At 37.2% G+C, this 70,717-nt stretch overlaps 7 protein-coding genes across 8 annotated transcripts; 1 reads left to right on the forward strand and 6 right to left on the reverse strand.

Annotated features, from left to right (window-relative positions):
* Positions 1-506: 506 nt before the first annotated feature.
* Positions 507-10,124, reverse strand: rps6kl1 (ribosomal protein S6 kinase-like 1). The gene is made up of 10 exons (XM_059352535.1): positions 9,745-10,124; positions 9,336-9,460; positions 6,559-6,651; positions 6,420-6,467; positions 5,068-5,200; positions 3,003-4,439; positions 2,831-2,920; positions 2,583-2,665; positions 1,144-1,239; positions 507-1,032 (listed from the first exon to the last, which is right to left on the reverse strand). The coding sequence occupies exons 1-10, from the start codon at positions 9,929-9,931 to the stop codon at positions 922-924; spliced, it is 2,403 nt and encodes an 800-aa protein (XP_059208518.1). The 5' UTR covers positions 9,932-10,124; the 3' UTR covers positions 507-921.
* A 3,097-nt stretch (positions 10,125-13,221) lies between these two features.
* LOC131988808 (olfactomedin-4-like) lies at positions 13,222-17,496 on the reverse strand. The gene is made up of 5 exons (XM_059354069.1): positions 17,440-17,496; positions 17,198-17,362; positions 15,623-15,835; positions 14,392-14,533; positions 13,222-14,015 (listed from the first exon to the last, which is right to left on the reverse strand). The coding sequence occupies exons 1-5, from the start codon at positions 17,494-17,496 to the stop codon at positions 13,222-13,224; spliced, it is 1,371 nt and encodes a 456-aa protein (XP_059210052.1).
* Positions 17,497-20,053: 2,557 nt separating this feature from the next.
* LOC131988770 (olfactomedin-4-like) lies at positions 20,054-22,891 on the reverse strand. Its single transcript, XM_059354017.1, has 5 exons — positions 22,844-22,891; positions 22,586-22,753; positions 22,260-22,472; positions 21,177-21,318; positions 20,054-20,847 (listed from the first exon to the last, which is right to left on the reverse strand). The coding sequence occupies exons 1-5, from the start codon at positions 22,889-22,891 to the stop codon at positions 20,054-20,056; spliced, it is 1,365 nt and encodes a 454-aa protein (XP_059210000.1).
* Positions 22,892-26,654: 3,763 nt separating this feature from the next.
* On the reverse strand, positions 26,655-30,369 carry LOC131987768 (olfactomedin-4-like). Its single transcript, XM_059352629.1, has 5 exons — positions 30,316-30,369; positions 29,334-29,498; positions 29,033-29,245; positions 27,563-27,710; positions 26,655-27,484 (listed from the first exon to the last, which is right to left on the reverse strand). Exons 1-5 carry the CDS (start codon positions 30,367-30,369, stop codon positions 26,655-26,657), a joined length of 1,410 nt encoding a protein of 469 aa, XP_059208612.1.
* A 1,484-nt stretch (positions 30,370-31,853) lies between these two features.
* On the reverse strand, positions 31,854-42,742 carry LOC131988608 (leucine-rich repeat-containing protein 74A). The gene is made up of 13 exons (XM_059353757.1): positions 42,631-42,742; positions 40,976-41,151; positions 40,239-40,346; positions 40,027-40,120; positions 39,206-39,255; positions 39,015-39,096; positions 38,819-38,904; positions 38,149-38,343; positions 37,966-38,061; positions 36,569-36,712; positions 35,724-35,828; positions 33,848-33,933; positions 31,854-32,460 (listed from the first exon to the last, which is right to left on the reverse strand). Exons 1-13 carry the CDS (start codon positions 42,740-42,742, stop codon positions 31,854-31,856), a joined length of 1,941 nt encoding a protein of 646 aa, XP_059209740.1.
* A 2,507-nt stretch (positions 42,743-45,249) lies between these two features.
* On the forward strand, positions 45,250-55,494 carry angel1 (angel homolog 1 (Drosophila)). Its single transcript, XM_059353354.1, has 10 exons — positions 45,250-45,329; positions 48,154-49,038; positions 49,681-49,904; positions 51,356-51,425; positions 51,518-51,960; positions 52,134-52,269; positions 52,881-52,991; positions 53,105-53,138; positions 54,830-54,990; positions 55,080-55,494. The coding sequence occupies exons 1-10, from the start codon at positions 45,263-45,265 to the stop codon at positions 55,235-55,237; spliced, it is 2,289 nt and encodes a 762-aa protein (XP_059209337.1). The 5' UTR covers positions 45,250-45,262; the 3' UTR covers positions 55,238-55,494.
* A 5,381-nt stretch (positions 55,495-60,875) lies between these two features.
* On the reverse strand, positions 60,876-70,481 carry vash1 (vasohibin 1). Of its 2 annotated transcripts, XM_059354086.1 has the most exons (8): positions 70,037-70,481; positions 69,603-69,899; positions 68,588-68,676; positions 67,137-67,193; positions 66,683-66,757; positions 64,366-64,747; positions 62,163-62,272; positions 60,876-62,076 (listed from the first exon to the last, which is right to left on the reverse strand). In XM_059354086.1, exons 2-8 carry the CDS (start codon positions 69,822-69,824, stop codon positions 62,004-62,006), a joined length of 1,008 nt encoding a protein of 335 aa, XP_059210069.1. In that variant the 5' UTR covers positions 69,825-69,899; positions 70,037-70,481; the 3' UTR covers positions 60,876-62,003. The 2 variants fall into 2 exon arrangements, with proteins under 2 accessions (XP_059210069.1, XP_059210068.1); XM_059354085.1 differs by having other exon boundaries at positions 69,603-70,481.
* Positions 70,482-70,717: the final 236 nt, after the last annotated feature.

The following is a 70,717-nucleotide window of genomic DNA, read 5'->3' on the forward strand; positions in this document are numbered from 1 at the left end:
CGTGGCCACACTATAACACTTAAGACAATGAAATTCATAGGGGTGGTATAGACTGGCCCCTGTAACGCACACACCCTGACGGCAGCATGCCCCGACACGCGTGTACTGCGAAGGCCCGTTTAGTACTGCTTGCAGTCCTAGTTATAAACTAAACCTCATAACAGTATATTAAGTAGTTAAAATTAGCTCTACCTTAACAACAGTAAAACGCTGCTTACATAAATGCATCAATAAAAATAATAACCCAATAATATTATTGGAATATTCTGCATAACGAGTACTTTTACTTTTGATACTTTAAGTACATTTTGATGCTGATACTTTTGTACTTTTACTTCAGTAAGTTTTGAATGCAGGACTTTTACTTGTAGTGAAGTAATTCTGCAGTGTGGTATTAGTACTTTTACTGAAGTAAAGGATCTGAATACTTTTTTTGATCCTCTTTGGGACAATTGATCAGATATATCACACAGATCTCAACAGTAAACAACATACCAGGGACAGAGAAAAGGTAACAATTTATTGCCTAATATCCTTGTTCTTTTTTTACAATATATAATGGCAGACAGTCCAAAGATTTTGTCAGAATTTAGTTGAATGTGACAAGTTTTCATGCGTGGTCTTAATATGCTATGGATACTGTAAAATTTAAATATACCAAAATTGCATCAAAGGGTACCTTAAATAACTATCATATATGAGTCTCAGAATTTATAATAATTAATTCATGTGTTTGGTGTTTTATAAGGGACATGGTTCACCAATTTTGTTCATGTTTCAGTTTTTATTGTGTCATTTTTTTTCTTTGGGAAGCACAAAGAGAAAAGGGAACCCGGATCTGGTGCTCCAGCCACATGAGGATGCTTGGATGTTCAACTTCAATTCCAGGGCAGGTCAGAGGTGAAGCAGCAGCTGCACCTGCTAGCAGCTCAAAGCTTTCCACGAGACACTGCTGAAGAAAGGATGACACTTGATGTCACTCACGCCTCCACCTCCAGAACCCAAGCGGTAGCCAGCATCAAACTGAAGCAACTGTGAAGCAGTGTAATGGAGAGTGGAGATACTGTGAGATTAAATCACAACATCTTTCTTTAGGTATTTATAATAGAAACCTTACAGGCTGTTTGAAGTCTTAAATCTAACCTCCGTAAGCAGAGACGCAGCTGCAGCGCTCAGGTGGTTGGGGATGAGCAGCTGGGTGTGAGAGTGGACTCCTGCTGGGTGGAGCTGCCACAGCGGCTGGAGGCACAGTGAGCAGAGAAACCGTGACACAATGCCACAGTGGCAGGAGAGTTGCAAAATCACATTACTGCAGATGTTACATGAATTAAAGGCACAAAATGTTTAATCACATGAGTTCTGCTACTGAGACGCAAAAAGGGTACCTTAAGCATGGAATATGCGCCAGAAAGAATGGAAATTAACTGAATTTGTTTCTTTGAGCACTTTTAAATCCAAACTAAGAGTTATTGAGGCCAATTACATAACATGCACTTGTTTCTCATGACTTGTTTAAGGTCTGTATGCTATGTAAATATGTAACTGTATTCTGTGTTTGCTGCCTCTTAGCCAGGGCTCCCTTGAAAAAGAGGTTCTTAATCTCAATGGGATATTCCCTGGTTAAATAAAGGTTAAAGAAGAAAAGAAAAGAAAAATGATTTACATTTTCAATACATTTCCTGTGTGGCATCAACAAACCAACTAATGTGGATGTTACTTAGCAAAAGGTTTGCTTCTCCTCACCACTATTTACAGAAATTCTTCTAATAACTAATATTGTTTTAAGATAGAAGTCTGATACAGATGCTTTTCTACTGAAGCTGCAGATTGACAATATTTTGCACAATCTTTAATAGGACAATAATAAGTATAATATATTCATTGTTTTTTTGTATTCTGGTCAGGGTGGAAAAGCCTCTAAAGCATTTAACTTGTACTTTACTACTCTCTACTACTCTAGTAGTAGTAGACAGTGGTGGAATGTAACTAAGTACATTTACTCAAATACTGTACTCCACTACATTTAGCTGACAGCTTTAGTTACTTTTCAGGTTGTGATTTAACATAAAATATGATCCATTTAAAGTAATTATCCATGTTCCTAAACTAAACCACATAAAAGTATATTAAATCGTTAGAATGAGCCCTACATTGACAGCAGTAAAAAAGTTGCTTACATAAATGCATCAATAATAATAATCTAATAATATATTTAGGACATATAAAACAACCTGAATGGGTCCAATTAGTACTTTTACTTTTGATACTTTAAGTAGATTTTGATGCTGTTACTTTTCTACTTTTACTTCAGTAAGTTTTGAATGCAGGACTTTTACTTGTAGTGGAGTAATTCTGCAGAGTAGTATTAGCACTTTTACTTATGTAAAGGATCTGAATACTTCTTCCACCACTGGTAGTAGAGTAGTAGCAGTAGTAGTAGTATTATAGCGTCACTCTTATTAGGACAGTGCAACCCCCAGTACAGAAACAGGAATAGCAGTACATTTTATTAATACATTGAAATAAATCATTTTGCAAATCCTCACACTTTACAAAGTCTGTATGTTGGAGCCTTTGCTTACCATTCCTGTTAGGAGTTCAAACAACAAAGCCCCAAGGCTCCACCAATCACAAGCCTCTGTAACTCTTGACACACCACCAATTTCTGTCGACATAAAATGACCTGAGTTTAGTTGCATTCATGCACAACATTTGCAATGTCTTAATTTTCTCTAAATGAGCGATGCTATTCAGAGTAAAGTGGACCAACTGAATCTTGCCACTAGGTGGCAGGTTACACCAAGGAAAAACCTCTAGTTTATGTCTTTACCTGGAGCACAGTACATCTGTTCCATGGCTTTGGAGCTGATCTCTGACTGAACCTCACTCCACTGTCCGAAAAATGTCAAACACACCTTTCCTGTAAAAACATTGTGTTTAATGACAATCCAAGTATCATGCTTTTCCACATGCAGTCTTTAACAGATATTTAATAAACTCACCGTTGCTGGTGAGCAGAACGTTTCTAGGGTTCAGGTCCCGACACAGGATGCCTTGCTGATGTAGACTCTCCAGGGCCAGCAGAATCTGAGCCCCCCACACACGCACCTCTGACTCTGGAAGCCCCCAGCAGGTCTGCATGGACTTATCTGCAGGACTGGAGGACTTCACAGGGAACCGAGGCAGGTGGCACCATCCATCCACTTCTATGATCTGGTCATCCGCCTGCCCGTCCGATCCTTCTGATTTAAAGAAAGCATCCACATCCTCTCCCCTCTTGTGGGGCAGTGCTCCAGAGGAGAACCAGTCCACAAATGATCGATCTTTTCCAGACGCCAGCTTCTCTCCAGGACTTAGCATTTCACAGGCCTCCTCTACTCCTTCTCTTACTTTGCTTGTTTCCCCTTCCACCCCTGAGACAGCCAGGGGGACCCCTGAATATGTCTCACCCTGTTTTCCTGCAATGCTGTGGCAGAGGGAAGCAGAGGAAGGCCAGGAGTTTTCTGAGGTGATCCTTGTGTCTGTGTGGTCAGAAAATACTGCTCTGTCTGTGCTCCTAATGACTACCATGCCATTTCTCTCCTCTGTGGTGGGACTGCTGCTGTCCGGCTTTGAGTCCATATCTGCAGCGTGACCACTTAAAATAGATCCTTGGTGAGAGCCATTTGTTTCCCAAGATGCCCTGCCACGGATCTGGGTTTGGCAATGGAGAGGAAGATGCAAGATGGCAGGGGAGGAACTCAAACCATTATTTTCACTATTTGGTGATTTTATAAATGAGGTCTGATTTGTATGAGGTGGTGTTTGTCCTATTGTGCTGTTTAAATGACTGTCAGTCACTGCATAGGGGTTTATTAGCTCACAGTTATGTGCTGGATCCGCAGCTTTCCAAGCCACTTCAAACTCAGAGCTGCACTCCGTCAGCCCCATTACAGCTTTCTGTTGGTGCAGTTCTGACATGGCGTTGAGAGCTTGACTGACACGAGTGCATGAGAGAGGAAGAGCAGGCTGTTCCTGAGTTTCTCTGGAGTGCAAACACAAACTGGGAGCTGGTGGATGGATGTGGGTGTTGATGACCTGTGTCTTCGTCGGGCCCGAATTCAGAGTTAGCCGATCGAGCTTAGTGTAAAACGATGCCGCGGAGCGTGTGTTCTGCAGACAGCCCGTCTCCTCGATGTAGGAGTGAGTCCCGCAGCTCTCCAGTCGCTGCTGAGTCTCGTCCCATGAGGTGGGGAAGTCTGTGTCTGGGCTCTCATCACTCAGTTTCTCTGGAATCACTCCCGTGCTCCCTCCACTGCTGTGCTGGTAGTCTGTGCTGATTGTGGGTGAGGTGTAGCTGGTCTTCAGCTTGATGCTGTGCTGGCCAGAATTGAGGCATTCTGGGTGTTCCTTGGCCTTCTCGTTCCGCAGCTTGTGCAGCTTGGAGAAGAGCCTCCCACCTACGACAACAGGGGAAGAAACACCAGATCTAACCAAGTGGGAAAGTTAAGCCCATGCAGAAGTTAATTAGTCCTGCAATCATTTTAATGACCAGAAGGGGGCAGCTCCACTGGTTGCAAAAAGAAGTCAGATTGTACAGAAGCCTATAAGATTAGAAGAATTTAGTAAAGATTTTCCTATTAATTTTATGGTAATAATCGCTACTTTAAAGTTTGACATACGTACATACTATAGTATGACTTTCTTTCTTTTTCTTCTATTTTTGGACATCTCAAAATCTGGTGTTTTTCTGTCATTTTTGAACAGATTACACTATAATGTGTATCAACAAAATGCAATAGAATTGTTTTTAGCATTTTTAGGTATTTTAAAATTTGACCATTTTTGACAAAAATCAACATACTATAGAATGACCTTTTTCTTCTTCCAATTTTGGACATCTCAGAATCTGGAGTTTTTCTGTTTTCTGTTATTTTTGAATAGATTACACTATGATATGTATCAACAGACTGTAATAGAACAATGTTTAGTATTTTAGGCAATCGAAGTCTCCTTCAATACAGCATTTTGTAAATTATGATCCCATTTAAAGTCGTACTGGCGACAGAGCACTTGTCAACAGCTCACCTTTAAGATGCTCAAGATGCAGGTACACAGCATCCTCGCTGACATAGTATCTTAACAGCTTAACCATGTATGGCACCCCCTGAGGAATGATGGTTGGCTGGTCCCTGCTTTCCCAGCTCGACTTGACTAGACTCTGCAAGAACACAGACACATAATGACTTATCTTTTAAAAAAAAATGCATGTTATAATCAAAAACACGGTATTGAATCAGACATATAATAATAAAAAAGACTGCTTGTATTGCCCCCTTTGGAGATTAGTGCCTGTCACTGAAATTTGAGGTGCACTTGCACTGGCTAAAAGGGTGAGAGCTTTCAGGCAGATCAATGCTGGATGATACTCAGGGAGACAGGATGGAGAGAGCTCCCATCAACTGGCCTGCCACACTATACAAGCACTGGACTGCTGCCAGACGACAACCCCCAAAACATCTCCGGTATCAGCGGTTAGATGGTGTCTGGACTTTAATTTAAATGCACAGTATGTAATTCATTGCTGTTATGGCTCAATCAAAACAAGAACAAAAGAAGTGTTGAAATCGAGCAAAATCTACGAAGTGTATCCTAAAAAAATGGCTTGACACATGTAAAAGGGATATGACCAGTGGTGGAATATAACTAAGTACATTAACTCAAGTACTGTACTTAAGTACACTTTTGAGGTACTTGTGCTTTACTTGAGTATTCCCGTTTTATGTAACTTTATACTTCTACACCACTACATTTAGCTGACAGCTTTAGTTACTTTTCAGGTCGAGATTTAACATAAAAAAACATGATCAATTTAATGTGATTAGACATTTTTTAATTAAACCTCATAATAGTATATTGAGTAGTTTGGGAAAATTCAAAAACTGCTTGTATAAATGAATAATAATAATCCAATAATATATTTGGAATATATAAAACAATCTGAGTGGGTCCATTCTGCAAAAACAAGTACTATTACTTTTGATACTTTAAGTACATTTTGATGCTGATATGTTTGTACTTTTACTTCAGTAAGTTTTTACTGCAGGACTTTTAGCTGTAGTGGAGTCATTTCACGATGTTTTGTTAATACTTTTACTTAAGTAAAGGATCTGAATACTTTTTCCACCACTGGATATGACACCATTGACAGGTGACCAAATGAAAAAGGCCATTACCTCGATTAAAACTGTATTGCTTTAGGTTAAAAAAAAAAAATCAACAATAGATATAGAACAGGTCATTTTTAGACATGTTCATGTAGAAAAGTGACATTTCATACCTTTTAAATATATTTTTAAAACAGAAGAATGGCCAATCATTTTGCTCTGATTTACTTTAGTGTAGTACAATACCTAACAATACCTAAAGGGAATACTGACCTTTACAACAAATGTCTCCTTATTGACCATACTTTGGACAATCAGGACCTTTGGAATGATAAAAAACATCAAAGAGTATCAATACACAAAGCTCACGCTGATGATGGTAACACAAAGCTAGTAAGTGTTACAATCTTACCTTATCAGTCACTCCCACCACCTTACACATCTCCAGGTCCTCCACAGGCGAACTCAAGTGTCTGATTGGACGGAATCTCAGACTGCTATAACCCTGAAAACAATGGAGCAAGTAAAACATGTTTTCCACAGTATTTTAGATGAATAAGGCTTAGTGTGAGACAAGCAGGCACTGAGTGTTTCATCTAATAATAATAATGATAACAAAAGGTTTATTTATAAAGCACCTTTCAAGAGTAGAAGTCACAAAGTGCTTCAAAACAATAGACAAAGTGCGGGCATCCAGCTAAAAACATAAAACTCCACTAAAAAAGCAGCGTAAGGGAGCAATACAGGAAGTGCTGTTTTATGTCTTCAACTCTCAAAGTTGATTTAATGTGACTCATCCAATATTAGACTTCATGCAGACACTAAAAATACCCCAATGCTACACCGAAATTACATTCACTGCACATTTCCAATAAACAAACCAACCAATTAACCAACAAACAAACCAACCAACCAACCAACCAACAAACCAACAAACCAACCAACCAACCAACCAACCAACCAACCAACCAACCAACCAACCAACAAACCAACAAACAAACAAACCAACCAACCAACCAACCAACCAACCAACCAACCAACCAACCAACCAACCAACCAACCAACAAACAAACAAACAAACAAACAAACAAACAAACAAACAAACAAACAAACAAACAAACAAACAAACAAACAAACAAACAAACAAACAAACAAACAAACAAACAAACAAACAAACAAACCAACCAACCAACCAACCAATTAATTAAAATGAGTATGGGGCAGAGTGGTCAGGTGCCTTCTGGAGGTTTCCTCAAAAGCTTTGAATCTTTTAGGTTTTTAAACTGGACTGACAAATCAATGGAGCAGTAGTTATTTAGGGGCGAGAGATATTTCCATCCATAGGTCTACCTATTATCATGGGTAGGTTGGTCTATGGTACTACTATTACTACTAATGGTACTACTACTGTATTACTACTGCTCGTCTCTAAAAAAAATCGAATATAACTGATGTCAAGTTCAGAGTATTGAAGGTCACATTATGTGCCATTGTTAGGGATTCTTACGACAGCATATTAAAAAAATAAAAATACGGACCCGGGTTGGGGGTTATATTTAGAGAAAAAAGTCACAGATTTTATGAGATTGAAATGGAAAATCTACAAGAAAAAAGTCACAGATTAAGAATATTAAAAATGGCAAATCTACGAGAAAAAAGTCACAGATTTATGAGATTAAAGTGGCATAGATTTAACCAGCGATCTCCTTGCATCTGTCCATTGCGTTGTATCACCTCATCCAAATTAGCAAGGTGTTTTCTTCTGAATAGGCCCAATTCACGGGCATTGTCTCTTCAAAGTCCGGGTACTTATGATAATATGGTGATTCTGGGCTAAAACCACAAGTGTTTCCTTGTTCCTAAATCTGATTGCAAAGTATAATTTGATTAAGTCACTCCCTGCAGACTTACATGGCATGGGGCAGCTTCTGTGGTGATGGAGTTCCTTGAAAAACAAAACACTTGCCTATTTTTCGACTTTTTTCTCAAAAATCTGCTACTTTTTTCTTCTAGATTTGCCACTTTTTTCTCAAAATATTACCCCCTTCCCTGTCCAAATTATTAGGGCATGGATTTAAATGTAGCAGATGTAGTACAGAGTGCTACCCTACCCATGTTATGTAACTTAAAAATAGTGTGGTGGCCTGTTAGTCACTTGTTACTTCTAACTGCTAAAAACACTGATGCCTATTTAAAATTGACATGAGTCAATGAATCAAATCCACACTGAAGAAACATGATATTTTATACAGCAAGCTATTAAAAAATATACATACAGCTCTGCACAGAATTGTTCTCATAGTAAACAGACATGGCAGCAGAAGGAAAAAGGCAACCCGCAAAAAGAAGAAGCAAAGTGAAGCGCGTCCGAGGCAATCTGTGCCTCTCTCCTTCTTTTCCCAAAACAGTTTTTTCTCCCCTTTATCTAATGAAACTCCCATCACATTTCCAGCAACGTGATTTCGGCCACGTCTTCAGATTTTGCACAAGAGATTGCAACAACAAGATTGCATTGCTGAGAAGCCCCTGATTAAATGTAAAATCAAATGATATAGCTTTCCTTACACAATATATATATCCTATCTATGTGTGATATGTTTTTAAACAACAGCAATAGTACCATCAGACAAAAGCTGCATATATTTAGGAGCAGGATGTTTTTAGTCATCCTCAACATTAGTTAATGGGCTCCGGCTTCCTCCCACAGTCCAGAGACATGCAGCTCAGATTTAATTGCTGACTCTAAATTGCCGGAGTGAATGAGAGTTTGAATGGTTCTATGTGTCAGCTCTGTGATAGTCTGGCAACCTGTCCAACCTGTACCCAGCCTCTCACCTAATGTCAGCTTGGATCAGCTCCAGCCTGAGACCCAGCGTCTGATAATCGGTTAAGAATAATGAATGAGTGAACATTTGTTATGTAGTGTTTTTAGAGTGATGATACAGATGGAGAACAATGACACACAGGCTCCACGGGATGATTTGCCTTTTCAACAACTATCATGTTTTTCCCAAATGATGCAACACTTTTTAGGCATAATTTTACCCCTAATGGTTGGAACATATAAATGGAGAAAATATCTCCTCACGCATGTTGGCCGAGCCCCAAATGTTTACAACTTCTGCCAAAACTCCTGCAAACGAGTCCCAAAAAGATTTTGTGAACGATAGTAAAGGATGATTGTCTTACCCCTAAATGAGAGCTTCCCTTCCCTAAGTTGTCCTGCAGGTGTGTTATGAAGATTTCTTCAGCTCTCTTCAGATACTGGGTTGTCTTCCTCTTCACAGCCTCCCTGCGATCCTTGTTTGGGTCCACTGGAAAACAGTTAAGCTCTATCACACACCAATAAAGCTGTGAGAATTCAATAAATCTAATAGACAAGAAGGTCCCGTCCTGACTTAACCTTTATCTGGGATAAGAAACTGCTTCCACACGGTATTCACACTGTGGTCTGACAAGCAAGGAATTCTGTGTTTAGCCCATTTATATACAGTCTATGGTTTAGCCTTTGCTTTGTGACTTCCTGTTTTTATTCTTGACCACATGCTCTGATCACATGTCTTGTGCAAACACGCCTCTGCAAATTCATTAAACTTACACTGAACCCCATTCAGCAGCAGGTCCACCCCGTTTTTGTAGTAACTGAAAGCTGCCTCATAGTCCTCATTGACCTCGCTGTCCAGTGCCATGCGGATCTGCTTGGCCGCTTCCACCAGATAATCTCTCTTCGCCATCTCTGCCTTGTTTTGGACCCGATAAGGACCAGACAAGCCTGCACACAGCATAAAAAGTTAGAAATTACTGCTGATTCAGCTTGACTTTGTTCCTGCATGGTAGTAAAGGGGAGGTATGAACCAGCTGTCTCTTTAAACTAGAAACTGAAACTAAATCTGTTGTGCCTGCGGCTCTGACGGGGTGCAGTTGAAACTCACCTTTGCCCCCTTGTCCTATCAACAGCAGGACACATCTCTGTCCGTTGTCACTGGGCGCAGTGTGTGTCTGTCCCCAGTGACTCCAAGGCTCAGCTGCTTGTGGCAGAGCATGTTCATCTGAGCCAGTGGAAACAAAGAGTTAACCTCCAGACCAGAACAGGAAGTGAATACAAGCTGGTGCCTACTATTTCTGATGAATGGAAAGAAGCAGAACAGGATGACATGGAAATGACTCAGAGCCCTGAGACACACTGACGTGTGTCATAGGTAAATTACTTGTATCACTGCAGGACTGTGCAAAAACCTAAAGATTGCACTTGACGACACCCAAACACCATACACCTCACTATATTATCCCAATAATAAATTATACGCTGTAGAACCACTGTTGTCATCACCCCACATGCAAAAATCACATGAAGTGGATTATTTCCTAGCTGGAAATAAATTATTTGCTGACCAGAATGTTATAAATATGATGCAATTAATCTTTGTTACAGTATAATGTATTTAAATTCAAAGAGGGGAGGCTAATGCTGGCTAGAAATCCTCACACTGATGTAAAATTGAATGTTTCTTTTCTCTGAATTCGGCTACAGGCTGAATCACAAACATCACACACACACACACACACACACACACACACACACACACACACACACACACACACATACACACCCCATCCTGGTTACAGCCACGGAGGCGACATCATCTAAGGAGTGTTATGAAACACACAAAGCCATCTTCAGCCTCCTCCATCATCAGCTTTCTCTACATGCATTCTCATATCCAAAGGCTTAGCAATCCACCATGGTAAATAAAGGAACAAATAGCACAGAAAACAGGCGCACAGATAGAAACACTGTACCTGATGTGAGGCGAGCATGGCCTGGAGCCTCAGCAGCATCAGTCACGGCAGCAGCAGCAGCAGCAGCCCGTGTCTTCAGCAGCCTCAGCACACTCCTCTCAGAGGAGAGAGGAGGAGAGAGCTCAGGCCAGGCTGCTGATTGGCTGAGCATGATGTCACTTTAGGGTACCATTTCACACAAGGCGCTCTCTTCCCCCCTCTCATCCTGACAGATGCTGGAGGATTTAAAGAGACAGTACTGTTTTTGTCTGCACTGACCGAAGGCCATTTTCTACCATGACTTTACTTCTAAAATGGGCTGTGTTTAGCTGTTGGTGTCGCCACATCCCTTATAAACAAAGGCATTTTAAAAAAAAATGATTATGAATTAGAGTATTCCTTTGATGTCTCCGATCTATAATGAATGCAGGGATCACCCTGCCCGCAATCTATAATCTGGTGGTGCTCAGTACCAGATGGAGCCAGGCTCCAGTCACAGCACAATGGAGAGCCGTTACCCCCTCAAGGGAGGGCCGGCTTACAGAGGAAGGGCGGAAGCTCCAGCAGGGAGCAGGATGGTGGGAGAGCAGGAGGGGGGCTGACATGTATCAGATGTTCAACCTTACTCAAAAAGGAGGAAAGGGTTATTCTTACTACTTTACAAAAGCTGCGAACAAACTCCTACACACTGTCTAACTTGCAAAAATCTATATATTTATTTGTGATGCTTTGGTGATACAACAAATCATTGAATTGTCAACAAATCTCGCATTACATTCCCCATGTGCCATAGGAAGGCTTAAATACAAAACATCAATTTATAACAAGCGCCAATATCCTATTAGAGCTAGAAAAGTAAAAAAAAAAAAAACCTGTATAATAATAATAATAATAATAATCTTTATTTAAAGAGCACTTTTAAAAAAACATGTGACAAAGTGCTTTACAAAGACAACTTAAAAACAGACATAAAATAACAGATAAAAGTCATGTTAGAAAATCATTAACGCAACATCATTCTGTCCAATTTAAAAGGCAGTTCAAGGGAAGTTAAAATTCAGGTAAAATCAGGAAAAGCTCTCCGATAAAAGTATGTTTTAAGAAGAGACTTAAAAGTGATCACTTAACTCAGCCGACCTGATTTATATATTTAATAGTCACTCTCAAAAAAAGACCCGAAAAGCTCATACTAAAGTCATAGATTCCTATAAATAAATAATTCTTTATTCCCAAGTAAACAGAAACCTTCAGAAAAACCTCTGCCCTATTGAGACTGCATACATTAATTAAGTGTATCCATATAAATAGATCCTGTAGGCCTCTAGAGGTAATTGCAGTAAAAAAAAAAAGAAAGAAAAAAAGAAGCACATACTTAGTAGGTTACAGTTGTGGATGAACCAAACGTAACATAAGTCAACACCAACAATACACTTAGAAGTGTCTGAAATATTTAATATACCATATAATAGACATCATTACCTCAAAAATGATTGCAGCATTCAGAGAATCAATACAGACAATATACACGGCCGCCCATGAAGTTGGAATAATTTTGTTGTTGACACATTCCTCAGTAAATTGGGGTTTCATTTTCATTGTGATATGTTGAGAGATTGATTAATAAAGTTTTGAGAAGATATACACTTTATTTCTTTCAAGAATATATCACAGTGTCACAATCATTTAATGGAAAACGAAAAATAAATAAATAAATAAACTGTAGGGGCAAAAAATAGCAAAAATAGCAGTTAAGACAACAAAAATAGCCACTAATTTATATGGCAAAAGAAAATAAACTTTTACAAACCTTGTGCCCCTGTCAGCCAGTTACTATAGAAGCCTTTTTGATACTTTATATCAACTTTATATGAATTACAAAGCACTCCTTATTTACTTTTTGTTTTTTATTTAACACCTTTTTATTTCCTGTCAATACCTTTCAAAATAAAAGTAGCTGTTTCACACTGGACGGCACCTTTTCAAAAATTAAAGTATCACAACATTGTAAAACACCTAGAAAATATACAAACGTGAAAAACAAGCTATATCATATAAATACACCGAAAGGAACCTTGCTAAAGGTCAGTTATACTTTTTACCCTTTCTCAAATGTTCACTCAGCCATATTTTATTTTTCGCACATTCACTTAAATCGAAACAAAACAGGAAACTCATTTGAATGCTCAAATTTGATTTTTATTCCAGAAACAAAGGTGTAGTTTCACACAGATATCAGAGAAAGTAAGTAAAGATCATTTGTATCAATCACAATACAGCAGATCAAGAACCAGAGGCATCATTCTTCGTTAAACCTCAAGTTATAGGACACGTAGTATCCACTGCTGTACATGTAAAGCCTCTGATCAGTGGGATTGTAGTGCAGGTTGACAAATGTGTCCTGGAATTTCTGAAGGGGAATACTCATGTACCGCTCCTCTCCAGTCAGGGTGTTGTATGAGTAATAGATCTCCTCTGTCTTCAGATCCCCAGGTCTGGTTGCATACATGACTCCACACACCATGAAAGCATTCCCCACCAGAGGCTTGAACGCACCGGTGGTCCATTCATCCTCAATACCGAACGATTTCTCATCTAACTTAGCAACAACAATTTTACCCATGGCTTCCTCTGAGGCATACATTACCCACAATCCTTCCTCATCAGCTGAAAAGTCCAGATACTGGTTTGGTGAGTAAGTGTAGGTGAATCTCTGGCTTGCTTTTGTGATTTGTCTGTGACTATAAACAGAAGAGGTCAGATTGAGTTTGGTCATTCTGACAGGGTTGGCAGCCTGGTAATATACGGCGTTGCCATGGACGATATAATTATTACCAGTGCCTTCGTAGCCTTGTGGCAGACCGTGGTGTGTGAAGGAGGATCTCTGAAGGAGTTTGTTGTAATTAGAGTACAGGTAGAATTCATACACAGAGGGACTGCTGTATGCACCGTACCAGTACATGGACTCATGGCCTCGAACTGGTTTGGAGTCTTTACCCCACCCCCCATACAGGTATCCTGGGTTCAAGTGAGCATTCAGTTGGATGACCGTAGGTTTGCTGACGCTCATGATTCCTGTGTGGTTGCAGTTGCCTGAAAAGAAAAGAAAAGAAAAGGAAAACGTCACCATCACATGCAACCCTGGGCGATTACAAGACAAAAGGCTCCACCACCTCTCGTTGTGTGTTTCTGTGAGGTCAGTTTTGTGTTTTTCTTGGTTGTTTTGTGTCTCTTTTCAACTCGTTTTGTATCTCTTTGTGGTAATTTTTTGCCATTTTTGTAGTTGTGTGTCACTTTGAGGTCATTTGCACTTTTCTTGGTTGTTTTGTGTCCCTCTGTCATCACATTTTGGGTCTTTTTTTGTCTTGTTGTGTCTCCTTGTGTCTTCTTGGGGTTGTTTAGCATCTCTTTCATAGTAATTTTGTAATTCAGGACCCCAGACACCTGAGAAAATGGCTAATGGCCTCACCAATATCTGGCTTGATGATCTCCTGCTCCTTCTGGCACTCCTCCAGCTTCTTCTGCAGCTTAGCGAACTCAATGCGGATCACCTCCAGGTTGCTCTTGTCATAAGTCTCCAGTTGGTTCACGATGAGGGTCATGTTGCGGATCTAGGAATAGAAACACAAATCGTATGGAAATTTAAAAGGATAATTTAGATTTTTCCATGTGGTTGTATGAGGTACTTTTCCATACTCACTGTATTACTTATGGCCCCCAGTTTGCAGAAGCAGGCGTATACTGGCACAAAAGATAAGTAATGCACTGATACACTGAAGACGTGGGTCATTGTGTGACTTTAGTAAATCTGAGCAAACACTTTAAAACACGACACAATTACAAAAACAGAATCAGTTGAGCAGCAACTTCCTTGTTGTGCGAGATAAAATACTGTTTCCGTCAATGGACCCTGGTGGCTTTGACAGAAGTAGCCTGTAGATAACAGCTTCTGGTCCCTGAGGGCCTCCTCGAGCCAAACTGATATAGATTTTTCTAGGTGGGCAATTTTATGGTTAAAATACATTTTGTTTAGCCCTCTTTAGCTTAGCTTCTGTGTTGGTACTGCTGTCTGCTTCTCTGAACTGGGGACATGCCAACTGCAGTCTACTGTAGGTGATCCAAAGATAATACTCTGGGGTAACTATTAATATTCTTAGATAGATAGATAGATAGATAGATAGATAGATAGATAGATAGATAGATAGATAGATAGATAGATAGATAGATAGATAGATAGATAGATAGATAGATAGATAGATAGATAGATAGATAGATAGATAGATAGATAGATAGATAGATAGATAGATAGATAGATAGATAGATAGATAGATAGAGTAGTAAAATACAATAGAATAAAATACTGAGGTAGCATAAATAAAAACTATATGGGGTAACTATTAATATTCTAGATAGATAGATAGATAGATAGATAGATAGATAGATAGATAGATAGATAGATAGATAGATAGATAGAGAGATAGATAGATAGATAGATAGATAGATAGATAGATAGATAGATAGATAGATAGATAGATAGATAGAGTAGTAAAATACAATAGAATAAAATACTGAGGTAGCATAAATAAAAACAACAATAGAAAAAAAACACAGAATAGAACAAGGACACTTAAGAAGTAAAAAAAAAATTGTATGAAGAAAGTCACATTATTTGCAAGTATGTTAAACAATAGCTAGGTTACCTCAGTATACACACTGTCAAACAGGGGTGATGAGGAGTTGAGGGAGCCTTTGAGCTGAGACACCAGAGCCTCAAACTCTCTGAGCTCGATCCTGAGCAGCTCAAAGTCCAGTTTGATGTAGTTGTCAGGACTGCTCTCCAGCATGGCCACTCTCACAGTCAGGTCCAGCAGTTCTCCCAGGAAGATGTCCAGTTTGCCTCCATAGTGGACAAGCTAAAAGACACACACTCATATACTGTAAGGCAATTACTTTCATGCAAATGATATCCTTTATTATTCGTTCTTCAAGGGATCTTTGATTGTTAATGTTACTTTTTAACCATTTTGTACGGTTAGTCATTGCAACAATGCATTGTATCTTCTATAAAATTACACATAATGACGTATTTCTCATTGTATTCAGTAGGACTCTCAGGCAAGTATTTTACTTATCATTGAATCTCTAAAGGTAATGTTTAATCTGACACTCCAAAAATCCTAATATATTCAGTTTTATTATCATGTTTCATAAAAAAAAAAATCAAATTCCCACATTTAGGAAGCATGAAACCAGAATTTAAGCATTTTTTATGCTTAAAAAATTATAAAAATGAGTATTCGGTTATAAAAATAGTTGCTTATTAATTTTCTAATCAACTAACAGCTTAGTCGACTAATCCTTGCAGCTTTAGTTGACACATTGAAGGAATTTAACATAAAGCCAAGAGAACGGCCTCATAGTAGTACTGTACTTAAGTAGCCTACAATTTTGAGGTACTTGTACTTTACTTGATTATTTCCATTTTATGTAACTTTATACTTCTACTCCACTACATTTTGAGGCAAATATTGTACTTTTTACTCCACTACATTTAGCTGACAGCTTAAGTTACTTTTCATTTGTCTAATCAATTTAAATTGATTAGACTTTTTTCTAATTTAATCGTATAACAGTATATTAAGTAATTAAATGAGACCTGTTTTCACAAAATCAAAACACTGCTTACATAAAAGCATCAACACAAATAATGTAGTAATACATTAAGAATATATAAAACAGTCTGAGTGTGTCCATTCTGCATAACGAGTACTTTTACTTTGATACTTTAAGTACATTTTGATGCTGATACTTTTGTACTTTTACTTCAGTAAGTTTTGAATGCAGCACTTTTACTTTTAGTGGAGTCATTTCACAGTGTGGTATTAGTACTTTTAGTTAAGTAAGGGATCTGAAAATAATATATACATATATATATTATATAATAAAATAATATGAAAATATTTTCCACCACTGGAAATGAGTAAATCCATAGTACATTAGTAACACTGTATGGGCCCTTGTTGATACATACAGTAATGTATGTTTCACAGCAACTTTGCCAAAACAATAATTCCATTTATTTGCATTGTTTTTAAGGAATATCAGTTAACAGTACATACTTACAGCTTTACAATAACAGCAGCAAAATTTCTTCAGTAAGTGCAGGACTTTTACTTACAAAAAAGTTACTAAAACAAAAAAATTATTTACTCTGACTGTCTGAACTGGAGCACTTCACAATGCAAGAAACATAGAGGATGCTGTTTCATACTCACTTTATTCATGTGGATCTCCAGCTCCAGCCTCAGGTCAGTGGTCGCTTGCTGCATGTGTTGCACTCGGTCAGCAGGGAAGCTGCTGTCGGGCAGGAACACACTGCAAACACACTCCAGGCCTCCACCAGACGTGGTCACATTCCCTGACTCCCAGTCTTCCATTGGCTGCAAGACAACTCAGTTATTGTATTAACATATTACACAGTATTCAATAAGCTTTAACAGCCTTCTTTTAAACTTACAAGCCAAGCCAGAGCAGGGCTCAGAAGGAGAAAGAGCAGCAGCAGGGTCTGATGCATTTTGTCTCTGATGGCATTGTGTCTGATTGCTTCTTACTCTTTGGGTTTTCCGCCTCTTATCAGCAAACATAAAGCATGTGACATCATTCCACAGTTGTAACAATTGTGTTTGCATCCTTGAGATCAGGGCAGGTGTGTATATTACACCCCTCAGACCTGGGAATATTGTGTATGGTTGGGTTTTATCCTCAGAGAGTTTGTTTGGTCAGTGACGGAACTTCAGGATGTAAAAACTGCTCACTGCATTCTTTTACCAAAGTACAGAACTGTACGAGACCTAAATTTAGACAAGAAACATGGGTAACGCTTTATATTAAGGTCCTTGTAATAACCATTAATTAACAAGTAATAAGGCCCTTGTAAGTCCTTACAAGATGCTACAAGATCAGGATTATTAACACTATTGTGTGTTTATAAGCTTATATAAGTGTTAATAATGGCATTACAAACACCCATGACCCACCCATTATGTCTTTGCCATGCCTTTATTAATCTTATTTTGTTTGCTTATTGATATTAAAATATACTTTATTGCTCATCTATTATAAGTTAACTATAAGATCACTATGCTTTTTGCAACTACTGGATCTAAAGCGAGAACAATGCCTTATTACTTGTTAATTAATGGTTATTAAGGACCTTATTATAAAGCGTTACCGAAACGTGTTAATATTTTCCCAAAGCTGTTGAATTTCAGGAACATTTCTGAAGTCTCATAATATTCCCATTTTAAATTACTGTGCATAATGTTGTTATACCACTGGGAACTCACTGTCTGAATCCTGGTTAATTACTTGTCTCCCACTTATATGATGCAGAGTCTCCACATGTAGTCTGAAATGACACAAAACTTATAAGCTAAAAATACAACAAAGCTGTTTTGCATTTAGTGTTACTTTAATTTATATATTCCAATTTAGGAGTAAATTAATTGGTTGATTATTTTGGGCTGTAGGGTGATCGGTTCAACACTAATCTTAAGCTTTTGTTACATCCTGGTGCACAGCTGAAAATGTTGCAACAATGCAACTTAGCCTTAATTCATCCTGTCCCTCTGGATTGACAGAGCAGACATCAGCGTTGTTTCTCATCTGTTCAGGCCTTATTTATAAAAAAAAATCTATGGTTCAAGCAGACCTCTTGACCTCTTGACCTCTTGACTTTGACACTTTGATGCGTGAATACTAAAAGATATAGTGACTGATTATTGGCTTCCAGTCTGCTGCAGTATTTGCACCTTCTGGACATAAGTTTACAGCTTCAACATACTGTGTATCCAGTGGTGGAATGTAACTAAGTACATTTACTCAAGTACTGTACTTAATTAGAATTTTGAGGTACTTGTACTTTGCTTGAGTATTTCCATTTTATGTGACTTTATAATTCTACTTCACCACATTTAGAGGCAAATATTGTACTTTTTACTCCACTACATTTAGCTGACAGCTTTAGTTACTTTGCAGGTCAAGATTTAACATAAAAAACATGATCAATTTAAAGTGATTAGAATTTTTTCTTTAATCAAACCATATAAAGTATATTAAGTAGCTACTTTGAGGAAATTAAAACACTGCTTACATAAATTCATCAGTAATAATACTCGAATGCTATATTTGGAATATATAAATAACAATCTGAGTGGGTCCATTCTACATAATGAGTATTTTTACTTTTGATACTTTGAGTACATTTTGATACTTTTGTACTTTTACTTAAGTAAGTTTTAAATGCAAGACTTTTACTTGTAGTGAAGTTATTTAACAGTGTGGTATTATTATTTTTACTTAAGTAATGAATCTGAATACTTTTTCCAACACTGTGTGTATCTCAGATTCGATATTCTTTAGATTTTAATGGGCACATATTGTGAAAAAAAGCACTTTTTGAAACACTTTTTCAGTGTGTGTGTGTGTGTGTGTGTGTGTGTGTGTGTGTGTGTGTGTGTGTGTACACATACATAAAAGACAGTCTGCAAGAAGTGCTTTGGGCTTTTTTTCATGAGGGTGGCTTAAGGAGACGGGCACTTAAACACAGCGTTTCATGCAGAAGGTTAGAACAGATGTAATCAGACAGAGTATGAGATAAACAATGTTTCTGGAACATTTAAACATAAAAATAAGCATAAAATGTCCCATTTTATTGTGTTATTGTGTACTATGCAATTTAGATTGATTATATGTATTTGCTTCATGTCTTTGTCCATTTTAAATCTGATGAATGTACAGTAGATTTGATTCATCATTTATATAACTTCATTAGTGTCATATTTGATTGCACACACTGGATCTACTTCAGTTATTTTTTACTTTTATTGAATTTGTATAAATTGATTATCTGGATCTAATCTTAAATCATGCACACATGTTTTTTTGTCTGTCAGTAATTTTGTTATAGTATTATTAAAATAATTGACACAGTTTGAATGCTTCAGTTTGATTTTATTTAGGAAAAGACAGTAAAGTATAACAGGTCATAGCTTTATAGAGCTGCAGGAACAAAGTGAGTAAATACAGATCGTTCGTATCAATCACAATACGCAGATCACAAAGAGGAGCTATCACTGTTTGTTAAACCTCACGCTGTAGGACACATAGTAGCCGCTGTTGTACATGTAGAGCTTCTGATCAGTTGGATTGTAGTGCAGGTTGGTGTATTTCTCCTGGAACTTGGGGAAGCTGATGCTGAGGTGTTTCTCCTGGTTGGTCTTGGTGTCGAAGGCGTAGTAGATCTCCTCCGTGTTCAGATCCACTGACCTGGTGGCGTACATGACTCCACAGGCCATGAAAGCGTTGCCAGCCAGCTGCTTGAACGCACCAGTGTTCCACTCCTCCTCGACACCAAAAGATTTCTCATCTATTTTAGCGACAACAATCTTACCTTTGTTCCCCTCTGATGCATACAATACCCACAAGCCATTCTCATCAGCTGAAAAGTCCATGTTCTGACTGGCTGAGTAACTATATGAAAACTTTTCACTGGCGGCCGGGATCACTCTGTAGTCATATCTTGAGCTGGTCAGATTCAGTTTGCTCATACTGAAGGGGGAGTTTTTCTGGTAATATATGGTGTTACCGTGAACAATGTAATTGTTACCGGTGCCTACCCACCCATTTGGTATGTCATGCTGTTTGAATGCGGACCTCAGAATCAGCTTTTCATAGTTGGTGTACAAATAGAAGTCATACACATTTGCACTGCTGTATGCACCATAGAAGTACATGGACTCATAGCCTCTAACAGGTTTGGAGTCCTTTCCCCAGCCCCCATACTGATAACTGGCCGCCAAGTGAGCATTCAGTTGGACCACCGTTGGCTTGCTGATGCTCAGGATTCCTGTGTGATTGCAGTTGCCTGAAAAAAAAAAAAGGAAAAATGTTAACACAAGCCCAGCCCAATATCTAGAGTTAGTCCTTTTTTGGGATCTTTGTAGTTGTTGTGTGTCACTTTAAGGTCATTTTGTGTTTTTCTTGGTTGTTTTGTGTCTTTCCGTAATAATCTTTTTTAAATTTTTGTTCATTTTTTGTTTCTATGTAATCATTTTGTGTCTTTTTGTTGTCTTTTTGCATCTCCTTGTGTCTTCTTGCGGTTGTTTAGCATCTCTTTCATAGTAATTTTGTAATTCAGGGCCCCGGACCCATGAGAAACTGCTAAAACAAAAAAAAAATGGCTAATGGCCTCACCAATATCTGGCTTGATGATCTCCTGCTCCTTCTGGCACTCCTCCAGCTTCTTCTGCAGCTTAGCGAACTCAATGCGGATCACCTCCAGGTTGCTCTTGTCATAAGTCTCCAGTTGGTTCACGATGAGGGTCATGTTGCGTATCTAGGAATAGAAACACAAATCGTATGGAAATTTAACAGGATAATTTAGATTTTCCTGTGTGGTTGTATGAGGTACTTTTCCATAGTTAGTGTATTACTTATGGCACCGCCCCCAGTTTGGAGAAGCAGGCGTATACTGGCACAAAAGATAAGTAATGCACTGATACACTGAAGACGTGGGTCATTGTGTGACTTTAGTAAATCTGAGCAAACACTTTAAAACACGACACAATTACACAAACAGAATCAGTAGAGCAGCAACTTCCTTGTTGTGCGAGATAAAATTACTGTTTCCGTCAATGGACCCTGGTGGCTTTGACAGAAGTAGCCTGTAGATAACAGCTTCTGGTCCCTGAGGGCCTCCTCGAGCAAAACTGATATTGATTTTTCTAGGTGGGCCATTTTATGGTTAAAATACATTTTGTTTTGCCTCTTTAGCTTAGCTTCTGTGTTGGTACTGCTGTCTGCTTCTCTGAACTGGGGACATGCCAACTGCAGTCTACTGTAGGTGATCCAAAGATAATACTCTGGGGTAACTATTAATATTCATAGATAGATAGATAGATAGATAGATAGATAGATAGATAGATAGATAGATAGATAGATAGATAGATAGATAGATAGATAGATAGATAGATAGATAGATAGATAGATAGATAGATAGATAGACAGACAGACAGATAGATAGATAGATAGATAGATAGATAGATAGATAGATAACTTTATTCATCCCTGAAGGGAAATTCGGTCGTCACAGCAGTCCGGTATTCAAGTATAATAAAATACTGTAAAATACAATAGAATAAAATACTGAGGTAGCATAAATAAAAACAACAATAGAAAAAAACACAGAATAGAACAAGGACACTAAAGAAGTTAAAAAAAAAAAAGTATGAAGAAAGTCACATTATTTGCAAGTATGTTAAACAATAGCTAGGTTACCTCAGTATACAGACTGTCAAACAGGGGTGATGAGGAGTTGAGGGAGCCTTTGAGCTGAGACACCAGAGCCTCAAACTCTCTGAGCTCGATCCTGAGCAGCTCAAAGTCCAGTTTGATGTAGTTGTCAGGACTGCTCTCCAGCATGGCCACTCTCACAGTCAGGTCCAGCAGGTCCTTCAGGTACACCTCCAACATGCCCTCATAACTTGTCATCTGAAAGAGAGAAGAAATAGAAATCAAAGTGATGATGACTCACCAAACCGTTATCATGTAAATGCAGTCGAATCGCCTCCAATCGACTCCAGTCTTAATATGTTTTACTGCACCTTATTCATTTGAATTTCCACCTCCAGGATCAGATCCTTGCTGACTTGCTGCATGTGCTGAACACGGTCAGCAGGGAAGCTGGTTTCAGGCAGATACACATGACAAAGGCACTGGCCTGCATCACCCACTGATGCAGTCACATTGCCAGACTCCCAGTCCTCCACTGGCTGCAAATACAAAGACAAAAAATACTACCATTTATATTGATCATAATAAATGACTGATGCATGTCTTAATAGAAAAGACTGGTTACTTACAATCCAGGCCAAAGCAGGACTGAGCAGCAGCAGCAGAATTGGCACCATTGTGTCTCAGTTTACCTCTCAAGTGTTTCCTTGGTGGCCTGATCGTACGGTTTTTAAAGACAGCTCTTATCATATCGTCACAGACACCTTCTCTCTTCCCATAGTTGTTATTTGAGGTGACTGGAAGAACAGATGTTCATTCACAAGTACCGTATGACTTATGGCATTATCCTTGTTTGCTTACAATAACTTTTGAAGGATCCAACACGCAGGGTTCGATCTGAAAACAGGATGTGGATGAGAAAAATGCCATATGTAGTGAATTCCCGGCAACACATTGTAAGGTTTATGGCCTGTTGACTGAGTGTTGCATGTGTTTTGTTAGATACTGTAGAAAGAGGTCATCATATCCACCTGCTGACACTGTCTCAGGCTGTGTAATTGGATCTAATCTAATCCAAACAGTTTCATTTATGGTCGATCTTGTTTAACAGGTCATATTAGTTTGTATAGTCATCATCTTAGAGGTTAGCTCTCACTGTTTTGCAAGTAAAAGAATCAAATTGCTTCTTTGTAATGTTTCCTCATCCACATGGTTAGTTGTGTAATCCTGTGCGTATGACTTGGGTGGTGCTCTCATGTGAAAGAGATGATGTGCCACAAGGGAACTATTTTGGAGTGAAATGCTGACTATGCATGAGCAATTTTTTATTCATTTTATCAGCAACACTGAAAAAAATCACTTGTTAAACCTTTGGAGTCCAGGAGATTTGGTTCAAATTTGTCAACTCCCTATGCATTAATTTCTGTCTGTGTTAAGCATCTTTCAGTCAAAGTATAAAGCTGCCAGGAACACAAAATACAAACAAAGACACAGGTATCTGTGGAAATGTACCATTTAAAAAAAAATGTATACACACAAAAACAGCAGAAATAATAAATAAAAAATAATAAAACTAAATAAAACGTGTATTTTCAATAAATGGATAGACTCCAGAAGGTTAACAGAAAGGTCTGCAGCAGTTGTGGAAAACATATTCAGACTGCTTGCTTAAGTAAAAGAACCAATACAACACTGAAATGACTCCACAACAAGTAAAAGTCCTGAATTCAAAACTTACTGAAGTAAAAGTACTTATTGTGCAGAATGGAGCCAATCAGATTGTTTTATATATTTTCTAAATATGTTATTAAATTATTTGTATTGATGCATTTATGTAAGCAGCTTTTTAATTTTGCAAAGATAGGGCTAATTTTAACTATGTAATATAGGCCTACTGTTAAAAATCTCATCACTTTAACTTTATCACGTTTTTATGTTAAATCTCGACCTGAAAAGTAACTAAACTTGTCAGCTAAATATAGTGAAGTAGAAGTATAAAGATATATGAAATGCAAATGCTCAAGTAAAGTACAAGTACCTCAAAATTGTACTTAAGTACAGTACTTGAGTAAATGTACTAAGTTACATTCCACCACTGGTTAGCAGGTATGACCATAGTAAATATGATTTGTAAAATTGAACTTTTTTTAAAATCTAGACTCAAACTCAGTGTGGGTTATCACTCCGATGCAGTTTAGATGTAGATTTCAGGTTGTGCTCATTTTAACGTCTTTGTGCACTGCTGGGTAGATTAATCTACAGCAATGCATCATAAGATCATCATATGTTTGTCCTATGAAAACCACTTTGGGCCTTCTCTAATCAATTTACATACACATTCAGTGGACACCAAGGGGATAAAAAACTGTAATCTGAAAAGTAACTCAAGAAGTCAGACAAATACAGAGCAGTAAAAAGTATAATATTTACCTCTAAGATGTAGTGAAGGAGAATTATAAAGCAGCATGTAATGGAAATACTATGTAAAGTACAATTACCTACAATCTGTACTTAAGTAAAGTACTTGAGTAAAGCTATATAAGCATTAGGTTTAGGTTGCATTATTTTCTCATTCCTAATTTTTGGGGAAAATATTGCATCCTGCATCTTTCAAAATCAGGTTGTTTATCCCAGCATGCCATTTGACCTGTCATAGTTGAAAAAGGACATGAGCTGGTAATAACATTAACAACCGCTCTGTTCTGTTTAAGTGTGAGAGTGAGCCAGCATGCACAATACCAGGACCCTGAAACTGAAACAGTTATAATATGTCAGCCATAAATAATTGTATAATTTACACCAAAGTTTTAATTACTGTGACATGTAAAAAGGTCTATTGCACTTATGCATACAGTCAGTGGTGGAATGTAACTAAGTACATTTACTCAAGTACTGTACTTAAGTTCAATTTTGAGGCACTTCTACTTTACTTGAGTATTTACATTTTATGTAACTTTATACTTCTACTCCACTACATTTTGAGGCAAATATTGTAGTTTGTACTCCACTACATTTAGCTGACAGCTTTAGTTACTTTACAGGTCGAGGTTTAACATAAAGAGAATTTTTTTTAACATAAAGACAATTTAAAGTGATTAGACATTTTTTCCTAATTAAATCATATAACAGTATATTAAGTAATTAAATTAGCCCTATCTTTGCAAATTTAAAACACTGCTTACATAAAAGTATCGATACAAATAATCTAATAATATATTTAGAATATATAAAACAATCTGAGTGGGTCCCTTCTGCATAACGAGTACTTTTACTTTTGATACTTAAAATACATTTTGATACTGATACTTTTGTACTTTTTCTTCAGTAGGTTTTGAATGCAGGACTTTTACTTGAAGTGGAGTAATTTCACTGTGTTGTATTGGTACTTTTACTTAAGTAAGGGATCTGAATACTTTTTCCACCACTGCATACAATATATATGAAATGTATTAAGTGGTCAACACTATGGTTGCAGACTGAACATGGATAGTTTTTCTCACAGAGAAAAGGTGAGAAAGTAAACATCATTATAATAAATTCAATGATTTATCCTGCAATACAGCATTTGTAGTTAAGAATCATAGTTTATGCCTAGAAATTCTCATCTAATAGTGGAAATAAATTCCTTCTTTTGTATGGGTGTTTATAGAAGTTACAGTTTATTTCCACATGATCAAATAGCATAATTGTTCTGCATGTCTTATTTATTTCAGTGTCAGAAAATATTATAAAGGCTAATAAAACCATCAGTAGTGGAATTATCTTAACACCACAAGATTGTATGTTGAGTGTATGAGTTTCTCATTTCTGTGGTGGAATGTAAGTTAGTACATTTACATTTACACATTTGTGCTATTTGTAATGTCCTGTAGTTCCATTTTATGTTACTTTATAGGTTACTTCTACTTCTACTTCACTGAGATGAACTTGCACCTTTTACTTCACTACATTTTCCGACAGCTTTAGTTACTTTTCAACGTATAGTTTTTCATAATTTTTCCTTTTCAGTGAAAACCATGTATCTCCAATCTCTGTTTGTGTTTAATATTTATCCAAAAACATCATATATAGCAGCAGAACTCTTACACGGAACATTTTACTGAGTACCTTTACTTTAAATACTTTAATAGACCATTTGGTGAAAATGCCTGCATAATTTTACAGCAATTTTACTTGCTGTGGAGTATTTTCACTGTGTGTTAATACTTCTACTTAAGTAAAACATTTGAATGAACTGACTCATTTTCAGTCATTAGAAAATAATTCACTTTATACATGAGCATTTGCACAAGGACACACTTGACACTTTTGTAATGCTGAAGATCATTTATTAGCAATCAAGAGAGAAGAAGAAGGATAAGTGGTGCTCTATGAACTACAAGAAAGAAAAAGACAGAGATCATTGCTTCATTCACATAATGTGATACTTATTATATATATTTAGGGCAGGAGAACTGCTGGTGCCGCAGTGGCTTTAGTAGTGTGGTTAAACCACAGATGGTAGTTAACGTAGTAGCCATCGTTATACATGTAGAGCTTCTGGTCAGTGGGATTGTAGTCCAGGTTGGAAAATTTCTCCTGGAACCTCTCAAAGGGAATACGGACGTAGCTCTCCTCTTGGGTTTTGGTGTCATACATGTAAAATATCTCCTCAGTTTGGATATCAACTGTTCTGATGCCATACAGGACGCCACACACCATGAAGGTGTTGCTCATTCCTGGTTTATAGACGCTAGTATCCCATTCCTCCTCAACCCCAAAAGAAGGCTCGTTTATTTTAGCAAGGACCAACCGACCGCTGGACTCCTCAGTGGCGTAGGTCACCCACAGGCCCGTCTCATCAGCGGCAAAGTCAAAGTTCTGATTGGGGGAGTTAGTGTAGGAGAATCTGGTGCTGGCTCCAGGAATCACCCTGGACTCATATTTCATGGTGGTGAAATTAAGTTTGGCCAACCCAAACGGGCTGTTGATCTGATAATACAGAGAGTTGTCACGGATGATGAAATTGTTCCCTGTGCCAGTCCAGCTGCTGTGTAAGTTGTGATGCTGGAAGTGGTTTCTCAAAATGAGATTCTTATAATTTGTGTAGAACCTAACATCAACAATGGAGCCACTGCTGTACCCAGAGTACCAGTACATAGATTCTCTGTCAGGAACAGGTTTTGAATCTTTCCCCCAGCCTCCATATTTGTAGCCTGCATTAAGATGGGCATTCAGTTGGCTTACAATGGGCTTGCCGACCTTGATGATACCCGTGTGTGCACAAGAACCTGCAGAGAAAGTGAGGGAACGTTAGAGTCCAAAGAGGGCTTAGATTTAGATGTGGATATGAGTGTGAATTAACTTACCAATGTTGGGGTTGAAAAGTTCCTGGTGGCGTCTCTCACACTCCTCGAGCTGCAGCTGCACCTTGACGTACTCCCGACGCGTCACCAGAACCACGTTCTTGTCGTAGGTCTTCTCCAGCCTGGTCAGGGTCGCCACCATGACTGTGATCTGAGAGAAAACATGATATCAGTGGATTGGCATCATATCTGTTGACGAAGATCCGCCATGTCCACAAAGAAACAGGAAGTGACATAAAAAGACTACAAAGAGACCAAAAAACTACAACAACTGCATAGAGACACATAGAGGGTCACAGCGACAGTGAAAAAGAGCAAAACAACCACAAAGACACATATATAATACAAAGCAACTCAAAAATAATCACAAGACACAAAACATCCACAAAGGGACTCAAAATGTCTACTAAGAGACACAAAGAAACTACAAAGAGACTCAAAAATGCCTGCAAAGAGACATAAAAAGACTACGAAGAGGCCAAAACAACAACAAACAGATGCGAAACAGCTGCATAGAGACACAAAGAGCCTCAGATCGACAGTGGAAATGAGCAAAACTACCACAAAGAGAGCCAAAATGAAATACAAAGCGACTCAAAAATAATCACAAGACACAAAACATCCACAAAGAGACTTAAAATGACTACTAAGAGACACAAAGAAACTACAAAGAGACTCAAAAATGTCCGCAAAGAGACATAAAATAAAATAAAAAGTGATGCTAAACAATCAAAAAAGAAACAAAAAGACCTTAACCCATAAGAACCCAGACCCAATTATCCTTAAAGGATGTGTTCTATAAGTTGACCACATAAAACACATTTCTGATGTTTTAAAAAAAAAAAAAAATGCTACCCCTAAATGCCAAAGATCTGTGATGTGACATATGAACGTTACATTGGCCGTTTATGGTATTTATGTTTATGATAGTTCTTATTTTAAAATAGAAAAAAAATAGGCAAATTGGTGTCTCTGTAAGCATAAAATGTGTCTTTTTCTTTTGCATCTCCATAACATATATCAAAATTGTGACTTTACTTTGTTCAGTTCCCTATTAACGGTTTAGAATTGTTAAATGGGTTTAAACTTAGCCAAGTAACAAAAAATAACCTTTTTAAAATTATCTACTTTTTCACATTTCTATTCCCAGTCACAGCTACATTTTGGAGAAGTCACTTCCTGTTAAAGTCACATGACCACCACACCAGGGTGTTGAGTATATGTCACTTAGGGATTTAATGAGTTAAGGTGAAGCATAAAGCTGAATATGGGAGATTATAGAAGATTTAAAGTGTTTGTTACATGAGTGTCACCATGGTTTCTTATGGGTTAAAGAGACACACAACTACTGCAAAGAGATAGATACACACAGAGAGACATAGTGACTACAAAGGGACACAAAAGAGCGACAAAAAGAGGCACCCGGGCCTCATTGTCCCATAATCGGCCCCTGCTGCCATCATGTAGACCTACCTGTACACGCAGAGACTCAAAGACAGTGGTGGAGCCTCTGATGGAGAGCTGCAGCTCTTTAATCAGAGCCTCCACTTGTTTGATCTCCACCTTCGTATCGTCCAGGTCGGCATCATTGTAGTCATCAGGGTTCTTCTCCATTGTTTCTATTTCTGCTGTCAGGTGTATTATCTTTTCTGCATACGCTGTCAGCTTGATCTCATAGTCTTCCAGCTAAATAAAAAGTCGAGACAAGGATGATTTTATACATTGTCGTCTCTGTCTCAAATCTCTTGCACATGCTTCAAGTATGCCTGCACACCTTGCCCATCTCCAGCTCCACTTTGTGTGAGATCTCCGCAGCTGTCTGCTCCACCACCACCAGGTCTCCAACAGGGAAGGTAGAACTTGGCAAGAAGGCGTCACAAGTGCACCTGTCCCCACCTCCTGTCCCATTCCTGGCTCGCTCGCTCCACAGGCCTACATACTAGTCACATAAACGTACAGCAGATCAGTTAATGTGACATCCTTAACAGAGGTGGGCAGAGTAGCCAAAAAATTTACTCAAGTAAAAGTACTGTTACTTAAGATTATAATTACTCAAGTAAAAGTAAAAGTACTCATGAAAATAATTACTCAAGTATGAGTAAAAAAGTATGCAGTGAAAAGACTACTCAAGTACTCAAGAGTACAAGTACCGCGTTTTCTCCGGATTTATTTTTGAAAGCAACACAAACGGTATAAAATAGTAGCAAACAACATATAAAACAGCAATCTTCAAACTAAAGATACAATATATTGCCATAAGTTGCAACGGGTGGACCGACATCATATTAAACCCTATGGATTAAGAATGGGATGTCACTTTAGTTCATATGTGAGTCAAGGCAGGTGACGGGCCGTTAAAAAGTGCGCGTTCACTGTTGCTATGGCTATGACCAACATGACAACACTTGTCATCTGACCCAAGTAGCTGCATTTGATTGGCTAGATCATTTTCTAATGTTTTTTATTGGTTGAAAGCTGAAGACGTAGAAATAGATCTCGCATGTAATAAAAAAAAAAGATTAAAAAAAAAAAAAAAGTAACTACCATCACATAGCCAAATAGAACGGCGTAAAAGTACCGTTCCTTCTTCAAATATATACTCAAGTAAAAGTAAAAGTATGGTCCAAAAAAACTACTCCTAAAATTACAATTTATCCAAAAAGTTACTCAAGTATTTGTAACGGAGTAAATGTAGCGCGTTATTACCCACCTATGATCCTTAACGCATAAAGATGATTTAAATCATTCATACATACCCCTGAGGCCATCGACGAGCTCAGCAGCGCTAAGAAGTACAGAGTGCCGATCATTGTTGGTGCGGTCAGAGTTGTTATGATTGAGATAGTTGGATCTTTGGGGGCTTATATTGCCTGTTTCTACATCCTGCAAGTTGCAGCACCTGTCCTACTTCACAGCACTGTTAGTCAAGATCGCACCTAATGAGTCACACCTAATGTTATCTTCAGCAAACACAGATGAATTATCGGATGTTCCAGTCATGTTTGGTTGTGGAGCAAAATTCAGTGGGTGGGTGGACCATCTGACAGAGTTCCCAAAGTGTTATAAAGTGTTTTGTTTCCCCAGATGCAGGGCTGTAGTATTCTTTTTAAGTCTGGTCTCAAGAGACTTTTTTAGGTCATGCACTTGTCTTGGTTTTGTGTCTCAGCTATTGAAAACTGGCCAAGTTGTACCTAATACTGATTCAGTGCTTTGTTATGCATATATATATATATATATATATATATATATATATATATATATATATATATAAAATATTATTTCCGGCGATCCTAACTCAAAATAACTATATCAATCACTATATATCACTAAGTTTATTATGTTATTATGTTCAATGTCTGTTTGAAAGCTGCTCCTGGATATGTGAATTTCCCTGGGGATAAATAAAATTTCTATATCTAGATTGGATCTATCTATCTATCTATCTATCTATCTATCTATCTATCTATCTATCTATCTATCTATCTATCTATCGATCGCACTAGAAAGACATTATTGACACTATTACAATCATGAACTGGGCTTGATTTTCTCTGTAGTGTATCTTGACTCTGGCTCAACTGGACTTGGTCTTGGACTTGACTTGGACTTGATTCAGTTTAACCTTGAGTAAAGTCCTGCCCAGTTGGTTTTAATATTGAATATACTGTGCACTGTCAAAAGACACATGATTAAAATCCATCTTTATTTAATAATTGTGCGTAACAAAGTAGCCAACAATTTCAGGAAAAAAATATTCATAACATTTCAAACCATTTTTCAGAGTTGTACGAACCTGGTCTCACAGGAATCCGTGAAATAGTCACGGATTCGCTTCACTCAAAATCCGTGGATTAGCCACGGAATCACTCAAATTTCCGTGAAACTGACACGGATTTCATTACAATGCAAGTTTATATTTTTTCCTATTGGTTTGTTCCAAGTCACGTGACTTTTAAGGTCCTGGCGGTCAGAACAAAAAACATGGCGGAGAGTTCTCTCATTTTTTGTGAAAAGATCAATATTTTGACTTAGTTTCTGCATAATAATGTATTTTGATCACATTTCTAGCGAGAAATATATGTTTTATTTTCCAAATATTCACTCAGTGAATGTACATAATCACTTTGTATGTTGGAATAGCCACGGGATATGATTGGCATTAACTTGCATTGTAGCGAAATCCGTGTCAGTTTCACGGAAATTTGAGCGATTCCGTGGCTATTCCACGGATTTTGAGTTAAGCAAATCCGTGGCTATTTCACGGATTCCTGTGAGACCAGGTTGAGTTGTACAGTCACTTTACAGTTTGATTATTTGAGCCTTTGCTCAAACTTTTCTTGGTTTTCTTTTTCTTCACTTTCTTGGTTTTAGCTTTAACCACTGCTGGCTGCTTGGCATCCAGAGCGGGCCTGGACCTGGTCAGGTGGTTAGCAGTGGGGCTCAGCTTGCTGTGGCTCATCTCTGGGTCGGAGCGGATCCCCTGGGCCGAGATGGACTTCTCTGGAGCAGAGCGAGGGGAGTCATCCAGCAGGTTTGGCTGTGAGTAGGAGCGCATGGCTGGGGAGCTGGTGGGACGGTAAGGCGTGGAGCCTCCCAACATGGGCAGGTGGACATGCTCATTGCTGAGATTAGTGACGGAGTAGCGGCTGCTGTTGGACATGACAATGTGGTGCCAGGAACTTAGAGGGGTGGCAGAGAAGTGCTGAGGGCCGCTTGAATCGTCTTTGGCCCCTCCTGGAGATATGACCATGGAGCTGCGTGGTGTCACGGCCTCCACGGCGCTCTGGAAGGTCTTGAGGATGCGATCGCTCTTCTGCTTCTCTTTTTTCTGGCGGGACTCGACTTTCCTCAGCTGGCGGCGGTGATCCCTCATCATCTGTTTCCTCGTATCTGCTAGTCCCCTGCACAGAAATATCAGATTACACACGTTGCATCCATTGGTGGAATGTAACTAAGTACATTTACTCAAGGACTGTACTGAAGTAAAATTTTGAGGTACTTGTACTTTACTTGTAGCCTGGCTAACACCAGACTAATCTCAAATGAGATGTAGTCTGGGAACCAACCGTTCATTTCTCCGTAGAGGAGGTGTGGTTTACGATCCTCCGGAGCCGTTTATTGGGCGCTTAGAATGTCTATCAAAAGCGTCTGTAGGTAGCTCTTAGCCAATCAGATCAGTTATACCAGATGACGTAGTAGAGCAACAGAGATGGATGTTTGTTGTGTGTGTGTCTGTGAGAGAGTGTTGTTTGCTGCTTTGCTCCTCCAGTTCTCGCTTTCTGCAAGATTATTTATTTTCACGCTTTATTCCCCCTCATGTCATTCAGCCACACACATCCACTGATTTTATGGGCAATAAACAAGCTGCTGCGGGCCTCTCGGCGGTGATCTTGCTACGAGCCGGGGGACAGCGGAGCCGCCGAGAGACCTTTCGCCTTTCAACTTTCGCTCTAAACTATTTAAAACACCATCTACAGCTAAAGAGAGTTTCACGTCTGCAGCAGCCATGTTGGATCTGTAAGACAACTACAAGCTTCCAAGTGCCGAGTAGTACGCGTCATCGTCTTGCCGTCCCTCCCCGCTCTGTGATTGGATCCCTAAAACAGGGCTAAGAAACGGCTCTGGTTGCCAGACTGGATGTAGGTTCGAAATTAAATTAGAGCGCGCAAGGCAGTCTGGGTATACCCAGGCTACTTTACTTGAGAATTTACATTGTATGTGAATTTGTACTTCTCTAGTAAAATATTGTACTTTTGTTACTTTCGGGATTTAAAATTAAAAAAACATGATACATTAAATCAAGTGACTACACATTTTAATAAATTAAACCACATAACTTATTATTGCATCAATAATAACAATCTAATAATATATTTTAAATATATTTGACAACCTGAGTGGGGCCTTTTACTTTTGATACTTACATACATTTTGATTCTGATACTTTTGTACTTTATTACTTCAGTAAGTTTTGAATGAAGGACTTTTACTTGTAGTAGTAATCTCACATTGTAGTATTAGTACTTTTACTCAAATAAAGGATCTGAATACTTCTTCCACCACTGATTGCATCACACAAAATGTCTTTCAATGTGAAGATCTGGACAAATTCCCAGCTCACAACGTATACATATCAGCAACACTGACATTCAAACAATAATAAAACTGTACAGAGTCACAGCAACATCAGTGCTTTACAACAATAAACCTTATCATACAGGCCTGTGCTGTGAAGTAATTCAGAAAGCCCACCTGTGAGTATGACCAAACAGCAGAAGACGTGCTCACCTGTAGTCTACCATTCCTGTCCTGTCACGATCAAGTCTCTGAATCAGCTCCTCAATCTGGTATCGATCCAGAGGAATACTTGATTGCTGCCATAGTTTTAGAGGACAGAAGGAGAAATCAGCTGTAAAGTTTCTTCTTTCACTCTTACACACTGCAAAAAAGCCAACTTGTATCTTTTGGCCTAAAACAGTGATTTAAATTGGTAAAAGTTGGAAAATATAAATTATTGACATTTAGGGCAATAATGTAAGTTAGCACAACAAAGGAAGCCATTGTATGCTCAAAAACAAGTTTGTGAGTTGTTGTGACTTATATCTTTCTCTCTCAAAACAAGGGACAATAGTTCTGCTAACTCTTATTTCTTTTTGTTTAATTCGGTCATTAGCGAAAGCTAGCGGCTAACTGATGCTAGCGGCTAACTGATGCTAGCGGCACTGCATGTTACAGCTACAAGAGTAGCCATTAGCGTATCAATGCTAACTCAAAATTGTGGTCGCAACATTAGCTGACATTTCATAGCGGCGTTACAATCGTGCCAATTCAGCACATTGCAGTTAGAGGTAAGGATTAAAAGTTATTACAATGTAAAATTATAAGTTAGTACTTAGTTATAAGTTTGACAAAAATCTGAATTCAGAGTTGAGCAAACTCAAAAACTAAACTTAAAATATTTAGTTTAATTGTCCAACTTTAAATTTTATTGAAGTTTGTTGCCTTGAAATTTTGAGTTCACCCAACTTTTCTTTTTTTGCAGTGCAGTAGCCTATGCTTATTGATTCACTGTGTGTTGGACAATGATCAGCATCAGAAAAGATTTGTGAGAAGGACTAGAAGAGGGCTCATCATGCATCATGCTTTCAGAGGACAATTTTTTAAATGTTATTCTGCCCTGCAAATGTCACTGACGCTCTAGGTCGGCTCTACGCTGGGGCAAGAGGGGGCCGAGCCCCCTAAAATAAATGTCTTGCCCCCTCAAATCAAAATTTTAGAATTTGAGAAAGCACATTTTAATATACTCACAAAATTAATATGCATTACAATTTGACAAAATTATCTGCAGCAGTGGAAAAATTCGCCAAAAAAGGGACACATGATATACAGTACAGGCCAAAAGTTTGGACACACACCTTCTCATTCAATGCGTTTTCTTTATTTTCATGACTATTTACATTGTAGATTCTCACTGAAGGCATCAAAACTATGAACGAACACATATGGAATTATGTACTTAACAAAAAAGTGTGAAATAACTGAAAACATGTCTTGTATTTTAGATTCCTCAAAGTAGCCACCCTTTGCTTACTAGAATATAAGACATGTTTTCAGTTATTTCACACTTTTTTGTTAAGTACATAATTCCACATGTGTTCATTAATAGTTTTGATGAATCTACAATGTAAATAGTCATGAAAATAAAGGAAACGCATTGAATGAGAAGGTGTGTCCAAACTTTTGGCCTGTACTGTATGATTGTTAGTTGAAATCTGGATTAAGGATGTTTTATTTTATTTCATTCATTTATTTTATTTTTATTTTTCAGTTTCCCCCCCTGAGGGACTGCCACCTTATTGTGGTCTGGGGGTTTGTGTGCCTCAGTGACCTTAAGAGCTAAACCAGCAGGAGTTTAGTCTTCAGGTGGGACACCTGGACAGGTCTGAAGGTAACGGCCTGACAAAGTGCAATCCACTTCTCCAGGTTGGGGTTGGACACATAGACCAATGAAGAAAACATCTTTACTAAAAGCACAGAAAAAAAAGTGCTGGAGCATGATGTGTACACATGATGCCCCCTTCACATTTCTGACTGCCCCCTCATATATGCTGCCTAGAACCGGTTCTGACGCTGCACAGTTCAGTATATCAGTCCATGTGTAAACCTGCACGGCCTTCCTGAAGTCAGCGACAGGGACTCGCATGGTGCCGTCTTTGTCGATGTTCCGAAAGAAATCCCACAGGCGTAGCTTGCGTTGATCCAAATAATCCTTTAAAAAATATCAGGAAAAGGCAATTTGGCAGTTATGAAATACATGGAGAACCAGAGATGGGCAGTACTTCAATTCAATGTAATTAATTTAAATGTTTTAACTTTTTGAGTACTACTTTTGTACGCCGGAGGATTAGGCCACATTTAGAGAAAAAAGTCAAGATTAAAGTCGTAAATATTGAATCAATTACGAGAATAAAGTCAAAAATATTGAATTTATTACGAGAATAACGTGCATATTCTTTTTAAAGTCCTTATACTTATGATAATGTGCTGCTGATGTGCCAAAAGGTTTGTGAAACTTATCTTAAAGTAAATTTCTACAAAATGCTCCACAGCTGTCATTTTAACAACTCTCCTCCTCTAATTTATTAAATATTTACGACTTTATTCTCGTAATTAATTAAATGTTTATGACTTTATTCTCATAATTAATTCAATATTTTCAACTTTATTCTTGTCATCAATTAAACATTTTTTACTTTAATCTCGTGATTACATTTTTTTTTCTCTAAACGTGGCCCTAATACTGGCTACTTTGTCATTTGTATTATGTAGCTATTATTGATTAATATGTAATATTTTTTCTAAAATAATGCACAATGTTGTCCTGTATCATACTCTGCTGCTTTGCGTGAATTACTTCCTTTTTCACATGAAAATAAGATTCATTTTTCATATGAAATTATGTAATGTAACCACATTTTTTCTTATTCTCCTGAGGTGACCAAAACAGACCTGGATGACTTTCATTGGATCAACACGTTTTGGTGGCTTCTTAGCAATGAAGCCTCCGACCCCTCCGTAGTGAACATCCAGCCCAGGATGCTCCTGACATGTCACCTCCAACAGATGCACAAAGGTCTCATTTACCAGCACATTCTGTTGGTAAAAAGGTGGGAAAATGTGTCATGTTTCCACTGTCTGTTCAGTATTTTATATTCCATTCATGTTTCATTTCTGGTGTTTCCTGACACAAAACTTGAAACTAAATAACAAAGAAAAGTGCGAGAAATGTCAAGTAGGAAGTGTAAGGAGAAATCAAAAGAGAAGAGGGCCAAATCATTACAGACGGAGGCATTAAAATGTTGAAAGCTTACTGAGCTATTTAGCGTTGAACCACATGGTAAGACTGTGGAGGATGGAAGTGGGAGGAGGTGGAACCTTCAGTTATTAAGGTTTGTTGCTATGAACGAACAAAATTACTTTTGGGTTTTGGGGAGTCTCTCTCTCTCTCTCTCTCTCTCTCTCTCTCTCTCTCTCTCTCTCTCTCTCTCTGTGTGTGTGTGAATATCTAATCTCGTAGGCTTGGGGTATAGTGTCTTGACACGCTGGCTAGTGGTTATTTAAACACGTAATCGCATATGGGTTGGGGGCCTAAATTTTGGATAAAGTCTGGGGCCTTTTTTTTGTGCCAGTCCGTCCCTGCCTGTGTACCGACCCTTCATGGAATAAACGCCTTTTGAGTATTCAAACTAGAACTCTGTCATGCATTTCAGTCCTGCCTTCTGTGCTACGTCCTTGACAAAATGTGCTTCATGTCATAATGCATGGTTTGATTTTTAAGCAATGTAATCAACTGATATGACAACCAGGACTCTAGACCAGCTATTCTCAATCTTGGGGTCCCGACCCCAATTGGGGTCACGAGATGATTTCTGGGGGTCGCCAAATCATTTTGGTCATTTTGTGTCTTTTATTTAGACATTTTGTGTCTTTTTTTGGTCATTTTATGTCTTTTTTTGTCATTTTATGTCTTTTATTTAGACATTTTGTGTCTTTTTTTGGTCATTTTATGTCTTTTTGGCCATTTTGTGTCTTTTCTGGTCATTTTGTGTCTTTTTTTTGATCATTTTGTGGTCAATTTGTGTCTTTTTTGGTAATTTTGTGTCTTTTTTGGTCATTTTGTGTCTTTTTTCAGACATTTTGTGACTTTTTTTGGTCATCTGGTTTCTTTTTTGTGCTTCATTATTTGTCATGTGTTGTATCAACTAAGTTTGTATGATCTGAACTGTGAGATTCTGTTCAGTGAGTGGGGGTCGCGGACAACTTTCATGTTAAATTGGGGGTCACAACTCAAAAAGGTTGAGAACTACTGCTCTAGACAGACAGACAGAGATGCCACAGCAACTTACACATATATTGATCTCCTCCAGGGCAGTTCTAGGTGTGTTCTTCACCACATTAACCAGGGCCAGTGCTCCCTCTACTGTCAAAGAGTTGTAAGCCAGCTTCAAGAGATGAAGAATAAAAACATGACCTTAAAATATGTCTGCTGGATTATACTGATGATGTATAATACAATCACATGCACCCACCAGTAGGACCCGGAGTGTGTCGTTGAACTCGAGGCCCCTGCACATCATCCCGACACCCTCATTGGTGAGGCGGTTGTTGTTGAGGTTGAGATACACCAGAGTGTTGTTGAATTTTAGGGCCTCTCCCATAGCCAGGGCGCCCTCATTCCCAAAACCATTCCAAGACAAGTCCAGGTGTTTCAACATCATGTTCACCTACGTATAGAAGAATATTAGTCAGGCGGCTTAGGACCAGATTTGAGAAGAATGGCAACACCTAGTACAAAAGCACCAAATATTTTCCACATGCTCTCTATCACCATGGGTTTCAATTTTTAATGGGAGCCACTTCATCAAGTTTGCGAATCGGAGATGGCAGCCATATAAAGTCTATGAGAACCAATACATCTTCCAAGCAACTTGGAAGGTCAATCTTGGGGTCAAAATATATGTTTTCTGGGTCAAGGAATCATTTAAAGCTATTGAGAATATCACTAGATGATTATTTTTTTATATTATAGATTTTATATGGCTGCCATCTCTGATCCCCAAGCTTGATAAAGTGGCTCCCATCAAAAATTGAGAGTTATGGTTATTGAGAGCATGCTTTTGTCCGGTGAGCCTGCCTGACTATATGATCTGATGTTGTATACGAAGTCTGTGATCAAATATATTTACTATCCATCCATACCTTGAGTCCAGCACAAAAAGCCACAGCGCCTTTCATTCTGAGATGGTTCCAGCTTAGATCCAACACCTCAAGACCTTCGTTGTTTGCTGTAGAAATGGAAGGAAAAATCTGAGAAAAGATTTTGACCCTTCTTGACATTAAATACATAAAGTAATTTGGTCACATCTATAAACACATTTGGTTGAGTGAATTTTACCCAGCAGTTGTCCCAGATGTTCCCCTCCTTTTCCACAAAACTCATTGTGGCTCAGGTCGAGTTCCTTTATTCTGGAATTGGTCTAAATGCAAAAATATATGCACCATAATAATTTAACCAAACAGCATATAATTACTTAATAAACCACAACTGAAATGTCATATTTCATGTAAGGTTTAATAATTACTTACTGACAAGGCATCTGCAAAATATTTAGCATCATCGTCAGTAAAGCCATTTCCTGTTGGGAGAACATTTGTTCTGATTGGTCTTTAAGTTTTAGTATTGACATACTAAAAGTATCTTACATTATGAATTTGAAGATCATATAAAAATTACATTTGTATATACTATATTTAGTCTTTGGGCACCAGTGGTGGAATGTAACTAAGTACATACTCAAGTACTGTACTTAAGTACAATTTTGAGGTACTTACTTGAGTATTTCTATTTTATGTGACTTTATACTTCTACTTCTAGATTTTGAGGCAAATATTGTACTTTGTTATTATATTGTTCTTTTTTTTCCTACGCTACATTTAGCTGACAGCTCTAGTTACTTTTCAAGTCAAGATTTAACATAAAAACATGATCAAATTAAAATTAGACATGTTTTTACCACCTTGACAAAATTAAAACGCTGCTTACATAAATGCATCACTAATAATAATCCAATAACAATTTGGAACATGTAAAAAAATCTGAGTGGGTCCATTCTGCATAATGAGTACTTTTACTTTTGATACTTTAAGTACATTTTGATGCTGATACTTTTGTACTTTTACTTCAGTAAGTTTTGAGCTTTCCTTGTAGTGGAGTAATTCTACAGTGTGGTATTAGTACATTTACTTAAGTATGGGATCTGTTGGGCAAAAGGGACTGTTTTCTCCTAAAATATCACTCTGTTGCAAAAAAAATTGTCTAAACTGCCAAAGACTTGTATAAGAAAGAAAATTAAACATTTCATTGCGTGCACAAGTGGATTAATGCTTTTAATGTTACCTGAAATTACCTGAAAGTTTCATAGATTTTAATGAAATGTTGTCCAGTAACACTTTAGCCACATGCTCAGCTCCTGCAGACTGCAGGTAGTTGCTGGACAAATCCTGAAAGCAAAACAGTTGCTGGTTCAGTAGGCCGCATGCTCCACTATATAAGTCGAGAGAAATTGCAGCTTGAAAAGCACATGTTGCCCTCTAGTGGTAGGTTGGCTGTATGACATACCAGGTGCTGCAAGGTGAAATTGGCCCTCAGCATCTCCACAAGGTATTTAGCTCCTTCAGCTTGAATGTGGTTGTCTGCCAGTTCCAGAGTGTTGATGTGCATATCAGTCTAATTACAAAGAAAGATGATATCAGAGGCTTTCTATTTAACCCATAAGAACCCAGACCCAGTTATCCTTAAAGGAAAGTTATGGGTGACATACCACCATTTCTGATGTGTTTTCAAAAACACTATCCCTAAATGTCAAAGATCTGTGATGTGACATAAACATTACATTGGGCGCTTATAGTATTTATGTTTATAATATTTATGTTCATAATATTTTGTATTTTAAAATTAAAAAAAAACTAGACACAAATTTGCCTTTTTCTCTGCATCCCCACAACATCTATCAAAATTGTGACATTATTGGTTCTGTTTAACAACAAATTATTTTTTTGATTTGTTTTTAAGTAGCATAATAATAATAAATCGATAATAAATAAATACAAATAACCATGTGTCTTTTTGTTTATCAAAATTGTGACTTTAATTTGTTCAGGAAATATGGTCAAAACAAGTTAAATGCAATACAGGACACCCTATTAACGGATTAGAATTGTTAAATGGGTTTAAACTTAGCATCGTAACAAAAAATAGAAGATTAAATGTGTTTGTTACACGGGTGTCACCATGGGTTCTTATGGGTTAAAAATAATAAAATAAATCACTCTCAGTAACATGCATTTTAAACGTACCACTAAAGCAATAGCAAGTGCCTTGCACCCCAAAGGTCCTAGCCCATGATGGCTGAGTGTCATGGTTGAAGAGTCAAGGCTTCGTATAAAGTAGGAGACTGGCACCACACCCAGCAGCCTGCAGGCCTGCACGTACACTTCAGATATAGACATCTCCTTGTTGCTTTCCTCTTTTTCTGGAAATGAGCAGTGGTGGAATGTAACCAAGTGCATTTACTCAAGGACTGTACTTAAGTACAATTTTGATGAAGTTGTACTTTACTTGAGTCAAGGTTATTATAGTTTACGAAAACTAACGAAATAACGAAAACTAGAATTGAAAAAACATTTTCGTTAACTGAAATAAAAATAAAAACTAGAGTTTTTAAAAAAACGATAACTAACTGAAACTGTATTGTGTGGTTACAAAACTAACTAAAACTAACTAAAATTATAGTGGAAATGTCCTTAGTTTTCGTTTTTAGTCAACTTTTTTCATTCATAATCCAGTGTATTTATTTGAACATGCAACACATGGTGAATATGTTTACTGAGACTGGGATGTCTACACTAGAACCAAAATTCAAACACCCAGAACTGTAAGAGTTAATAACCTTATTGGGGCTGAGATGGATAAACCAAAGGAAATAAAGCAAACATTTATTATGACCTCTTTGAATCACGCACCCAACATATAGCCCATTACAAAAAAAACTAAAACTAACACTAAAACTAATAAAAACTAAACTAAAACTAAGCATTTTCAAAAAATAAAAACTAAACTAAAACTAGAAAACTCACTCTAAAAACTAACTAAAACTAACTGAATTTGAAAACAAAAATTCACAACAAAATTAAAACTAAAACTAATGAAAAATCCAAAACTATTATAACCTTAACTTGAGTATTCCCATTTTATGTAACTTTATACTTCTACTCCACTACATTTTAAGGCAAATATTGTACTTTTCCACTACATTTAGCTGACAGCTTTAGTTACTTTTCAGGGTCAAGATTTAACATAACATGAACAATTTAAAGTGATAAGAAAATTGTTGAAATTAAACCTCATAACAGTATATTAAGAAGATAAAATGAATCCTACCTTAAGAAAATTAAAATGATGCTTACATAAATGCATCAATAATAGTCATGAAAATCTAATAGTATATTTAGAATATATAAAACAATCTGAGAGGGTCCATTTTGCATAACAAGTACTTTTACTTTTGATACTTCAAATACATTTTGATGCTGATACTTTTGTACTTTCACTTCAGTAAGTTTTGAATGCAGGACCTTTACTTTTAGTGGAGTCATTTCACAGTGTGGTATCTGAAAATAATATATATAAATAAATAATAAATAATAAATAAATAAATAATATATATATATATATAATATAATAAAATAATATGAAAATATTTTGCCACCACTGGAAATGAGTAAATCCATAGTACATTAGAAACACTGTATGGGCCCTTGTTGATGCATACAGTAATGTATGTTTCACAGCAACTTTGCCAAAACAATAATTCCATTTATTTGCATTGTTTTTAAGGAATATCAGTTAACAGTACATACTTACAGCTTTACAAAAACAGCAGCAAAATTTCTTATACAGTATCTACCAAAAACTCCTAGAATTAATCCAATAATAAATGTAATGAACTTACCATCAGACTCCAAGTCTGTGTCAAACTCATCCTCTTTGGCTTCTTCAGGTTCAATTGGGGACAGATAATCATCATCTCTTAAGCAGAGGGACTCAAAAGACAGCGTTGACATTTCTGTATGCTGTCAGAGCGTTATGTACTGTTTGAAACCATTTTCCTGACACAAAGAGAATGCAACCTTCAGGTTATTTGTTCATTTCTTCCTGTGTGTTGTATATAAGGGCTAGCACAGTGAAATAAAATAGGCCTGCGCTGTCCAGGTGGTAACTCGACCTCTCAGGTAACGTTGCATGTGTAGTTACATCAATAATTTATGGCTCAGTGTGGTTACAGTGCTGTGTATTTTAGTAACCATAAACAAATTTTTCAATAGGCTACAGCGTGATACATAGGTTTATGTGAAATTATATAGTTTGAAGTAAAATTGCATTTTATGTTTCCCTGTGTTTAGCAATGTGGCAAGGTTAAATAGAATAGAAAGTAGAAAATATTATCTCAAAAGACATTCCAGTGGACCCTGTTTTTTTATTTTTATTTGAGTGGTGTACCCAAGAGATCATAAGTATGCCAAAAGTGAACAAATAATAATAGATATGTTTTTCTTGTATGTCAAAATATCAAATTAAATTTTTTGTTCATTTTTGTTTGAATTGTGAATACTTTTTTATATTTCTACTTGTTTAAATTGTACATTTTTAATACTTAAAACATTTTTTTTGCCTTATTTATTTGCTAATACCTTTCTTATATTTCTAGTTTACTTTGCTGGTTACTATTTATTGTCATTTTGCTATTTGCTGCTGTAACTCTGGAAATTTCGCCATTGCGGGATTTATAAAGGAAATTTTAATCTTAATCTTAATTGCAATGTTTTGGAACAAGACCAACGGACCAAGTGTAACACATTGGATTTAACACATGCTTATTACCTTTTAAAATATATACAAAAAGGAAAACAGAATGTTTTTTAAAAAAAAAACAATTTGAGATTGGTATGGATCTTTTAAATGATGAAGAAGGGAAATTAGCATTCCCTGATGGAAACCTTGCAATCTGGTTAATCTGATCTCAATCTTGTGAAGATGAAGAATACATACATATGGTAACCTTATTTTGATTATAATTACCAAAATCATCTTTCATGTTTCTGTATTGGTTAATACACCAGTATGTAGAAGCTATTTAACTGAAATTGTATTGTTAATGCTAAAAGATAATTATTGTCCATGAATTTTCAAATTTACTGTTTTATGAATTTTTTTTAAAAATAGCACAGCACATTATTATTTCTTGATTAAGATGTCAAATTATTGTTATTTACTTGCATTGCTGAACAGAAAAAAAAATAATTTTAGTGGTTCAATGTTATGCTTGATTAATTTCTCAGAGAAGTCCAGTGAGCCAGCTCAAATTTGGGTATAAAAAGGTGAATTCAGTTTTTTATTTGCCATATAAATAACAATGTCATTTTAGTTTTAAACAAACTCTTGAAAGATTTCTAAAAAAAAATCTTTCTCATTTTTTTGACGGGTGGTCACAATTTGCTCAGCACTGTATGTATAAATTTAACATGCCCTTGGATTTATCTATGTATAAATAAGGCTTTATGTTTGAGTTGTTCTTTTTGACTTTTGTTATTTTATGCTTAGTGTGCATTTTGGCAGACGAGGCACTCATTTGTTTGCTTGTTGTTGATGTATCCTGTTTAATTATGTCAGTCATTTCATTCAAAAAGTGGAAATAACACATTATATAAATCCTTTACACACAGAATGAAACATTTCATGTCTTAATTTCTTTAATTTCTTCTAATTATAATGCTTATGGCTTACAATTAGTAAAGACCTAAAATTCAGTGTCTCAAAAAAATATATATTACAAAGAACAATTTTAAAAAGTATGTTTAATATGGAAATGTTGACCTTTGAAAAGTATGTCCATCTATATGCACTCAATATTTGGTATGGGCTATTTGACTTGAACTACTTGAAATTGAATTTTCCATGATAATCTAATGTATTGAGATGCACCTGTATATAAGTATTAAAAAAATCCTAATAAATATATTGTCGAAGAGGTTTAGGTTTGTATATAATATTTTTACAAGTTTATTAAGATATTAAGAAAAAAACATACCCACAACATTCCACAGAACTTTGCAACACACCTCTTTTTCCTCCCTGAAATATCCACACATACATACAAAGTACACACACACTTACACACATACACACACACACACACACACACACACACACACACACACTCACATACACAAGCATATATAGAATTTACATAAAATTCCCCCATTGGTCTGTCTGTCTGTCTGTCTGTCTGCTGATTTGCATATCAGTATATATGTATGGCCACACAATAACCCTGAAAATCAAGAAATCAATGTTAACAACAACTGGTGTTGTAAATATCTTTTTTTTTTTTTATTATTATTATTTACCTTATTTTCTGTTTAATTTGTCTGACCTTTTCTTGTTATGTAAATAAAAATAAAGTTGTCCTCCAAAAGAAGGAAAACAGCCATGAGGAAACCACACTACTGACATTTGACTTGTGGCCCCTAACCTTTCCCACAACAGCCTTCAGAACGCGCATGCGCAGAAACAAAGACAGAAACATGATTGGCAGCCTGTTGTACTATGCGCTCTACCCGCTGTCACGGTTAGTGACCAGCCGACGCTCAGGTAAACTTTAACTTTCAGCACGTTTTTAATGTTTTTACGTGTGTGAAAATGTCGGTGTGACTGTGTATTTCAGTGGAGCAGTGGTCGGAAGCTAACGGTTGCTCACGTTAAGTTTAGTTCGCTGCTGACGGAGCAATGTCTCGATATTTGTTGGTGATTTAGACTAAAACTCGGCTTGACACGTCTCTTGTGCTGCCTCAGTGTGAGTGTGTGAGGCTGGTGTCAGCTCATATTTCCTCCTTTGTCAAAACGGCACGTCATGTTACTGCGTTTCAGCTAACTAACTTTAGCTTGTGGAAACATGTGCTAGCTTGCACCTGTTTTCTTTTTAGACGCTATCAGACGCCCCCCCGTGACGTCACAACAGACCCATGTGCGACTGTTTTTCCGTGAAGTTTATTTTTCAGTGAGACAGATTTTTTTTTAAAAACTTTATTAAAGCAACATGGTACAATACACCAACAAAACACCGTCAGGGGGTTTCAACAATACAGAGGCAAGCTTTCATACAAAAACACAGTGGTGGAATGTAACTAAGTACATTTACTCAAGTACTGTACTTAAGTAAAATTTTGAGGTACTTGTACTTTACTTGAGTATTTCCATTTTATGTAACTTTATACTTCTACTCCACTACATTTAGAGGCAAATGTTATACTTTTTACTCCACTACATATAGCCAGCAGCTTTAGTTACTTTTCAGATTGGGATTTAACATGAAAAACATGATCGGTTTAAAGTTTAAAGTGACATTTTCTAAATTAGACCTCATAAAAGCATATTAAATAGTTAAAATGAGCCCTACCTTGGGAAAATAAAATGCTGCTTATATAAATGCATCAATAATAATTATCAAATCATATATTGAGAATATATTTAACAATCTGAGTGGGGTCATTCTGCAAAACGAGTACTTTTACTTTTGATACTTTAAGTACATTTTGATGCTGATACTTTTGTACTTTTACTGAAGTAAGTTTTGAATGCAGGACTTTTACTTTTAGTGGAGTAATTTCACAGTGTGGTATTGGTACTTTTACTTAAGTAAGGAATCTGAATACTTCTTCCACCACTGCAAAAACATTGTAAAGTGAACATAAATTCAAAGTTTTTATAGCTTTCATGTTGGTAGATTTCTTAATAGACTTAATATATTGTTTGGTTTCGTTTTCACAGACAAGAAAGAGAGGTTTTTGATTAACGTAACGACATTTATGGATATGCCATTTGGCTAACTGTATCATGAGGTTGATGATATAGGATTGTTTTTGTTTTGCAAAAGGAAAGTCAGTGAAACCAAACAGAATATGCTTTTGTAAAGCACTTTGTGTTGCATTTTTATGTATGAAAAGCGCTGTATAAATAAAGTTTGATTTGATGATGTTCAAAGCACAGGGACAAATGAGGTTCAATGTCTTTCTTAAATCGTTGTAAAAAAAAAAACTTTAGATGGGTAAATTCTGTGAATTATCTTAAAATATACTTCTTTAACCTTATTATCGATTATATATCTAGCAGATAAACTCCAGATCTTTTTACAGTTAAGGTTATTAATAAGGTTATTCCAATAAGTTGTTACATATGGAGTTGATACAACTTCTTTCTGAAATAAAGAGCGTATATTACGGTTACTATTGCGTGTAGAGGAGAAACAAATTTGGCCGATTTCAAGTTTGGTTGGATCAAAGGGCAATAATGATGGGTTTTGTATTAATGTACTTTTAAATAACATAGTTACACCTAAGGGATTGCATTTATGAAAATATTAAATTCGCTAATAGGAATTGGGATTCTATATTTTATGATAAAGTATAAATAGATCGATATGTTATATACTATACTGTCAGTGGTGGAATTTAACTAAGTACATATGCTCAAGTACTGTACTTAAGTACAGTTTTGAGGTACTTGTACTTTACTTGAGTAATTCCATTTGATTTAGCTTTATACTTCTACTCCACTACATTTTAAGGCAAATATTGTAGTTTTTACTCCACTACATTTAGCTGACAGCTTTAGTTTCTTCAAGATTTAACATAAAAAACATGATCAATTTAAAGTGATTAGATTTAAAAAAAATTTTTTATTAAACATCATAACAGAATATTAAGTAATTAAATGAGCCCTATCTTCATACAATTAAAATCCTCTGAATGCCCAAGCTCTCTAGTTTGTTGTACAGTTTCATGTGGCTGTAATTATCCTTAAGGTCACAAAAGGTAATTTCATATAGTAAGTTCATGTTTTAAAAAAAAAAGTATTTAAGGACTACAGTATACAGAAATCTTCAAATACAGTATGCGAAAATAACACATTTGTACTGCGTGAGAAAAACTGCATAGTTTTTGCCTCAAACTGTATGGGAATAGCAATAAAGTGAGCATGTTTGTAAAGGGAAAACGCCTGGGTACCAATAGAGCCCATTTTCATTCAGATATCTGGAGGTCAAGGGAAAATGGCCAATGGCAGTTTTTTCCAAACAAAAATTTAGCCTAACTTTGTAGTGTTTGGTGTCCCAGTGGCTCAGATCCCTGGCCAAAAATAACTTAAAATAAATAAAATTTGTGGTGTTATTTGCCCCCCTTCCCAACAAGCTAGTCATGTAACTTATGTAGTCTAGTTTCATACGATTCATTCATTTTCATTTCACCTTTATTTATTCAGGGAGGGCCAATTGAGAGCAAGCTCTCATTTCCAGTGGCGCCCTGATTACCACTATCTTCACTCTAGCTGTCACAATAAGTAACCCAATGTCTAGAGCTGAGTATTTTCCAGCTTTGTATGAGTGCATCTAGTGTTTTCTAACACTACTCTTATCTCATAGAAGCCTCGAAGAAGAGTGTCCCTCCTGCAGTGCTTGATGGCAAGGCAGTGTGGGATGGTGCTGCTGTCACAACCACAAGGTTCACCCAGTCGCAGAACACCCTGCTGGACCAGTGGCTCAGCCCAAGCATTGGGACAATGGGAGAAAGGAAAGAAAGGATGAAGGAACCAACCTCAGAAGATGAAGCTGATATGAAGCTTGACACAGACAAAGAGCAGCTGATGGCTGTCCTGCATGAAGAAACAAACAACGAGGCTGCTTCAGAGATGGAATTGATTTCTGCAGTGAAACAGAAAGAAACGGAGAATGGACAGCAACAAGAAAAAGTAGAACTTCCTGAGCATAACGGCGGGGAAATAACTATACACCATGACGAGCTACTTGTGAAACAAAACACAAAGGATGAAAGTATTTTTCCAACTGAGGACGTTAGTCCAGAGCAAGACTTTGGAGCACAATTGGAGTGCCTGCAAAAGGTGGACAACACTCAACAAACCAGCAGTCCAATGCAGGAAAAACTACAGATACTAAGCCTGGAGGAGTCAGTAGCTCCAGCTGAGCCAAGCACACCAGAAACTACTCTTCCAGTGCAAGAACAAATACAAAGCTCAGAAGAGTCAGTGGCACCAGCTGAAGTCACTGAGTGCTGGGATGAATATGTGCTTCCAACAGCTGATGACATGCACGGTGGGGAAAGCTGTTCTAAGCTGGTATTTTCCTCCCTTCTCTTTGACACCCAAACCAATCTTAAACTGCAGCATGGTCCACAAGCTGGCTGGCACTTTCCTGCAGGACCTGGCCTGGCAGAAGAAGTGCAGTGTCCACCTTGGCAATTTCCTGCTGTGAGCTACTACCCTCCAACAGAGCCGACAGTGCCTTTTGAAGGTCAGAATCAACCTTTTGCAGTTTAATTCTTGGCCTTCTCAAAAGTAATATTTCCACTTTAGTGAGATTTGTCAGCACTCACTTCTGATTGATTGATTGATTGAAGTTTAAATATTAACAGATGAATAAATAAAAAACAAAACAAAAAAGCAAAAAAATGGAAAAAAACAGACACTTTCTGCAAGCTCAAAAGGGGGTAGGAAGAAGTAAAAAAAAACGTATCTAGTCCTACCCCTTAACGGGTCAGTATATACATACATATATGAATAATCAATATAGTCACATACAAATATTATAAATAATTATATATATACATATACTATAAACAATTTATATTGCATTGTGAATACCTATACATGTATATTGTAAATTACTATATATATATATATATATAAATATTATAAACATAAATACAATTACCATGTATATTACAAAATTACAGTCTACATATGTCCATGTTACAGAGGCTTTTCTAAATTTCTGTACTTTGTAAAGATGATGACTTTATATTTGTTTTTAAACTGTCTTATGTTTTGGCTTTTCTGTACTTCCACACTTAACTTATTCCACAATTTAACTTCTAGTTTAGTATCCAGCTGTTCGTTTTCACAACTCACATGCATGCGTTTGTTTTCCACCCAGTAATGTGGAGAGTGTGGGAGGAGGTGGATGAGAGCGCCACTGCAGCAGAGCCCGTCCCATTCACTAAGGCCTCAAAGGACTTCACTGTTATGTCCTACAACATCCTTGCTGAGGACTTACTGGAGGCCAACCAGGAGCTGTACACACACTGCCCACTGGAGGTGCTCGACTGGAACTACCGCTGCAGCTTACTCCTGGAGGAAATACAGAAATGGGAACCAGATGTGAGTCAAGTGTGGGCCTGTCACGATAACACATTTTTTATTGTTATTTATTATTAGTTTATTTAAAAGGGGACAGTGCAATTTCATAAAACACATGATTATACATGGTTAAAAAAGCCAGAGTTAGCCAGAAGGCTAGTTTTCATCTGTAGTCCCCTGGCCATGATGTAAAAAAGCAGAGAATTATGAAACAAAAAACCAAACAAACAAAAAAAAACAAAAAACAAAAAAAAAAAAAAAAAAAATAAAAATAAAAAATACGTACAATATACAAAATACATATACAAACACTTACGATACGATTAAGAAAAAATACAACATCACAACATAACATTTTATCATAACATCAAAACAACACAATATACAACAACAACAACACAATATATTTTCCCAGAAACTATCACGATAAAAGATAGTATCGTTGATGTCGTTTTAGGAATATTTTATGCCACTAATGTGATCATATTAGAGCATAATAATCCAAGTACATCCTTTTCCACAGCAATTATTTTTAAAACTCAAGAACATTAAACACTGGAATTGAAGTGGAAAAGAAATATTAAAATATCCTAGAAAAATAAAACATAAATAAATAAACAATCAAAACAAATAAAATAGACTCTCAGGCTGTGTTAACAAAAATGCACTGAGACAAATATTTTGAATTACATTATTTCTTACTATGAACACCATACCATTTTTTTTTCGGCAATTCGTACTGCCTCTCGAACATTTGCAGCTTTACTTTAAACATAACACAAAAATCACAAAAAGTCTGCGTTACAACCACAACGTGTCCACTTTCAGAGTGGTGTGGCTCCTTTAGAGACAGGGCAGTCTGTGTGTGAGTACATGCACATATGATGAGTGTGTGGTGTGGACGGGCAAGTAAGAGCGAGCGGATGATTCTGGTGACAGTAAATGCAGCGGGGTGTTTGAAATCCTTGAAAATGCTTGAATTTAAATGTTGTATTTTCAAGGTTTAAAAAGTGCTTAGATTTTTGATAAAGTGCTTGTAAATGCTTGATATTCTTACTGTATTTCTCTTGTAATCTGACTATATCCATCTATAGACTATAGATAATCACATGTTCAATGTAAACAATAATGAGTAGCCTATCTGCAATGAAAACCGTTCCTCCTAAAAGTGTAATACCATCGCTGTTGGTATGGTGAAATCTCCCCCTTTTAGTATGTAAGTACTCATCTAAAACATGCAATTTACAACAGGTTTAAGATACTGGAAAAGCTTGAAAATGGACCTTGAAAGTCCTAGAAAAATGCTTGAATTTGACCACTGCTAAAGTGTACGAACCCTGAATATAGTAATTATAGTGACAGACCTAGTCAAGTGCTTTGCATCAGCCTTTTGTTTCATTCATAAATGAAATCGACATACATTTTAATTGTAATCTATAGTGGTCCACTAATGAGTTGTGTGTGTGCTCTAGATTCTGTGTCTCCAAGAAGTTCAGGAGAACCACTACCATGAACAACTGTGTCCAGTTCTGTCTCAGATGGGTAAGTCATCCTAGAAAATATAGTGGAACAATCCTGCAGGGTGACGCTATGACAAAGACATTACATGTGTTATCTTGGTGTTGTCGCTCCAGGCTACGCCTGCGTGTACAAGCGGCGTACAGGGACGAAGACAGACGGCTGTGCTACGTGCTATCGTAGCAGCTGCTTCTCTGAGGAGTCAGTCACCACTCTGGAGTTCTTCAGGCCTGAGACGGAGCTGCTGGACCGGCACAACGTGGGCATTGTTTTGTTGCTTCGGCCAGTGGTCACCCAGGGGTCAGAGGTCAAGGCGAAGGGTCCGCCCCTCTGCGTGGCCAACACCCACCTGCTCTTCAACCCGGGCAGGGGTGATGTGAAGCTGGTCCAGCTGGCCATAATGCTGGCAGAAATTGACAGCGTTGTTAAGTCCTGCAAGGAAAAAGGTGAACACTGTAACATTATATTATGTGGGGACTTTAACTCTGTCCCTCACATGCCTCTCTATCAGCTGATCACCACCGGCGAGCTCTACTTCCAGGGTCTACCAGCATGGAGGGTGAGACTAAAACACTACAAAAAACAACTGCCTGGAATATATCTAGCTTCTCCCACATGACTGACCACAAGACTTTTTGAAATATGAGGCTCTTTGTTTCAGGTTTTCTGCAAAGATGCTTGCAGGAATAACCTCTTTAACTATGATTTTTTTGTTTTCCCCATATCCAACAGATATCAGGACAAGAGGACATGTCACACAAATCTTATTGTCTCAGACTCTTTGCCCCCCTGTGGCCAAGCTCTCTGGGAATCACTGACAGCTGCCAGTACACTCCTGTCAAGGAGATATCGAAGAGCCAAAAATCAGGTCAGTAATTTTTTTTTTTTCATATATATCTTTATTGGGTTGTCAGGACATAATACATATTCAATCAGAAAAGGTACAATTCACCCATTTTCCCCCCGCCCCCCGAACCAGAGAGTCACATTCACATAAAATAAGCAAAAAACAATAAATAGTAATGATAATGAGAAAATACAACTCTCTCCCCCTCAAAGAAAAACAGGAGGGGCGAACAGTAGCCAAATAAACAATAATAAAAAACGAAAAATAAAAAAAATATATACGTGTGTGTGTGTGTATATATATATATATATATATATATATATATATATATATATATATACATGTATATATATATACACATACATACATATACATACACATAAAACCAAACAAATAATAATAATACTAAATAAATAAATAAAATAAAAAGGGACATTTTAGAGGAGATATACAGAATGCTTGGAAAAAACAAACAAAAAATAGCTATAACAATTTGTATATGTTGTGTCTAGAGTTTGACCGGTCAGTAATTTTTAGTGTTGTCTTTGTAATCTTGTTCTATGCAGTGAGTTTCATCTTTTGTGTTTTATTTCTCCCCTCCCTTCTATCCTGTATTTGTTCTTCTTGTGTAGGGAAAGGCCAGTACAGCCATGACTTCATGCTGCAGCTGCGCTTCTGTCCAGTTGCATGTGTCCGTCCTCTGGACTTGGAGACGATCCCAGGGGTGACTGACAACACACCAGGTAGGAAACAAAAAAAACACAACTTACACTTACAGTTGATCTACCATTTTTAAAACCAGATTCTCTCACCATAATGGTTCTTGAATATCTGGATCTTCTTTCTTTCTGTACAGATGCTTCGAAGAGAAATCAGCCTTGTGAAAAAAGGTAAATTAATCTAGAGAACACTGCAGTAGGTTATCTTCACACAAATGAACTTGAACATAAATGGTCCACAAAAATCAAAGACAATTTATTAAATGTGTCGCGTTGTCTCTGACCAAGGCAATAGTAGCACATTATTTCCTCTCTGGCACTTACACATACAGGCAAAACCCATGAGCACGTAAAAGTCTTGTTAAAACGACTACAGTGAAGTGGTGGCAACATTTAAGCAGAGGCAGTAACAGCAGAGCCACTATAAGGCCCCGTTCACACGAGGACGCTTGGGCACGTGACGGCGTTTTGGGGGCTTAAAAACGCAAAAATCTGAAACCACCTTCCAAAGTGGAAAAGTTAAATACTCTCCGCCGTAGCGTGTCCGTCTACACTGACAAGACGCAAAACTCTGCTCAGATCTGCTCACGTCACGTACGTGTTAACGTCACATACATGCTCCAGTACAGGAAAATAAACAAACGTGGGATTATTTCCAATGCGTCGGACCTTCAAGCTGCTCTGACAGCTCTAATAAACTTACAGGAGTCTTTCCACCAAATGTACAGGATATGTACAGATAGTATTAGTGAACAGAGAAGGATCTGTAATTACCTCTATCACATTTTGGATGCAGCAATTGGTCGGAGGCGAGCCAGACGGCTGTGAACGAGACCTGGGAGATCTAGTGATGGTGGAGAACTTTGTGGAAGGAGTAGCTGATGAAAATGTGTGGCGTGAAAACTTCTGCATGCCCAAAGATGCTCTTATCGCTTTAAGTGATGGCGCCTGGCTGCATACAATCGAATTTCACACACTTTTGCGTCACCGTATGCAGCAGATTTCCTCCCGAAAACGCTCGTCTAAACGAGGAATAAAAAGTGGGGACGCAACGCCACTTTTGCGTCTTCTGTCAAGACTGTCCTCGTGTGAACGGGGCCTAGGTGCTGGAGTGGGTGTTGATGAGTGGCCCAATTTAGACAATAAGTCTAATAGTGGGTCAGGATAACAATACAGCTTTGGTGCTGTGTATAAACATCTGTTACAACACTGTTCTGGGCAGCTGCACCACAGCTGTCTGTGCTCATCGCAGCCACTCAGGACGATGCTTGTGATTCCACCGGACAAGCTGCAGCGCATCCCACAAGTGTCCCTGAAGCTAAAAATACACACCTTGTGTATTTTTGATGGAGCTGTGGCTTGTGCACTGCTGTCATGAGAGCTCCACTTAAAATGAGAGCTCAGTGTAATCATTTAGCCATTTTGCATGTCACCTATTATACATGGAATAAATGAGTAATGTGCAAAATAAAAAGGTTAAGGTTAAACTTTATTGTCCCCAAAGGTAAATTTGGCTTGGGCACAGTGAATATTTGCTTCATAAAAAACATCACATCACACAACACAAAAGAAACATTACATTACATTGACAAGAACCTGAGAAGCATTAACATGGTACTACTTCACAAGAGGAAAAGGGCGTTACTGACAGCGCGGTACTTAGTTATCTGTAAGTTTAAGTGCTGATACGTCTTTTTCACATTGCTATATGTTAAATGAAGTGCCTGTGCTAAAGTGCCAGAATTTTTATTGCACGTTGCTCTATTGCACAAAGATTACATGTGATCACATTTATTTAAAGGAGTAAAGACACAATTAGATGGGATCAAGATGTGATTTTAGTCAGAGGTTTTGTGTTACAGTTTCAGACACACGATCAGTCACCGGTTAGACCTGGAGTCGGTCTACAAACACGTTCTTCCAGGCTTTGGAAATCCAGAAGTCACGACTTTGCACTCTGAAGGGGGAGCTACTGTCGACTACATCTTCTACACCCCCAGACGCACGACGTATGATCAAAACGGTAGGAGAAAACGATGCTACGGACAGTGTTGCAGCTCTGAAAGAATTCACTTTGATAACTTATTTCTTCTTGTTTTTCTTCTTCCTCAGCTGGTGACTATGTGAGTGAGGGTCTGAAGCTGATTGGCTCTCTCTCCCTCCTATCAGAGGACGTTTTATGGTCATTGAGCGGTCTGCCCAGTCACATATTCCCCTCCGACCATCTCAGTCTGCTGGCCAAGTTCCAGCTGGACCTGAACGCTGTCTGATGGGAAACACCGGGCAAATTTAAAGCGATGTCAGAGGATGAGCATATTTCCGTTGAAATGGTTCTGGTCTTGCTCTGTACACATTTGGTTTGCGTTTTTTGTGTTTCACCTCTGGCATCAAAGGATTATAGTTTTCTAACTGAATAGAAGTTTGTATTTTGTTCAAAAACACATGGTTTTAATCAGATAAATGACGAAGAGCTACGACTGAGATATGACAAATCTCATTAATAATGCTGTAATACTACATTAAAAAAAGTGATTAATTTAATAATCACGAGTGTGATAAAACGCCGACCTGTTCAGCTGTTGTTTTTTTATTATTTTAAACCTAATTTACTTTTTTTTGATTACGAGTGAGTTCTATTTTTTTCAGATGGTAAAAATATTGAATAAATATTTTCCATTAATTTGTGGTTCCTGTGTGTTTTTTCTGCTCTTTATAACTCATTACAGAAAACACAGTTTCCCTCCAGGCTCTTTTCTGGATTTATAAAGTTGCACAGTTAAACAAATCCACCAGCATCAAATCCTCCAGTCGGGCGTCTGGCTCCCTGTGTATCCTGTCAGGTCTTGTGCTGAGATTGTGACCTGAATGCTGGCTCTGCCCCTCCCACCCCACTACACCCAAGCACTCAGTTTGTCAGAAGGAAGACGTCTGTGTGCATGTGTGTGTGTCTGGTTGGTGCATGAATGAATAATTCATTTAGATAGTTGAGTGTTCATGCATGATGGGGCTCAGTGAGAGAGCTTTGTGCTATGTGTGGGCTATAAAATGTCTGGAGAGGTGATTACCATCAGTAGGACGACTTTCACTCGCTCCTCTTTTTCTCCTCGGTGTGCTATGTAAATATATCTGCAGAAATCCAATAATTCATATGTTGAATGTACAGTCATGGAAAAAATTATTAGACCACCCTTGTTTTCTTCATTGCATTTGTTCATTTTAATGCCTGGTACAACTAAAGGTACATTTGTTTGGACAAATATAATGATAACAACAAAAATAGCTCATAAGAGATTAATTTAAGAGCTGATATCTAGACATTTCCATGGTTTTCTTGTTTTATGATTTTGTTTATTATCAAGAAAACCATGAAAAATGTCTAGATATCAGCTCTTAAATTAAACTCTTATGAGCAATTTTTGTTGTTATCACTATATTCGTCCAAACAAATGTACCTTTAGTTGTACCAGGCATTAAAATGAACAAGAAATTGAAGATATATATCTGCAGAAATCCAATAATTCATATGTTGAATGTACAGTCATGGAAAAAATTATTAGACCACCCTTGTTTTCTTCATTGCATTTGTTCATTTTAATGCCTGGTACAACTAAAGGTACATTTGTTTGGACAAATATAATGATAACAAAAATAGCTCATAAGAGTTTAATTTAAGAGCTAATATCTAGAAATTTCCATGGTTTTCTTGTTAATGATTTTGTTTATTATCAAGAAAACCGTGAAAAATGTCTAGATATCAGCACTTAAATTAAACTCTTATGAGCTATTTTTGTTGTTATCACTATATTCGTCCAAACAAATGTACATTTAGTTGTACCAGGCATTAAAATGAACAAGAAATTGAAGAAACCAATGGTCTAATATTATTTTCCATGACTGTATTGAGTAATTTAGTTGTGTCTTTATTCTCCCTGCAGCATCAAATGCATGCAAGTAAACTAAGTAGGTCAGTAGGGTTTTTATAGGTCATTAAGCCTTCTGTTTCTTTATCTCCCAAACACTGGTGGACAAGATGTTTGACATCTGGAATCCACTGGAAGGGAGGAGAGGGATTTGTTTATATTCACCAGACTTCTATCTCATAATTCACCAAGGCAACTGCCACAACATTAACAAATGCTTGTTTTAAGGAGCTCACATCTCTCCACTTTCTCTCATGTGGTTTTACAGTAGTACATTGTAACATGACAGTATTTCACCTCACATGCAGCCTTTTCAGAGTTAATTTATTGTTTTTTTATTATTATTTAAGTGGTTCCTTGCTGACTGGAAAGCTGCTGCCATTAAGGCATATTAGCTGATTGCTGTGCTTGACTTACATTCATCAACCTGGGTATCCATTAAACTGCAGGACCCCTGAACATCTCTGAACATAAGTGCACATGCTGCCGGCATACTAAGGCTATTATTTATATGACTGCAGGAAGCTAAACACTGTGATGGATGGGATGATAATGAGTAAACAATGCCAGTCTTTCTTTTTTCCTATTTCAGAAGCTGTGACGTTTGATAGGTATTCTGAGATCCAGGTGAAACAAACTCTCCAGCTTGGTCCGACTTGAACACACAATATAGAATTTTCGGTAACACTTTACTATAACCAACTAAGTTATGTTTATAGATGGTTTATAAACCAATTATTAACCATTTACTACATATTTAATCTTTAAATGTTTTCAACCAATTTGTTAAATGTATATGAATCTTTTCTAAATCATCAACATACTTAATATGGTGTTAAAAATGTTATAATGAGTGCAACTTAAACTATTAATAAACTAATACTTGTAATTTAATTGTTTGTTAATGGTAAAGTAACTATAAACCTACATTAATATACCATCTATTAGCCATTTATAAATGATGTAGTTAGTTAAACATTAATAAAATTATGTATTTAACATTCTAAATGGCCTATATATGGTTTATAAATGATGATTAAACATTAATAAACTATCTGTTTACCATTTATAAACGATGGTTATTGTAAAGTGTTACCGAATTTTCTGCTGCTAGGAATCTCTTTGTCAAGATAATAACAAAAGGAGTTTTCAGTAGTAGCATAGCAGAATTCTGGACCTCTATATGGGCCCCTTCCTGCATACATGGCTATTCATTCTACCACGTGAAAGCACTGTATATTCAGTCCCCAGTCCAACAGGTGTGACCTTTAGTGCCTGCAGTCAGCCCAAAACAAACACACAGAAATTAAAACTAGTAAAAAACACTAAATAAAGCAGTTTCATATTTAAAATGAGTGTTTCTCTGATACTGTAGGGACTGTGAATCGAGCTGCTGCCTTCCCTTTTGCTCAGCTTGTTTCTCTGATAACTCAAGATCTAGACGTCCAATGTCTAAAGTCCTTCATCCGGTTAATATTTATTATACACTACCGGTCAAAAGTTTTAGAACACCCCAATTTTTCCAGTTTTTTATTGAAATTCAAGCAGTTCAAGTCAAATGAACAGCTTGAAAGGGTACAAAGGTAAGTGGTGAACTGCCAGAGGTAAATAAAAAAACGTAAGCTAAACCAAAACTGGAAGATAATGTACATTTCAGAATTATACAAGTAGGTCTTTTTCAGGGAACAAGAAATGGGTTAACAACTTAACTCTATGGAGTCTTGGGCTATTTTGTCCATTTTTTAATTCGTTTCATGTCTTTGTAAGTCATTTTGTGTCTTTTGGTGTCTTTTTTGTGTCTTTTTTTAGTCCTTTAGTCCAACATAAAATGTGATTTTGAATCTTTTTTTTTACTTTCAAAACACTATCATGCTCAATAAAGAATTTTAAATGTTGCAAATGTGCATTAATTTTAGAGTACACTGAGACATTAAACTGCATCATTTTCAATTAAATTCTGGAAAAGTTGGTGTGTTCTAAAACTTTTGAACAGTAGTGTATATATTTATTTATACTAGAGGTGGGGGAAAAATTGATACAGCAAAGTATCGTGATATTTTGCGTGGTAATATGATATTGATTCATGGCCGCCAAGTATCGATCTAAGAAATCTATAGGCACCATGTGCATCGTATCGTGTTGGGAAGTTGTTGAGGTAATGCTGTAAAATAAGGCTATTTTTCATGTTACATTCAAAAAAATCGGCATTGAAGCATAAAGTTGAGGAAAGTTTGATAAAATGCTGCAGTTGTTGTCGTCCAACATGTTTGATATCAGTTGAGTTCAGTTTGACTGAATACTTTGTTGGTCAGTCTGTGGGTTTGACTCTCATTGTGGAGAAATAAAAAGACTGAAGTGAGATGAATAGACTGAGAATTTTCTCTTATTCGACAAAATAATTCTTGGTTGAATTGAATTTTATGGACACAAAATGCAGTTAAACAGTTAAATCGCAAAATATTGTATCGCAATACTCACCATAACCCAAAATTCTTAAAATTACAATGATATCGTATCTTGAATCAAGTATCAGGATAAAATCGTATCGTATCGCTGATTCACACCTATAATTTATACACAGTTGCTCATAAAGTTGGAATAATTTCGTTTTCAGACACAATCCTCTGTTAAATGTGTTTTCATGAGATTGATTAATAAAGTTTTGAGAAGATATACACTTTATCTGTGAGTAATAAATCACATTGTCACAATCATTTCATGTAAAGAGGTAAAAAATATTTTTATTCCAACTTTATGGTCAATCGTATATATAAAGTTGGAAAAAAGTCAAGACAACCATGACACTGGATTGGACACAAAGGTGATATGAAGTGATTGACGGGAAACTACATAAAACAGACTGATACCTTGAAGTTATGGATTTCTCTTAGATAGTTACATGTAACAATGTAACATAAAATATAATACATAACATACACTACCGGTCAAAAGTTTTAGAACACCCCAATTTTTCCATTTTTTATTGAAATTCAAGCAGTTCAAGTCAAATGAACAGCTTGAAAGGGTACGAAGGTAAGTGGTGAACTGCCAGAGGTAAATAAAAAAAGGTAAGCTTAACCAAAACTGAAAAATAATGTACATTTCAGAATTACACAAGTAGGCCTTTTTTCAGGGAACAAGAAATGGGTTAACAACTTAACTCTATGGAGTCTCGGGGTATTTTGTCCATCTTTGAATTCTTTTCATGTCTTTGTAAGTCATTTTGTGTCTTTTGGTGTCTTTTTTTGTCATTTTGTGTCTTTTTTTAGTCCTTTAGTCCAACATAAAATGTGATTTTGAATCTTTTTTTTATTTTCAAAACACTATCATGCTCAATAAAGAATTTTAAATGTGCATTAATTTCAGAGTAGACTGAGACATTAAACTGCATCATTTTCAATTCAATTCTGGAAAAGTTGGTGTGTTCTAAAACTTTTGACCAGTACTGTAGATCTGGTAGACATTTTTATGTGGAAATGGTACATTAAAGTGTTTAATTCGGTGTTTTGCTGAACACAGAGACACATGCTTCCCTTTTATGGAGCTGTTGCTGCTAAGTTTAGTTTGTATAAACCTGACAGGAAGCGTTAAAAGATGACCCAAGTCTGCTCTCGTCATCATTTGCCTCGGTGCCAAAAGCTGCCCTTCAGCTGAGGACACCCTGTGCTCAGTTTGAACTATTGGTTTACAGAAACCTGGCCCCATTCCCTGCCTGCCTGCCACCCAGCCTGCTGACAACTAATTACTAATTACAGCATGCTTCCTGATTAATCACTGAGTTTTTGGACCAAGACTGCTAAAATAAGGCCAAGGTAATAATAGAAAAAACATTCAATAATTTTATTATCACAAAATTGAATCGGAAAAACAAAACTTTGTGGCCACTTTGACCCTTTATTGTGATCCTGTAAACCAAGTCTTTTGGTACAAAACAGTTGTGTTATAGAGCACTGAAATGAAAATGAACAACACCTACTGTACATAAAAATGCTGGCTGCCGCAACATATTCAAAAACAGTGTGTGGTAAATATCCGTCAACTGGTGGTCATCAACACTGAGGGAAGTATAAAATGACATTTAAAAAAAATACAAAATGCAGATAAAAGTGCAAGCGTCCTTACAACTTAGCTTAAGAGGAAGTTGTACCACTTAAGGCAAGTGAAATAACGGATAAAGTTGCTACAAATAAAAGAAAAAATGCATACATTAAGCAGTTATACAGTACATATGAACTGACTTCTTTACACCTACATTAAATGTAGATCCCAGTCAGCTGTGTTGCCGATAGTCACCTAGATAATTGTCTTGTTTAGTATTCAGCAGCCAGAATAACCTGTTTCCCATATTATCACTTCATACACTTAAATATACGTTTGTATATCAATACCCATATTCAGTCTCGATAAGGTAGGTAGCATGCTAAACATGCTAGCATCTAGTGTCACAAAACTTTCTCACACTTTTCTCAACACAATTTTCAGTATTTTGGAAGAGCAGAGATTACGCTGCTTTGTATTCAGTTAGAGAGTGAGAATAATGGGGTGGATATAAAAAGTTTTTTTCTTTGAATTTTCATACAAGGCACAAGGGTAGTGGTTTGCAAACTAGTGACTACACAAGCAATCGCTGCCCAGCAGAGCCTAAGTGGATTTAAAATTACATTACATGTATTTGCACACTTACAGTACGACGCTACAGATTGCAGACGAGCCTTAAGAGCTTTTGTTGAACACAATAACACCACAAAAAACCTATGATATGTCCCGTAGCACATTTACACTGAGTGGTAGTCTCGCCCAGTGTCGAGGAAGAGTCACATTTCTCACTGTGTTGAGCAGTTTTTTAAAAATGTTTACAAAGTACTGCACTTTTGTCCCCTCTTTATAATTTAGGAACGCTGCCAGCACCAATTACTATGCACAGTAACTGCTCCAGAAAAAGCCTCGGACAACGCAGACATAGGGAAGCTGAATGAGGCGTTTGTTTTGAGAGGAAAGTTGCTGGTGACCTATTCAACATTGCATCCAGTGAATAGGCCAATGTGTACAAAGAAAGAACCTCAGTGAAACAAGTGTGTGGTACCTTGTAACTTTACAAGCAACATAAAATTCTTCTTCAGACTCGAATCTGGTATCCGTTTATATCTGCTGAGGATTTTTGCTCCAGAACCTTCTTCTCTCCAGAGGGACTGCAACGAAACACACACAGATACAGTCAAACATTTCACTTTAATGGTTGTATTTTTAGTCCTCGGGAGCACATGATTAATCATACCGTCTCTCCACGCGGCTGATCCTGCGTATGGGGCTGCCCGGTCCTCTGAGGGGGGAACCCATGCTGTTTCTCCTGTCTTTGGTGGGAGAGGGTGGTGCAGGCTTTCCAATCTGCAAGTACAATCACACATAATCACCAGTGGTGGAAGAAGTATTCAGATCCTTTACTTATGTAAAAGTACTAGTACCACACTGTGAAATTACTCCACTACAAGTAAATGAATGTGTGTGTGAATGGGTGAATGAGTGTAGTGTGTAGTGTAAAGCGCTTTGGATAAAAGCGCTATATAAGTGCACCCATTTAAAAGTCCTGGATTCAAAACTTACTGAGATAAAAGTACAAAAGTATCAGCATCAAAAAGTATCAATAGTAAAAGTACGCAGAATGACCCCACTCAGGTTGTTAGAAATATTCTAAATATATTCTTACATTATTTGTATTGATGCATTTATGTATGCATTACATTCATTTCTTCGAGGTAGGGCTCATTTTAGTTTTACTTTTAATATACTGTTTTGATTTAAATATATAATTATATATGATATAATAAAAAAACTTCAACTTAAAATTTATCATGATTTTCATGTCAAAAGTAACTAAAGCTGGCAGCTAAATGTAGTGGAGTAGAAGTATAAAGTTACATCAAGTAGAAATACTTGAAAGCACAAGTACCTCAAAATTGTACTTAAGTACAGTACTTGAGTAAATGCACTTAGTTACATTCCATCACTGATAATCAGACATCTTAATCAGAATCACATTAAGGGAACATTTCACTCACCAAATTCCCCATGAGTCACCTTATATTCTTTTTTTAGACATTTTGTTTTTACTGCATACCTTCACGGTGAACAAAGAATTTAATTGAATTGAAGTAAATAAGCCCTTGTTAAAAAACAATATTAAAAAGGAGGTTTCAAACTCAACTTGCACATAACTCGTGCAGTATAATCAGTCGTATATCAAAATCATACGCATTGGAAATTTCAACTGTGGAATTTCAACCTCTAACTGGAACAAAGTAATAGTTTTGCTATTAAACATGCCCCCTATTTAATTTAATTCAAGAATTTCCTCTTCTTTTGGATTCTTTTTTTCTCCCTGGAGGCATGTGAGAAACATTTTCAAGAATTCAAATTAACACAGTGTGAGTGATAAATATAATGATTCTGTTTAAAACACCACATGTGGTGAGACACCTATCTGATGTCCTTGTAGTGCAGGGTTAGGCTCGGTATCAGTGGCTGAAATCTGTCTGTATTTTTAATGTGATTGTGCCGAGCACTCACTATAAAAGATCAGCTATTGATGGATTGGACACAAAGGTGATATGATGTTCATACTACTACATGCAACAACCTATTTTAACCTATTCCACATGTTTAAATATATTTTCTCCAATGTGCAATATCTGTAAAATGAAAAAAGTACAAAAAATATATATATAATAATAAATGCCAAATAGCAGAAATGAATGTATATAATGTGCATAGCTTACTGAAGTAAAAGTACAAAAGTATCAGCATCAAAAAGTATTAATAGTAAAAGTACGCAGAATGACCCCACTCAGGTTGTTAGAAATATTCTAAATATATTCTTACATTATTTGTATTGATGCATTTATGTATGCATCATATTAATTTCTCTAAGGTAGGGCTCATTTTAATTACTTTTAATATACTGTTATGATTTAAATATATAATTTATATAATTATATATGATATAATAAAAAAACATCTAATCACTTAAAATTTATCATGATTTTCATGTCAAAAGCATAGGTATCAGTGGCTGAAATCTGTCTGTATTTTTAATGTGATTGTGCCGAGCACTCACTATAAAAGATCAGCTATTGATGGATTGAGCCATGCATGAAGCACAGTGGAGCAGAGTCAAGCCATCACATTAGTTTTATTAAACAGAGCTCAGCATCAAGGCTGCCTTCATTATGTTAGCGTGAGAGGTGATGAGAGAGCATCGTTGGAAGGAAATCGCTACTCAAATAGCCGGGTCAACTCTGTGTCACTGTGCATGAAGAGGCAGCACGCCAGAAGAAATGTAATAAGTGGTTAATAGGAGCAGCCTTGTCCTGCTGAGGACAATTTATATTTATCATCGTTCTGTTTAGAGCTTCATCCGCTTGTTCTGGTGTCAGCAGTTCTGTACTGCTGTTCACAAGGCTCGTCTGTCTCACTGTGCCTACCTTCAGCCTCATGTCTCGAGTGTGTCTCTCCAGCTCCTTCCGCAGCTCCTCCTTGGTCAGCTTGTCTACGTCTAGTATCGAATGTTTCCACTCTATCTGCTCCACGCTGTGAGGGTCGTGGGACACGTACTGGCCGATCCTGACCTTGCGCAGGGTGTGCCAGTAGCCCCTGTAGGCTCCTTCGAATTCTTGCACCAGGTCCATCAGTGTCCGGAACTCCACGGGCTTGAACATGAGGTCCTCCCTCCGGCTGGTGCCCAGCGCACCGAAGCGCCCCCCGCTGTGAACTCCCAGCACAATGTGGTGGAAGTGGTTCCCTGAGAAGTGAGACTGAAAGCTGAGGGGGAAGCGCTCCACACCGGGCATGTTGTTGGTGAGGTAACTGTTCGAAGGTGGGTTAAGGGAAAAAATTGGCATTTCAGACCGTGTTGGAGCTATTTAGTTCTTGTTAGTATTTAGTTGTCTGTTTAGTTTATTATTAACAATGAGTATTGTTTGATTATTCTAGACGTTTGTTTATTTTGATAATATTTTGTTTTGCTAGTTAATTTTTAGTTTAATCATCATTATTGTTTAGCATATTTAGTTTACATATCGTTAGCCTCATAGCATAATTGCCTAAGTCATTTTTTGGCCAAATTGTGATATCTGCCTAACTTTACTCTCCTACCACTGCTGCATCTTTCTGCCTTATTGTCTATGTTCTCAGCCAATCAGAATACTTGTTAGAGTCCAAAATCACTTTCTGCCTTAGTCATCTCTTTGACTTAGGCATTTTTGCCGCTACATACAAACCAAACTACATTATTTCTATGTAAGAGAAAAATTGCCTTAGTCAGGGCATATTCTGCCTAAGTCACTTTTATCTGTTATGAAAACAATGTGTTTATTTTTTTATGCAAACTTGTTCACACTTCTATTTGAACTTACTGTTACAATATCAATTAAAAATACCAATGGGCTTACTAAAAATTGTGTTTTTTCTTGTTTTCCGAAAACATTCAAATATGACTTAGGCAAATATGCTATGAGGCTAACGATATTATATTTTGTGTTTTATGGAATTTGGGTTGGCACCATGGGCACCTGATGTTATATAGGTAGGTAGGTAGGTAGGCAGAGGGCCGTCATGCACCTGGGTGGGCCTATGGTTTTTTATCAGCGCGAAGATAGGCAGCAGGAGCCATGTTTCTTTGTTCTTTTGTTTGCTTGCTCACAATGGACAAAATAAACCTTTGGATCGATCAATCATGCATGGACATCACCTTCTTTGCCTGCGTACACCACACGCTCATGGTGCATCAGTGGCATTTTTTTTTTTTTTTCAGTTTGTTTTAAGTTTAATTTTGTTATTTTTTCGGACAAAATTGCCACTACAGACCGTTTAACAGCAGCAGCACATAATACAGCACTGTTCTGTTCCAAAATCACTTTACTGCTTTATTTGCACTATCTCAGTTTACATCTGACCACGTTAGGCATACAGTCATGGAAAAAAAATATTGGACCACTTGTTTTCTTCACTTTATTGTTAATTTTAATGTCTGGTACAACTAAAGGTACATTTGTTTTGACAAATATAATGATAACAACAGAAATAGTTCACAAGAGTTTAATTTAAGAGCCATTTTCCATGGTTTTCTTGATAATGATTTTGGTTATCATCAAGAAAGCCATGGAAAATGTCTAGATATCAGCTCCTAAATTAAACTCTTATGAGCTATTTTTGTTGTTATCATTATATTTGTCCAAACAAATGTACCTTTAGTTGTACCAGACATTAAAATGAACAAGAGAAATTAAAAGACAAAGAGTGGTCCAAAAGTTTTTTTCATGACTGTATATTAGACCTTCTGTATTATACAGATTCTATTCTATAATATATATGTCATATACCGCTTATATATTTAAATATATTTATTCATTGATGTTCATACTACTACATGCAACAACCTATTTTAACCTTTTTAACATGCTTAAATATATTTTATCCAATGTGCAATATCTGTAAAATGCAAAGTACAAAAAAAATATATATATTAATAATAAATGCCAAACAGCAGAAATGTATGTATATAATGTGCATAGAATTAATGTGCATGCCTTTTTTTAATGTTATGTCTGTCTTCTATATGTATGTGTCTGTATCTTGAGCTGCTGTGACAACTAAATATCCTCACTGCGAGATGAATAAAGTCATATATTATCTTATCTTCTCTTATTTGGAAAGGCAACCTACAAGAAGTCATTGCAATGAAAAATACAATACAGTGGAAGATAATATAGCATGCAACATGATCTGCTGCTGTAAAGATACATCCCCAGGATCACCGCCTCCAGGCATTTGATTGGCAGAGCCTCCCGTGTCATCTCTTTAGCAATGTCCATCAACCTGTGCACAACAATGGAACAAGAACCTTTTAATAGCCATCTGTCTTATAAAACACTTCAGAGTGCACCAGAAATGACATGCACGCACTGTTTCTGAACAAAAACATTTTCCATGATGCAGGGAAATAAAATTTGTGCCTCTGAATCTAATAAAGTGAGGTCAGGAATAGTGTGTTCCAGGCCTCCTGCTGCTTGATGGTAGTTTCTACTCTCAAAGCCCTGTGGTGAGACAGCTGATCCACATGCACCAGGCATTAGCAACACAGGGCGAAACCATAACAAATGAACACACGTCGTCACAGAGATCCTGTGACTGCCGCCGCAAACCTATCTTTATCCTTGATGATCAGTTTCGGATAAAAGAGAGAAAATGTGCTTACGCAGTAAGAGGCCGGCTCTTCTTAATTTCAAAAAACTGTGTTCCCGTGTGATTGTACCTGCAGGACACAGTTAAGGTCATAGCAGAACAGAGCAAAACGTTGTGGGAGAATATTCTGCTGCATGCAATTGGGAAAAGAGAGAAATGCTTATAATGCTTTGTGATATTCATAGGTTTGTTAATTATGGATGATTTGTCTCTGACTGGAATTCAAGCTTAATATAGAATCGAGTATCTACAGTGGCCTACTTTCTCATATTTGGCCCATATTAATCAAACTGTGCCAAAAATAGTGGGTCAGTAGTGTTACTAAATGGTTTGTACAATAGGCATGTCCATTTGAGTAAAACAAATAATTCCAATTTATTAATAAAATGTCATCCATAACATTTAAATAGACAGGTTAAATGTTAAATTACTTTTATTCCTATTTGTTGTATTTATTTTTTTTATTCATTTTTCACTTTTTTTTTGTTATGTTCAGGAATTTTTCTTGCCTCTAATAATTTATGTGCGATAATTGAATGCTGCTCATGTTTACTGTATGTGTAAATCATTACCATTTATTTGGAATATAATTTATATACATTGCACATATATGTTTAAGTATACTGTATATAATTACCCTTCACTGCAACTTTCATATGCTTGCACTACTAGTTTTGGCATACCACTAAGGGATGTAGTGTATTTGTTGTTTGTTTATGTCTTATAGTTGTAATTTTTATTTTATCTTCATTTTATTATTCTATTCTATTTGCATTATCTTAGCCTGTTTTACTCTGTACTTGTGCTGCTGAAACACCTGAATTTCCCTCCTGGGTGATCAATGTAATTGGTGCCTTTCCCTCTGTATCTCTACCACTATTGAATAAAAGCTGAGAATGAACGAAAACATCATTTTTTTTTAAAACAAGCATAATTGTTCATGCATTTCCTTTAAGTTGTATGTTCTTTGTATAATATTAAATTAGATTAATTATACTTTATTGATCCCACAATGGGGAAATTCACTTGTCACAGTAGCAAAAACAGAAGCAAATGGTGTGAATATAAATTACAGGAAAAAAGTTTGAATGAAGAATGAAAAATACCAATACAGATCAAGATTACATAAAAGTTGGGGCGTCCCGGTGGCTCACACTGGTAGAGCGCTTACCATTAAGGCTGAGTCCTTGCTGCGGCGGAGCCGGGTTCAAATCCGGCCTGAGCTCCCTTTGCCGCATGTCTTCCCCTCTATCACCCCATTTCACTCTATCACTTTCAATAAAATAAAGCATAAAAATGCCCAAAAAATAATCTTTAAAAAAAAAAAAAAAAAGATTACATAAAAGCTATGGTGAGTAGTGTAATGATAATTATGTAAGTATGTATGTAGTAATATGTGTTAAATAATAATAATCATTACTGTGGTACAAACCAGCCAGTTATACCAACTTAGCCAAAGGATACTGCAATTCCCTGATGTATTTCTGTATGGCTTCCAGGCGCTGTGGGATTGTGGTGGTAGGTTGGTATGTAGGCACACTCGGTATTGGAATCTGTGGGACAGAGCATCCAAACAGCTGATCGTACAATCCCAATATTCATCGCAGCTGGAGAATGTCCTCTTGTGTGCTCTTTTCTATTCAGCTATCTAATGGTAGGAGCATCTTAATTACTGTTAAACCACTCTTACGAGAAATGAATGAAAAGTACCATTCTTATGTTTCTAAAGCATGCAAATATACCATGCAGGAAAAATATACAGTGTTTTATTAATTTGAGGATTTTATGATGATTAAGCGGCACATTTAGCAGTCATGTAAGACTGCATAGTAACCAACATGGTCTCACAGAAATCCGTGAAATAGCCACGGATTTCGCTTAACTCAAAATCCGTGGAATAGCCACGGAATCGCTCAAATTTCCGTGAAACTGACACGGATTTCGCTACAATGCGAGTTAATGTCATATTTTTCTGGCGAGACCTTCACCACAAAGTGATTATGTACATTCACTGAGTGAATATTTAGAAAATAAAACATATATTTCTCGCTAGAAATGTGATCAAAATCCATTTTTATGCAGAAACTAAGTCAAAATATTGATTTTTTTTCACTAAAAATGAGAGAACTGTCCGCCATGTTTTTTGTTCTGACCGCCGGAACCTTGAAAGTCACGTGACTTGGAACAAACCAATAGGAAAAAATATCAATGGGATGGCCATGGGATATGACTGTCTTTAACTTGCATTGTAGCGGAATCCGTGTCAGTTTCACGGAAATTTGAGCGATTCCGTGGCTATTCCACGGATTTTGAGTTAAGCGAAATCCGTGGCTATTTCACGGATTTCTGTGAGACCAGGTTCATAGTAACACCAACACATGGATGTTAATTGTTTCTCCAGCATGTGTCAGTTTCACTTGCATATTGTGAAGTGAGCCTGTTACTCCTGCCATGTGTTTTTACATGTGAAACACTTTACCTTGGGCAGGTCAGTGGCAGTTCGGATCTCCTTCCCCGAAGCTTCACCGTGGGGATGTATTCGAGCCACATGGCGCCACATCCTCTCCCAAGTCTCCTCATCCACCGGGAGGCCTCCTCTGTTCACATAGAAAGGCACCCCTCCATCCCTCAACTCTTCCTCACCTTCATCCTCCGGCTCCTCGTCTCTCTGCTCCACTGAGCCCACGGTGGCCCTCAGCATCCCTCCTCCACCACCAGGAAGCCAACTGGCACAGAAACGTCCAGACTGATGCTTTTGGACCTTTCACTGGTTAATCTGCTTGCAGGTTTAAGTAGGTTCCCACAACAGATGGCCGGCTCATGACATCACGCTTATGCCACAATATTAAAAAAATATATCTATCAATGTAGTGGATAAAAATATAAAGGTGATCTGCTGTGTTGAAGACTCACCCCTTTAGTTGGATCACCAGAAGAACAAAAAAAAAATCCTTTTTGGAATAAAGAAGAATTGCTATTCAGCTCTTTGGTCCAATCTAGTAGACTGTAGGCCATTCAATGATCATATTCTCTAATAAATTAAGACACTAAGGTAATCTAGCCTTTGTAGCCTATTTTAATGAATGACTTTAGTGTGAAAGTTCATCAAGAAGCAAACACAAACCCGCCAACGTAACGCTATCACTAAGAGGATTGAGTCTGCAGACAACAAAGTATTAGAAACGTCTTATTCCCTGCACCGTTAGAGGTCATTCACAGCTCAGATATCCGGTCAAATCAGTGCCGATGAACGATCCCATCACCTCGACACTCCTCTAACGTCCGCTTCATCTCTCCTTTCACCACATACTTTCCTTCCAAGTCAGCCGCTTCATTGTTCATGCAGATGCTCCTGCTGGGTTCAGTGGCTGCTGCGGGTTGGATTCACGTCCAAAGAGCCGCTCAGACACTCCCAGATCTGCGTCTACTGCGCATGCTCCACCCTGAGCGGATGATCTCAGCCGTGACAAATGCTGCATTCAGGTGCTCCCCGAAAGGTGCCGATCTAGGCTAGTGTTGCCATAATATTCACCGATACTCACATACGCAAGAGCTCCTGGTTATTACCAGTGCCACAACGCGCCATTTTGGGGT

The sequence above is a fragment of the Centropristis striata genome, chromosome 16 (assembly GCF_030273125.1).
Source record: "Centropristis striata isolate RG_2023a ecotype Rhode Island chromosome 16, C.striata_1.0, whole genome shotgun sequence".
In the NCBI taxonomy this organism is placed as follows: Eukaryota; Metazoa; Chordata; class Actinopteri; order Perciformes; family Serranidae; genus Centropristis; species Centropristis striata.

Excerpts from the sequence above, each read along its gene's own strand:
- vash1 (XM_059354086.1), bottom strand. The coding sequence starts at position 69,824 with ATGCTGAGGGCCACCGTGGGCTCAGTGGAGCAGAGAGACGAGGAGCCG. Across the intron at positions 68,677-69,602 it reads CTGCCACTGACCTGCCCAAG|ATTCCAATACCGAGTGTGCC; the intron begins GTAAAGTGTTTC and ends TCTGTCCCACAG. Across the intron at positions 62,077-62,162 it reads ATCAGCCGCGTGGAGAGACG|TCCCTCTGGAGAGAAGAAGG; the intron begins GTATGATTAATC and ends GTTTCGTTGCAG.
- LOC131988808 (XM_059354069.1), bottom strand. The coding sequence starts at position 17,496 with ATGCATCAGACCCTGCTGCTGCTCTTTCTCCTTCTGAGCCCTGCTCTG. Across the intron at positions 17,363-17,439 it reads GCCCTGCTCTGGCTTGGCTT|CCAATGGAAGACTGGGAGTC; the intron begins GTAAGTTTAAAA and ends GTTGTCTTGCAG. Across the intron at positions 14,534-15,622 it reads TTGACAGTGTGTATACTGAG|ATCCGCAACATGACCCTCAT; the intron begins GTAACCTAGCTA and ends TTCTATTCCTAG.
- angel1 (XM_059353354.1), top strand. The coding sequence starts at position 45,263 with ATGATTGGCAGCCTGTTGTACTATGCGCTCTACCCGCTGTCACGGTTA. Across the intron at positions 52,992-53,104 it reads GGTGACTGACAACACACCAG|ATGCTTCGAAGAGAAATCAG; the intron begins GTAGGAAACAAA and ends CTTTCTGTACAG. Across the intron at positions 54,991-55,079 it reads CACGACGTATGATCAAAACG|CTGGTGACTATGTGAGTGAG; the intron begins GTAGGAGAAAAC and ends CTTCTTCCTCAG.
- rps6kl1 (XM_059352535.1), bottom strand. The coding sequence starts at position 9,931 with ATGCTGTGTGCAGGCTTGTCTGGTCCTTATCGGGTCCAAAACAAGGCA. Across the intron at positions 4,440-5,067 it reads GCATCTTGAGCATCTTAAAG|GTGGGAGGCTCTTCTCCAAG; the intron begins GTGAGCTGTTGA and ends CTGTTGTCGTAG. Across the intron at positions 2,921-3,002 it reads CGTTCTGCTCACCAGCAACG|GAAAGGTGTGTTTGACATTT; the intron begins GTGAGTTTATTA and ends ATGTTTTTACAG.
- LOC131988770 (XM_059354017.1), bottom strand. The coding sequence starts at position 22,891 with ATGGTGCCAATTCTGCTGCTGCTGCTCAGTCCTGCTTTGGCCTGGATT. Across the intron at positions 21,319-22,259 it reads TTGACAGTCTGTATACTGAG|ATACGCAACATGACCCTCAT; the intron begins GTAACCTAGCTA and ends TTCTATTCCTAG. Across the intron at positions 20,848-21,176 it reads GATCATCAAGCCAGATATTG|GCAACTGCAATCACACAGGA; the intron begins GTGAGGCCATTA and ends TTTTTTTTTCAG.
- LOC131987768 (XM_059352629.1), bottom strand. The coding sequence starts at position 30,369 with ATGATCGGCACTCTGTACTTCTTAGCGCTGCTGAGCTCGTCGATGGCC. Across the intron at positions 29,499-30,315 it reads GCTCGTCGATGGCCTCAGGG|TATGTAGGCCTGTGGAGCGA; the intron begins GTATGTATGAAT and ends TTATGTGACTAG. Across the intron at positions 27,711-29,032 it reads TTGAGTCTCTGCGTGTACAG|ATCACAGTCATGGTGGCGAC; the intron begins GTAGGTCTACAT and ends GTTTTCTCTCAG.
- LOC131988608 (XM_059353757.1), bottom strand. The coding sequence starts at position 42,742 with ATGTCAACGCTGTCTTTTGAGTCCCTCTGCTTAAGAGATGATGATTAT. Across the intron at positions 40,121-40,238 it reads ATTTCACCTTGCAGCACCTG|GATTTGTCCAGCAACTACCT; the intron begins GTATGTCATACA and ends TTTTGCTTTCAG. Across the intron at positions 35,829-36,568 it reads ATCCAATGAAAGTCATCCAG|GATTATTTGGATCAACGCAA; the intron begins GTCTGTTTTGGT and ends TATTTTTTAAAG.